The 70,928-nt window shown below is 36.1% G+C and overlaps 6 protein-coding genes and 1 pseudogene across 6 annotated transcripts in view; 4 read left to right on the top strand and 3 right to left on the bottom strand.

Annotated features, from left to right (window-relative positions):
* Positions 1-2,768: 2,768 nt before the first annotated feature.
* LOC141315370 (adhesion G-protein coupled receptor F1-like) lies at positions 2,769-6,488 on the top strand (the record flags this gene model as incomplete). Its single annotated transcript, XM_073832701.1, has 9 exons — positions 2,769-2,972; positions 3,113-3,253; positions 3,360-3,535; positions 3,642-3,812; positions 3,943-5,307; positions 5,568-5,609; positions 5,738-5,794; positions 5,916-5,979; positions 6,122-6,488. Coding segments are annotated over 9 exons (2,258 nt in total), but the record flags the coding sequence as incomplete, so codon positions are not given.
* A 6,443-nt stretch (positions 6,489-12,931) lies between these two features.
* Positions 12,932-23,438, top strand: LOC141315369 (adhesion G-protein coupled receptor F1-like; annotated as a pseudogene).
* Positions 23,439-26,539: 3,101 nt separating this feature from the next.
* LOC141315368 (adhesion G-protein coupled receptor F2-like) lies at positions 26,540-34,353 on the top strand. Its single transcript, XM_073832700.1, has 18 exons — positions 26,540-26,553; positions 26,961-27,021; positions 27,330-27,342; positions 27,456-27,596; positions 27,747-27,902; positions 28,005-28,054; positions 29,386-29,444; positions 29,601-29,737; positions 29,824-30,042; positions 30,130-30,360; positions 30,476-30,622; positions 30,751-30,950; positions 31,045-31,224; positions 32,088-33,404; positions 33,494-33,535; positions 33,617-33,649; positions 33,750-33,799; positions 34,216-34,353. The coding sequence occupies exons 1-17, from the start codon at positions 26,540-26,542 to the stop codon at positions 33,786-33,788; spliced, it is 3,039 nt and encodes a 1,012-aa protein (XP_073688801.1). The 3' UTR covers positions 33,789-33,799; positions 34,216-34,353.
* A 464-nt stretch (positions 34,354-34,817) lies between these two features.
* LOC141315373 (meprin A subunit alpha-like) lies at positions 34,818-43,503 on the bottom strand. The gene is made up of 14 exons (XM_073832704.1): positions 43,375-43,503; positions 43,226-43,250; positions 43,084-43,137; positions 42,161-42,201; positions 41,959-42,034; positions 41,758-41,875; positions 41,496-41,671; positions 41,126-41,347; positions 40,854-41,000; positions 40,246-40,461; positions 36,941-37,387; positions 36,682-36,849; positions 35,182-35,368; positions 34,818-35,045 (listed from the first exon to the last, which is right to left on the bottom strand). Exons 1-14 carry the CDS (start codon positions 43,423-43,425, stop codon positions 34,895-34,897), a joined length of 2,079 nt encoding a protein of 692 aa, XP_073688805.1. The 5' UTR covers positions 43,426-43,503; the 3' UTR covers positions 34,818-34,894.
* Positions 43,504-44,480: 977 nt separating this feature from the next.
* On the bottom strand, positions 44,481-50,441 carry LOC141315378 (meprin A subunit alpha-like). The gene is made up of 14 exons (XM_073832706.1): positions 50,355-50,441; positions 50,205-50,229; positions 50,074-50,115; positions 49,931-49,971; positions 49,185-49,260; positions 48,963-49,080; positions 48,640-48,815; positions 48,329-48,550; positions 48,096-48,233; positions 47,795-48,010; positions 45,658-46,122; positions 45,399-45,572; positions 45,252-45,314; positions 44,481-44,639 (listed from the first exon to the last, which is right to left on the bottom strand). Exons 1-13 carry the CDS (start codon positions 50,439-50,441, stop codon positions 45,265-45,267), a joined length of 1,830 nt encoding a protein of 609 aa, XP_073688807.1. The 3' UTR covers positions 44,481-44,639; positions 45,252-45,264.
* A 2,320-nt stretch (positions 50,442-52,761) lies between these two features.
* LOC141315377 (platelet-activating factor acetylhydrolase-like) lies at positions 52,762-60,055 on the top strand. The gene is made up of 11 exons (XM_073832705.1): positions 52,762-52,963; positions 53,381-53,526; positions 53,604-53,754; positions 53,907-54,000; positions 54,096-54,164; positions 54,849-55,020; positions 55,268-55,381; positions 55,459-55,550; positions 55,955-56,125; positions 56,211-56,359; positions 59,049-60,055. The coding sequence occupies exons 1-11, from the start codon at positions 52,891-52,893 to the stop codon at positions 59,147-59,149; spliced, it is 1,332 nt and encodes a 443-aa protein (XP_073688806.1). The 5' UTR covers positions 52,762-52,890; the 3' UTR covers positions 59,150-60,055.
* A 532-nt stretch (positions 60,056-60,587) lies between these two features.
* Positions 60,588-70,928, bottom strand: part of LOC141315366 (tudor domain-containing 6-like) — an 11,075-nt gene continuing 734 nt past the window's right edge. The window contains exons 1-15 of the mRNA XM_073832699.1: positions 66,310-70,928; positions 66,080-66,204; positions 65,877-65,957; positions 65,771-65,801; positions 64,086-64,135; positions 63,940-63,994; positions 63,715-63,767; positions 63,565-63,619; positions 62,314-62,345; positions 62,150-62,213; positions 61,986-62,053; positions 61,834-61,873; positions 61,676-61,743; positions 60,902-60,956; positions 60,588-60,769 (exon numbers count right to left, since the gene is read on the bottom strand). The exon at positions 66,310-70,928 is cut by the window's right edge and continues 734 nt beyond it. Of these exons, the coding sequence (XP_073688800.1) occupies positions 60,588-60,769; positions 60,902-60,956; positions 61,676-61,743; positions 61,834-61,873; positions 61,986-62,053; positions 62,150-62,213; positions 62,314-62,345; positions 63,565-63,619; positions 63,715-63,767; positions 63,940-63,994; positions 64,086-64,135; positions 65,771-65,801; positions 65,877-65,957; positions 66,080-66,204; positions 66,310-70,928 (5,578 nt within the window). The remainder of the gene's footprint in view (positions 60,770-60,901; positions 60,957-61,675; positions 61,744-61,833; positions 61,874-61,985; positions 62,054-62,149; positions 62,214-62,313; positions 62,346-63,564; positions 63,620-63,714; positions 63,768-63,939; positions 63,995-64,085; positions 64,136-65,770; positions 65,802-65,876; positions 65,958-66,079; positions 66,205-66,309) is intronic.

Raw genomic sequence — 70,928 nt, 5'->3', positions numbered from 1 at the left:
TTGGGAACCTCTGCTCTACAGTGAACATCAGCAGATTCCTAAAGGATAATTATCTTAAAGGGGTCCTATTATGCTCTTTTACAAAGTCTTTATTTTGTTTTGGGAGTGCAGTAGAACATGCTCTCTTGCTTGGTGGTTCGAAAAATGCATTATTTTTCACATAATTTACATTATTCAGGCCCGTAGTCAGCCTACCAGAAGGGGGGGGGGTCTTTTTTTTTTTTATAAAAGTGGACAATTTAAAAAAAATGAAGCCTACTTCATTTTGGTGACTCCTCATGCATGTTTGTGCTGGACTAGACTATGTCTGTTGGTATCTTAATAAGCATGATTTTTTCTGCTCATGTGAATTTGCGCTCCGCTGCTGTTTGAACTGTGATCCGAGCGGATAAACGGTCCGTGTGGCACGCTTTATGACTAGCACATTTAATCCATAATGCGATTCTTGTCTTTCTTTGCCCAAATTTATGACATCTTTAATAATTAAGGCTTTTATACTTATTAGGGTATTTAATACTTTTTATGGCTTTAAATGTTGTTGTTATTTAAAAAAAAACCTTGTTTATTAAAAAAAAAACGTATTTAAATTATGGACCTTTGACAGTATGGGGTGGTTCGTTCGAACCCCGAGAACCCCCCCTGGCTACGGGCCTGTTATTACAATAGCTTTCTCCCCAGGCTGGCACAAATGGCTTGATTAGTTCTGGGTTTGATGAAGGTCCACCTTCCAAAAAACTAAATTTCTTGTGATTAGTTAGCAGTCCTACTGCATTGCAATTGGTGAACAGCTCAGACAGCGTTTCAGTCCTGCCACGCCCCTTCCCAAAGTAGCAAGTTCTGTGTACAACTGCGCAAGCTAGATTCAAGTGATTCTTACTTTTTAAACATGGATATTTTTCTTACAAAACAACTTGGGTCGCTAAAGGAGGCTTTTACTTTTTCAATGGCGCGGCTCCAACACGGCTACCGGAGCAGTTCGCGGACACTGTAGTCAATGCTCGTGTTTACGATTCGAATTTCCGCGTTTACGATTCGAATTTCCGTAGGCGGGATTTATTTGAATAATATTCTAATGGACTGCAATGTGACATTGCATCTGGAAAACAACTAACAACAACTTTTTAAACTAAATATCTCCCTTTGGAATGGACTTTGAGATTTGTAACTTTGTAGATAAACATACACAGCACACACTGTCTAAAATTCAAAAAGTGAAAAAGCATAATAGGACCCCTTTAACAAATCCGTGTCACAACCAGTGTTGGGCACGTACCTTTAAAAAAGTAATTAGTTATAGTTAGTAGTTACTTCTCACAAATAGTAACTGAGTTACATAATTATAAAAGTAACAAATTACCAGGCAAAGTAACTATTGCGTTACTTAAAAAAAAAATCTAATTTAATATAACTATAAAATAAATATAAAACATTGTACACTAATTTACACAATTTTAATGTTGTCAGAGACAACTATCAAATTCAACATATTATAAATATTATCATTCATTACTATAGTGGAACAATAAAGCACAATAGATGGTTTAGAACTTTAAATATGCCTATTTATTGCACAGACCGACGCAAAGAAAATCTTTTTTCCTGGGCATAAGTTGCACGTTACATAAACATTTTTGCCTTTCACCTCAGCGAGGGAAAAGTGCTTATACTTCCAGTTTGTGAAAGCTACCTTGCTAACTTGTTGGACTTGCCATCGTTGTGACTCCTGGATGTTGGTGTGTGCGACTGACCGTGCATGTGCTTGTGTGTGAACATCTCTACTCTCTTCTGATTGGCAAACAATGGAAATTTACTCAATCTAAGCCAATCGTCGCGTTTTCAGTTACATCACGTTTACAGACACACCAATCATCATCGCTGGTTATGTGTCCCGCCCCGAACACACACACCCCAGAGAAAGAGAGGTCCTATGGCTGAGAGAGACGCTGCTCGCATGAAAACCGCTTCAGTGTTTTCAGTTATAGTAACGTGCATTTTATTGTCAGTAACGGTAACGGCGTTGTAATGGGGGAAACAGTAATTCCGTTGATTACTCGTTACTGAAAAAACAATCGCCATTAGTAACGCCATTTATTTATAGCGCCGTTATTCCCATCACTGGTTACAACCAAGTAAATATAGTGGAATATTAATTGACTTTTTGAAAAGATATAGGCCTACGATATTTGATCATCTTCTACACACACAAACAAACACAGCTCTTAATAGCTCCTAATGGTAAGATAAAATGACGAATACAGCCTCTGATCATTTTGTTCCACTGAATAAAGCTCTGTGAGATGTGCAGACTGACATTTAAGATATTTACTAAAATGAATGGGCTGAATGAGATCAGTGGAGGGGAAGATTATTAGATTATATAGCATATAGGTTTTATGAACTACGTTTATGAAACTTTCACAGTGCTTTTTTGTCATTGTGGAAACCAATTTACTTTCATTATATGGAAAAATATGTAAAGTACATTATTTATTGTTATGCAGTTTGGAGGAGTCAATGCTAGTTGCCAGAAATCAGATCCAGTCTGTGGATTTTGGACAGTCAGAGTTTACCAATTTCACAGAAAGTCACATAGTCACAGACTCGATTTCAATTCCATCCAGTCACAGGATATCAAACATGTTTGATATTTTGAGCTGATTTTAGAACACATTGTTTGTGCAACTCCTAGCAATGGGGCACATGTTTCTGTGTTAATTTGTTGTGTTCTTAATGTGTTTTTTTTTTTTTTTTTTTTTTTTTACTTGCAGGTCGATACGCATGTATCATAGACAGGGAAATACCTTTCATTCAGTGGCAAGATATAGGTATTGAACCACTTCCCAATATCATAGTGGGTGACAAAATGAGACAGTTTCAGTGTACGGAAAGGACTGTGGAACTGACATGCTGTGAATCACAGTATGAGGTTGAGTGGACCCCAATAGCTCCTGCTGATTATGTGACACCTCCAGGTTATTAAATATTGTTTTTAAAAGTTACTGTAGAAAATTTTCAGTAATTGAAATTGATTGAAGTTACGTTGAATTTACCATGTTTTAGTATTTTATTATAATTTTTATTCTGTTTTTTTTTTTCCTTTTTATGGAATCAGACAATGGATGCATCACATTAAAGCATAAAATTCTGAGTACAGATTGTACAAAAAGAGAATTTACTTGCCAACTCAAGATCTTGGAACTACAAAAGTTCTCTTATGGCCAGAGCACAGTCACAGTTGAGAAAAAAAAAGATGGTAAACTTTCAGTTTTTACACTTCGATGCAGCATAATGTTCTTTTACCTGTTTCAGTCCTCTGAAAGAAATAAATTATTTTTTCTGATTTTTTTTTTTTACTCCAGAATTACCCTGTAAAAGTACAATGCTTGGAGATGGAAATAATGGTAAAATTGTGACAGGACCCTGTGAAAAAGGCAAGGATGGCACCATAACTTATGAATGTAGATCAAGTGAATGGACAGAAATATACAGGGACTGTATACTTCAAGTTATCAAAAACATTGAAAATAAAGTTGAGGTAATCTTCATCATCTATTTATTTGGGGGGGTGGGGGTATTTACATTTCTTTTGTATTAACATTACATTTCTGATATTTACATTTCTTCTTTACTTTGTAATTTAGAACTTGGTCCCACTGGAAATACCAGATGTTGTGGCTGACCTTAGTACTGCTACACAGAACAATACACAAGAGATAACACAGTCTGCTGTGACTGTCCAAACCATTGTTGAAATACTTGTAAAAGTCGCTGATGTTTCACAAAAAATTATCATTAGTCAACCTGTGATGGAGGTATGTACATTACAGTGTATATGCAGAAAAGATGTCAGTCAAATTTTGGCTAATCAAAACTTTATCACGATAAACCTTTGTTTTCCCATCTTATTAAAAATTGCTAAACATTTTTTTCTGTCATTTCCAGAATTTCCTTAAAACAGTTGATATCCTTGTTTCATCTTTTGCCATTGATACCTGGAAAAATTTAAACAATGACAGCAGGACAGATAATACCAGCACAGCACTTCTGAGCGCTATTGAGAATATAAGTAGCCGTCTCACAGATGCCAATTTTAGGATTAATGAAACCTCAATTGAGTTGAATAGAACTGTAACAAACAGCACCTTTTATAGTGGAATATCAAGCCTCCCAAACTCAACTACTGAGATTCAGATACCAGAGATTCCTATATACACTCCTATAACCATTATAGTCTTGACAACTCTTGACAGTATCCTACCTACTCGAAATATTAGTAATAATGGCACTAACCCATCAGATGTGCGCATTAATGGAGATGTGGTTGTAGTTAAGGTTGACAACAAAACGATTAACAACATATCTTTTGCATTTGACATTACTAATCAGTCTTTGGGAAATCCTCAGTGTGTCTTTTGGAACTTCAAACTCGATGCATGGGATTCAACTGGATGTGAAGCAAAGCCCTATATAAGTAACGGGAACGAAACTGGCAAGATTACATGTGAATGCAACCACACAACCTCTTTTTCAATCCTAATGTCACCGTTTGTCATTGATCACGAAGCCATTGCCTATATAACTTACATTGGTGTATCTATTTCAATGGCCAGTTTGATTATATGCCTGATTATTGAGACTATCATTTGGAAGTCAATGACCAGAAATGACACATCCTACATGCGACATGTCTCCATAGTTAACATTGCCGTGTCCCTGCTGATTGCAAATGTCTGTTTTATCATTGGAGCTGCGGTCGCAGAAAGTGAGCAGCCAACCTCAGTGGGTCGCTGCAGTCCAGTGGTTTTCTTCATGCACTTTTTTTACCTGGCTCTCTTCTTCTGGATGTTAATTTCAGCGCTGTTGCTCTTTTACCGTACAGTCATTGTCTTTTCTCAAATGTCAAGGGCCAAAATGATGGTCATTGCCTTCATAGTCGGTTATGGTGCACCTTTGCTCATAGCGTCCATCACTGTTGCATCAACAGCTGGACCTGAATATTATGTTACCAAAAGAAATGCATGCTGGCTGAACTGGTTGGAATCAAAGGCCCTGTTGGCATTTGTGATTCCAGCTCTCACCATTGTAGCCATAAACCTTGTGGTTTTGATTGTGGTTCTGTACAAGACGTTAAGGAGAGGAGTTGGTACCACAACTCAATCAGATGAGAAACATGCCCTGGTGGTTACTGCCAGATGTGTGGCCATTTTGACTCCTATCTTTGGTTTAACATGGGGATTTGGAATTGGAACCATGGTGTCACAAGACTTCGGTATTCATGTGGTGTTTGCACTCCTCAATTCACTGCAGGTACTACTTTCTTTACTCTTTTTATTTTGACTTTATGTTAAGGTTATATTTTGTGTGCTTTATTTAAATGCAATAACTGTAATCCAAATAATGCTATAATTATTGTTATGTTATTCTAACGATCCGTTATAAAACCTTACAACAAAATATTTTCATGCAAAATAAGTTATTTCCTATCTTGTTATTAATATATAATATTTAAACAGCAACTAGTATTTTACATATAACATTTTCCTCATGTATTTGTATCATTTGTGCAGGGATTCTTTATTTTGGTGTTTGGAACGCTTTTAGACAGCAAGGTATGAATTGATTTTTGTTGCTTGATAGTTTGACAAACCATTTTGTCAGAATCATTTTATTAAAATTATTTTATAGTCATTTAGCACTTCTTCAGTGCTTTAACTCATTTTGTCATATATGGTTGCAGATCCGTGCGGCTCTGGCAGGAACATTTTCGAACGTTACCAGCTCTAACCGTACCAGGGTAAATGCCAGCAAAAAAATGCATATGATCCATGAGATTTTACAGTTGGCTTTTTTTTTTTTCAGTTATGACAAATGTGCTCAGTTTATATCAGCTGATACCTTAAATCTTTCAATTACAGAGTACTAGTGCAGGACCGTCATCTTCAAGTGGACAGGGTTTACTTCAAAGGTTCCAGAGAAGAAGTAAGTCAAACTATTACAATGAATACAATTGTTTACATATTTTAGTATACAGGCTTTCATTTAATCAAAATAGTTTTAGTAGGTCAACATTATTGACAGTATGTAATAATATTTTAAATAATGTGCAAATATCTATTTGCAGATGTGTACAACATATCTGAAAACAGCGCTGTCTCATAAGCTACATCTTCAAACAGCTCCAGTGGCTCTGATACTGTGAATGCATAATCAGCTACTTCATTAACTATAATCTACTTTATTAAATGTTAAACAGCCTTTCCAAACAAGATTTCTAAACTGCGACTATGTAAACTGCACTATTAGTTACTGATTTCTGGGAAGAAGTGTTTTTTATGTTTCTATTATAATGGCTTACAATCTTCTACAGATCTAATATTTAATTAAGTCTACATTTTAATATAATGCTGCAGTTGACATGATGGCATGCACTTTCATTTATAACAGAACAATTACATCAATAATATAGATCTGGAGAAATAGCTTTATGTTTTCTGGAAAGTGTTTTTCTTTGCCATTTATCATACTGTTCTATGGTGATTATTTAAAATAAATAAACATAATAATAATAATAATGTTACAGCTTCACCAAAAATGAAATGCCTCTTTATTTTACATTTATTTCATAGTATTACTCCTATCTTATTCCAGCTGGTGTTAACAGGGGGGACTTTCATCCCCTCTACTTATTGTCATCTATATAAATAGCTTGGATTTACAAGCTATAATTCCTGTGTAATATGCTTAAGAGCTAACAATCGCTGAGCTTTTGATGGGATCCTCACTTGGCATTACTCAGAAGGCCTTGGACTGGGATGCACAGGAATTTTCACTGACAATGAGTGGAACTATGACCATCAATATGATATTTAGTGCCAGGAGGGATGATAACATCTCCTCTCCTCCTTCTCCAGTAATTTCAAGACATGAGTCTCCACTTCTAAACTGCTTGGAAATTTAAATAGCATCTGATTTATCATGGGATGCACATATCAAGTATGATTTCAAAGTCACAGCCAAGAATCTATTATCTATTATCTTAGCGCTGTAAAGAGAGCGGGTCTCCCAGGCAATGTTTTAATGCAAATATTGATTGCAGTTTCAAAGGGCTTGCTCTCAGGGGTGTCAAACATGCGGCCCGCGGGCCGAATACGGCCCACTAAGGCGTCTAATACGGCCCGCGGGATGCTTTGAACAATCATTTTTAATATTATTATTTTTTATTATCATTATTATTAGTAGTAGTATTAAACAAAGTCTATATACGAGTATTCGCGGCAATATTGCATGCGCATTCCAAAGCGGCGCCTAAATCAAATTTCGAACACGTCAGCTGTGTCTCATTTAGAAGGCTGCGCCCTCCGGAGGTCGAATCCTCTGTAGAGTGTGTATACGAAGTGTCCTTAACTTAGAACAAAAACGAGACGGCCTTCGTAGGACGGGAGGAAAGAAAAATAAGGACAGGTGGAAAATGAAACAGGATTTATCACGTTACTATGCAAACAAATTTCGCATCGTTGCACTCTCACACTATTAAATGAAGGAAAATGATTTTTCAATTTATAAAGTAATTTGAAGAAAGAAAAAAAAAAGCTTTTACTTGTTTTATTTTATTCAATGTTTCAAGAGCTGCAGCATATCTGTTAGAGAAAAAAATAGGAGGATATGAAGAACAACCTTATCCATTTCTACCGATTTAAAGGTGCAATGTGTAATATTTAAGAGGATCTCTAGACAGAAATGCAATATAGTATACATAACTATGTTTTCAGGGATGTATAAAGACCTTACTTAATGAACCATTATGTTTTTATTACCTTAGAATTATCAGTTTATATCTACATACACCGCGGGTCCCCTCACATGGAAGTCACCGTATTGTTTCTACAGTAGCCCTAAACGGACAAACTGCTCTACAGATCGCGTTTTATCACTGTTGTTCTAGCGGAAAAACACTGACACAATGATGAACAAGTAACTGTAATATTCACAATAACATCGTTTTATTTAATTATTAAGTAAATATAATTACTTAATTTACGTTTTAAAAGAAACCTCATTACTCTTTGCTGTCTAAAACGACGACATCTTAATCCCGTGTGGGCCACCGTAGCTTCTGTAAAGGGAGGGGTGAGCGGTGGACGGGAGCCGTTGGTTGCAATTCACAATCTCACCGCTAGATGCCGCAAAAATCTAAACACTGCACCTTTAAATGATAAACACCACATCTTAGCTTGTGTGTACATCTGCCGGTGCCGGCATTTTTCAAATTAACAACAGTTGTTTACAGCGACGCAAAGAATTGTGGGTTATCTGTAGTAGCAAAGGATACACCTCATGCATCCTTCGAATTCACGTGAAAGAAGGTCGCATTCGAAGGTCGCATTTGAAGTGTCCTACTTGCTTTTCTGAAATGAGACAGCCTCGATGACGTATGCAGCCTTCGAATGCGACCTCCGGAGGGCGCATCCTTCTAAATGAGACACAGCTGTCGGCTAATGTGTGGCAATCACTCGCGTGTATGGTAAAGGCAGCGGAGCTTGTGTGTCCTGAGAAAAAACAGGCTTTTGCCAGTATTAGCTTGAAGGGCTGTGTCTAAATTCAGGGTCTACATCCTTCGGAGGACTCATTTAAAGGATGTTACGTCACAGCGCCGCGACGAAGGCTGTCCAAATTCGTAGGATCCTTCAAATGCGGCCCACAAATACGTCCTCCTTTTCCCCGAATTGGAAGGATGGGTCTGGTGGATCCTTTCCCGTCCTACCTATCCCATAATTCCTTTCGGCAGAGCGCTTCCAGAATTTTCAAATAATGGCGGACGAAGCGAGCGGCAGTAATGCCTAGTTTAAAAAAAACTGCCGTTTCAAAAAATATTTTTTACAGCGGTTGTCTAGTTAGGCCTTTGGTTTTAGCGTTAAGCTTTTTTTTTTTTTTACATTTGTATGTTTATATGTTTAAAAACATCCCTTTCGTAAACTAGCTTCTTTCTTACTGTCTGTGTGAATATCCCCTTACACACAGCTAATTTCTTGATTGAAGCTGTTTTTAACGCTTTTAGGGACGAAAGAGCAGTTCTTTTGTTTTGTGCAGTACAGGAAACCTTACTTCTTGCTTAGCGCTGTCACGGTTGCTAGGCGACAGGATATGAGCAACGGGTAGGGGAGGGAACTGAAAGAAGGGTAGGCTGTCCAAATTCACAGACACCTACTTCCAGGTTTTGCGGTCTTCGGAGGACCCCTCCTCCTTCAACCTGGTAGGAAGGATCCTAAGGAGGATGCAGACCCTGAATTTGGACACAGCCAAGAAATACTGTGGCTAAAAGAATTAAGGACCTTGCAAGAGACTTGAACCGTCAGCTGAAAGACAAAGTTAAAATATTCATTGCTTTCTCTGTAGCACTCCATGAGAGTACTGACGTTAACGACGTAGCTGGTTGCTGATGTTGATGCACTGTTTTCCTTTTAAATATATTTGATGATTGCGCCTGATGCGCCCGCTCTGTCTGGGAGGCGAGTGGTAAAATAATAATTATTATTGATTACTTATATTAATCAGTACATTATAACTAAAACAATACCTTAAAAATGAAAAGAAACAGAATTTTACGATCTGAAATTTCTTAAACTGGTGAAGTAGTTATGTGTTTAAATAGTAAATTCAGAACGGCTCTAATATAGAGAAAACCTGACCGATTTCATCAGAGATTGCGGAGAGTCACATCCAGATGTCAGTTAACCTTATTCTTTTCAGCGTGGATTTGGTTTAAAAGCAGTGATTGAGCGAATATAAGTGTGTGCAGTAGGGGTGTGACGAGATCTCGTGTCCCGCGAGATCTGACTGGTCTCGCTAGAATGTGAAGATATCATGGCAAAACATTTTGAAGTGTTTACATTATGATCATGATCTCTATTCAAACACCCATGCGATCTTATTCATGAATGACAATAATTTAGCGTTCTCCATTACAACTGTTTCACGCTCCACTGATGCTTACGATGTGAAAGTTATTGAAGACATTCAAATCTGCATTCTTACTGCTGCTGTTTCAGAAAGCAAGACAGTCTTTTTAACCATATAGTTCTTTGTTACAGACATTTAAATAACAGAAGTACTGGGATAAAAGCTTATAGTTTAGTATAAACACTTATTGTCTACAGTAGCGATCAAAACGAAAGTATCTTCTAATCTAACACGTCTGTAGAGCAACGTTTCTCTTCCGCCAGGAGGTGGCGACAACTGCACGTTTAAAAAAAGTATTTGTCATTGAATTATTATACATTTATTATATTATACATTCAAGAGATTCCAATAATGAAACAAGCCTTTATTACAGTTTTTTACACAGGCTAGGACACATTTTTCAATACTTAGGTCACTTTTGCAAAACTCTTCACACAATTCTCCTAACCGACTTTCAGCTTGGCAAAGCAGTTCATTTCACATTCAAAATGCACTACAACTACCAAAACACTTTATTCAGATCTCAAATAAACTCATTCTTCCAGAACACTAGCAAAGGTTGACAGTCGACAAACACACTTTGTCACCCACAAAACAATGACCTAAAAAACACTAACAACATGTAGCATTACACAGTGTTTTCTTGTGTAAAACAAGGACACATCTCTGTTTATAATTGCAATATATATTGTTTATAACTACAATATATGGTACTGGAATGAATCAGACATGATGCAGAATTCGTCAATATTTTATGTCGTTTATTTTATTTTTTTTGCACTAAGTAATTCCAAAATACAAGAATTTGTATACACACCATCCACTGATACATATACAATGGTAATGCTAATCTACTCACATTTTTAGATTTGAAATATGTTTCAATAAAATATTGCTGTTGAACTTTGCTGTCTTATTCAGTTTTGCATTATGTTATTGTTTTGAACATAAGTTTAACAGTTTTGAAAACAGTATGTAAGCACGTGCAAAATGTCCTGTACGTACACAGATTTTTGGCAATTGTTGTGTCTGAGTGAGAAAAGAATGCATGAAATTTGAGAGATGTAGTTATTGAATGCATTTTGTGCCAAAACAATGATAATTGATCTTCAGTTTAGCCTACATAGACTTCTGTTGTGCTCACTGTGTGAAGAGTTTTGCAAAAGTGACCTAAGTATTGAGAAATGTGTCCTAGCGTCTGTAAAAAACTGTAATTGAGACACTGGCTCTTTATTATTATTATTTTTTATTTTATTTTTTTCAAAAAGTCTGTCTGTATCACTAGTAAATTAAGAAATTTTGTTTAGATTTCTAATCCTTTTTTTCTTTAGAATCGTGATCTCCAATTTATAAAAGAAAATAGTTTTTCAGTTTATCCAGAATCATGCAGCATTAGTTTACATGTTTATTACTGCATATAATTCATTAAAATAGAAGTTTCATTTCATAAAGTACAAGTTCATATCAAAATGCACCTACATTTTTTGCATTTTGTGTTTTTTTTTTTTTTTTTTGTCGTCGAATAAAATACTATTTTACCCTATATATTTCATCATTGAGGATTTCTTAAAAAAAAAGTTTAAAAATCTCGTCTCGTCTTGTTCTCGTGAACCCAATCTCGTGTCTCGTCTCGTCTCGTGAGATAAGTGTCTCGTCACACCCCAGATCAGCTGTTAAAACGAACCATCCATTCATCATATCATCATGCAAAACTTAGAATTACAATAATTGTAATAGGAAGATCAAGTGCTTCCCGAAGATTTTTATTTGTTAAAGTTCTCATTTCTAGTGTATAGTTCATATCCAAAGTAAATTATTTGTTTTTCATTAGAATTAACCATTATTTTTTTACATATAAGCTATTGAGTTGTTAAATATGTTAAAAGCAGTTTTTTTTAATTGTGAAGTGTTTTTCTAGTTTGTAAATTATATTGTAGCATTTAGCTTCATATTTAATGTAACTCTGTACACATAATCTTTAGCATTTGTTATTTCTTATTTTCTCATTACTAAAAGGTATCTGACAAATAATATTAGTGTTCAAAGAAAAGGGTTTTGTTGCCATTACTTTGGACAACTTTGTTTTCCCAAAGAATAAGAGTGTTAATGAACAGTTTCTGAGGACTTATTAAATGCAGTTTTACAGAATATTGTGTCTTTCTAGTTTTTTTTTAGTATTATTATTTTTTGCAAATTCATTTGTAATTTGGTGCACTATGATTTGAAAGGAGATTCTATGAAAAAGGGAGATTCGGCCCGCACATCTGGTCACATTTCTTCTCATCTGGCCCTCACCCTAAAATGAGTTTGACACCCCTGCTCTACATGATCCCAGCTGAGGAATAATGGTCTATCTAGCAAGACGATTGATCATTTTCTAAAAGAAATTTACAATTTATATACTTCTTAATCACAAATGCAAGTCTTGCACTACCTCACACCTTATGTAATTACGGAAGTACCGACCCAGTGTTTACAAAGCAAACGTGCAAAGAAAGTAAAACGCCCTTTACAAAAAAAGGTAAAACAATGATGTCTGACAATTTTGAGGCTGAAGGAAAAAAAAATTGTTTTTCTCCCTACCACCCTACCTTTTTGAATCGAAGTACACAGATGAAGATCATTTGTTGTCATTTTTTAATGTGCCCCTCTGGTTAAACACTGGCCCCTTCTTGGCCCCCCTAGTAAAATTTGTCTAGAACCGCCACTGGTAGGTTTATTTTAACAGTGAATAACAACAAAAAATCCAGAAAAACACATTTTTAAAAAAGTTGTAAATTGATTTGGATTTTAATGAGTGAAATTAAAATCGAGCTCTTTGGCATCAACACAACTCGCCGTGATTGGACGAGGAAGAATGTTGCCTAGGACCCCAAGAACACCGTCCCCACTGTCAAACATGGAGGTGGAAACATTATGCTTTGGGGGTGTTTTCTGCTAAGGGGACAGGACAACTGCACCGCATCAAAGGACTATGGACAGTGCCATGCCATCAAATCTTGGGTGAGGACCTCCTTCCCTTAGCCAGGGCATTGAAAATGGGTCGTGGATGGGACACTGACCCAAAACACACAGCCAAGGCAACAAAGGAGTGGCTTGAGAAGAAGCACATTAAGGTCCTAGTGTGGCCTAGCTTGTCTCCAGACCTTAATTTTATAGAAAATCTGTGGAGGGAGCTGAAGGTTTGAGTTGCCAAGCATCAGCCTCGAAACCTTAATGACTTGGAGAGGATCTGCAAAGAGGAGTGGGACAAAATCCCTCCTGAGATGTGTGCAAACCTCTGTGATTGCCAACAAGGGTTTTGCCACCAAGTAAGTTTTGCGAAGGCGCTAAATACTTATTTACTCATTAAAATGCAAATCAATTTTTTTAAATGTGTTTTTCTGGATTTTTTTGTTGTTGATATTCTGTCTCTTACTATTTAAAATAAAATGAATTTGACTGATCATTTCTTTGACAGTGAAAATCTCATTGTATGCTTTTTAAATAATTAATTACCATTTTATTGCATGAAATAAGTATTTGATCACCTACCAACCAGCAAGAATTCTGGCTCTCACAGACCTGTTAGTTTGTCTTTAAGAAGCCCTCCTAACCTCCACTCATTATCTGTATTAATTGCACCTGTTTGAACTTGTTACCTGTATAAAAGACACCTGTCCACACACTCAATCAATCAGACTCCAACCTCTCCACTATGGGTAAGACTAAGGGCCTGTCCACACGGAGACGCGTTTCGCTGTATACGTATACATTTTTTATCGTATTGGCATTTCATCCACACGGATCCGGCGTTTTAGGAGACTGAATCCGCTATTTTTTGAAACCGGGTCCCAAAGTGGATAAATCTGAAAACGACACCCTCGCGGTTTCGTGTGTACAGCCAATACGTATATTTTGTGAAACGATGATGTCATCACATCACGTGTCGGCTGCGTCACACGTAACAGCAACAACAATAATGGCGGACTACATGATTGTGTTCGTGTTGCTACTAAGCCTACTAGCTTTATTACAGCAAAATCTATTGCTTCTATGCAACTGTTATGAGCAACAAGCGATAATGTTCGCATCTTCGTCTTCTTCTTCTTAGTTCGTATAGAGCGCGCAAGGTTATGCGCATGATCAAAGTCTTCTTCTCCGTGTATAGCGTATCTCTATGGCAGAATTACAGCACCCCACACTGGTCTGGCATATATACTACACCGTTTTCAGTGGTTTCGTGTTTACGGAATTTTTTTTTAGAACGAGGAAAAAAATGATCGGATAGGGAACGCACCGGCTTTGTGTGGACGGAGTCTAAAGAGCTGTCTAAGGACACTTGGGGCAAAATTGTAGACCTGCACAAGGCTGGGATGGGCTACAGGACAATAGGCAAACAGCTTGGTGAGAAGGCAACAACTGTTGGTGCAATTATTAGAAAATGGAAGAAATTCAAGATGACTGTCAATCTCCCTCGGACTGGGGCTCCATGCAAGATCTTGCCTTGTGGAGTATGATCCTGAGAAAGGTGAGGGATCAGCCTAGAACTACACAGGAGGACCCGGTCAATGACCTGAAGAGAGCTGGGACCACAGTCTCAACGGTTTCCCAATAGTAACACACTACACCATCATGGAAAGTTCTATTTTGGTCTCATCTGACCACATAACCTTCTCTTATGCCTCCTCTTGAGCAGTGTGCAAGTTCCCCTGCTCGTGCCAGCACATGTCCAGGCCCGTCTGAAGTTTGCCAAAGACCATCTGGATGATCCAGAGGAGGCATGGGAGAAGGTCATGTGGTGAGATGAGACCAAAATAGAACTTTTTGGTGTAAACTCTACCTGCCGTGTTTGGAGGAAGAAGAAGGATTAGTACAATCCCAAGAACACCATCCCAACCGTGAAGCATGGGGGTGGAAACATTATGCTTTATGTTAAAATCTTTCTTTCTTCAGTCATAAAGAAATTATGTTTTTTGAGGAAAACATTTCAGGATAATTCTCTATGTAGTGGACTTCTATGGTGCCTGTGAGTTTGAACTTCCAAAATGCAGCTTAAATGCAGCTTCAAAGGGCTCTAAACAATCCCAGCCAAGGAATAATGGTCTTATCTAGCAAAACAATTAGTAATTTTCTTTAAAAAAAAATACAAATGTATATACTTTTTAACCTCAAATGCTGGTTTTAGGGTATGCCGAAAAACTCCCATCTCATTTTCTCCTCCACCTTCAAAATCATCCTACATCGCTGCAGAAGTACCGACCAAGTGTTTACAAGTCAAATGTAACAAAGATCAAATGCCCTTAACAAAAAAGGTAAAAGAGTAATGTAGAATGATTTTGAAGTTCTATGAAATTCCTGAAATGTTTTCCTCAAAAACAATTTTTTATGCCTGAAAAAAGAAAGACATGAACATCTTGGATGACAAGGGGGTGAGTAAATTATCAGAATTTTTTTTTTCTGGAAGTGAACTAATCTTCTTACGGGGTTGCAACGACATGAGGGGACATGAGTTAAGACATAAAACAACAAATTTGGCCTTATTTTGCATTGCACAAACGGCAGACAAGCTGAATGAAAATGTAACTCCACTCTCTGACAGTAGGTGGTTCTTATGAACAGCAGAAATGGAGCAGTTTCTCAGTAACCGCTGTAAACAAAGCAGCGCTGAGCTTAGCTGATACCTGCCTGCTCCTCATTGTTCAGTTTTATCATGTATCTCTGATTATATAGCCTGTATGTGACAGAATTTCCAATTTTACAGATGTAAAGTGTCTGGATGAGCCATATAATTGTTGAAGTAATTTTTACTGACATACATCAGTGAGCAACATGGCTGGTCAAGGTACAATAAACTACACATTATTTTTGATTCACTATATCTCCTTTTGTCACAAAAATGCTGTAATGCAAGACATTGTACTTTTTATCTCAAACCACCTGAGTCAGTTTAGATGTTTACATTGAATGAGACGGAAGTCATGCAGTATTTTTTTATGAGACCTTTATTTTCGAGACTGAATTATAATAAATGTTTAGTTTTCTTGATATCTCTTTGTATATTTGTTTATATGTTCAATTTCTCTATTAAAGGAAGAATATTAAAGCACTACATAGGAATCGTCTTAGCTGTCCTGCTGACCCATGAATGTGTTTTGGAAATGCTCGATTTCCCAGAAACAAGTATAGATTTAGAGGTAGGGGAAAGTTTATTTACTGCAGGAACATAAAACAAACCATATGAAAAAAAATCTTAGTTTAACCTCCAATAAGATATTCATTTTTCATTAAGAATTCAATAGTTACACATTATAAGCACATTTAAAATCTTTAAAGTCTATAGCAATAAAACAGAAATGTATAGAATGGGGCCATGATTACATGATCAACCATAAATGAATGCAAAGTTCTGGCATGAAACTCTAGATGGCGCAGTCCGATAGGTCTAACTCAATCTGACATAATGACATCATTATCACATGGCACAGCTGATTGGTTCTCTCCTGTATCAGTAGCCAATGAGCTCGCTACTCAACATTAAAATATATGACTAGTGCTTGCTGTAGCAGTTGCAGCATGCTTCAAAAATGCTCCACCTTATGTATGCAAATGTACTCAACTGTAGGTTATACGTACACATACAATAAAAAAAAAACTACATTAAAGGGGTAAAATGGATGAATCTGCATATAATTTGTGCAATGAAAAGTGTGCAATGCTTACTTACAGTTTTTTTCAATCGCTAACAAGCGCTTACCCATACTTCAGATACTTTTTCTAAACTCTTAACACAGACTCGCACCTACAAAACACAATTGGCCAAATGGATAATTTTCTTCTCAAAAATACATTTTGTTAAATATATACTAACTCTTCATTTCAAAACAGAACACATCTTTCTCTGCACACACTAACTTTACCAAAACACTGGAAATCTGACTCAAAATGAAATTATTCTGTCAAAGAATAACACTTGTTTTCACTTCACAAGGTACATGCAGTCAGTCAAAGTACACCAGGTTTCAAAATACTGGCTATTGTTGACATTACAAAAACTGCATAGACTTTTTATGTTTCAGTTTTACAGGTATTTGCATGCAAAACATGCAATCCACCATTTTGACACTAAATTTCTTGGTTTGGAACTGTCTGTCCACATGTACAGTAATGTTCACATTCAAAAGCATTCCAGTAAAAAGCAAATAAGTTTGTTTTTCTGTTTATTACAGGAGCTACAGTAGAAACATGGTATGATAGAACAGAAAAAGTTTAACTGTATTGCATACAGTGAACAAAATATCCATGAAACACACAAGAGCATTCTGAACAAAAAAAAACAAAAAAAAAAAAAAAAATACAACAGCAAAAAGCCCAGATAAAAAAAAGGGGGGGGGGGGGGTCTAAAAAAAAGCACAAAATTACTGTATCTAATCTCTGCGATCTTGAAATGAATTGAATTGAGAATGAATGGTAAATTCCAATTCACTTCCTGGAATGGAATTGGATTTGGAATTGGAATGCCAGGAAACAGAATTGAAATCAAATTCCAAAAAATTCCACTTGAGTTGCTAGTTTATAATACATTAAATATTGTAAATCACATAAACAACAAACATATAAAAGAAATACAAAGTACTGTATATTTAGTTGGTTAAGCATGATCATTTCACATGCCAAATGAATTTATGATAATTCGATGCAATAAAAAGTGAATGAAATACATGAATGAACATGACTCAGACATATATTATGTGGTAATCATATATTGAATGTATAGTGCATAGAGAAACTTATCACCACTGTCATTCATTTTATTTACTTGCATTTGATCAACTCTATTTCATACATTACTTGGTATTTGTAAAGCATCATAAATAAAGTTAAAATGTATGTCTCTAAATGCAATCACACATAGATGCTCAGAAACAGCAATAAATGGAATTCATTGGAATTTCTCTGAATTTAATTCCACTTCCTATAATTCCTATTCAATTCCAACTCTGTTTCCCTGTAATTGTTGTTGAATTCCAATTCCAATTCCTTTTCCTTCTTTGAATTGGAATTGTTGAGTTCATTCCTGAATTGACCCCAACCCTGTTTCCAAAACATCACTCCTCAAAGTCCTCATTTTACTGTATAAGTGTAAATGTAATAGAAAAAAATAACCACTGCCTCTGAGTCTAAGCCAGACATAAACATAAATCAGCTGTGTGTCAATTATTTAATTGTTTGTTTATTATCAGCTGAGATATATTTTTGATATTGATATTGTTTTTGAACTGATATCATTGCAGAAGCAGAGGTTTTTATACTGTATCTAAGGTTTGGAATATTGTTTTTGCTATTGTGGGATGTTGTGTGTTAACATTCGGAAATACTACAAAAACAATCCATAATTTTGTTGGGAGGTATAGCTTGTCTGTTAAGAAAATGTAAGCATTGTGGAAATGTGTTCACTGATTGCATATTGGGTGAAAACGACATGAAATGTGGAAATGGTATGGCCACAAAAGACCGATGCTGTGCTAATTGTGTTTAGAGTTTTGAAAATGTGACAACTGTTTGGACAAACGCTTGTTAGCGACTGAAAAAAACTGTAATACGTAGACTGCTTATTTCTTGGATGTAATTACACACTCATAATGTAAACATATATTGTATGTAAACATAAAAGCGTGTAAGCACTAATATGCTTGTTGACATACAGAACTGCCCGTCACAGATTCTTGTCTGAAATTGAGCTGGAATCATCAAGCATCTCTCTGATCGATGAGATGAAACGATATCTGATGAATATCACCTTTCCACTTCAGCTAGATGAGGTGGTTGAAGTATTAGATATGGACATCACGACAGGTGAAGAATCTCAAATGACCTTTATGACCTTCTGAACACAAATAAAGTAGTGCTAATCTGTTAGAAATGAGCTTACATTAATGTTGTATCCTTTCTTAGTGTGCAATTTTAATAACAGTGGATACAAATGCGAAATGTGAGGACCAGTATTTCTGGCCATGTGAGAAGTGCAAAGAATATGGGAGCTGTGAAAACATCACTAACAACACATGCAGCTACATCAATGATATTCCAAGAGACAGACAGTTCTGTCAAAGAGTCACCGAGATAACAAGTATACAGATTTTAGATATTTCCTTTAGTAATCGCACATAAAATCTGGAAGAGTTACTCTAACATGAACTGTATAAAATAATTTCTAATCCATTCTCATCCTTTTCCCGGAAGATATAAAAGATTATATTCGTCTAAAAACATTTTCACACCAACAAAATTCTCCCATATTTGCTGTTCATTAGACCTGAGTGTATCATGAAAGTAAATCTAAGTTCAATTATTAGTATGACATTTTTTACTGATATCCAACATTTATGAATAAGGTTTAATGAATAGGTCCCAACAGCATTATTCAGAGTCAAACTCATTTAATTATTTGTTTGGATACATTAATTGCTCCACTTTTTAAGCAACAGCCATTCATTCTCAAGTAAGAAATGTGTAGCAAACAATTAGTCAGGGCAATATAATGTCATAAATAACAACAATAATATTTATTATTGATAAAATATTTATAATGGATATCTTTGTGTGTGTGTGTGTGTGTGTGTGCGTGTACCTGGTATTCATCACGTTGTGGGGACCAAATGTCCCCACAAGGATAGGAATACCAGTAGATTTTGACCTTGTGGGGACATTTCTCAGGTTTTTGCTTGTTTGTTGTTTACAGTTCTTCAAATGTCAATGAGAATAGATGCGGTTTTTGATGCCAGTCTTAGCAATCCAAATAATGAGAAGTTCAAACTATATGCCTCTAAAATTGAGTCAGCAGTGAGTAGTTTCATATTTTGTAAATAAAATGTATTGTTTATACTTAACTAAAAAAAAAGATACTGTGCAAATGATAAATACACGGTTTGAAATACAGAGTGTACCTTTTCAGTACTTTTTTGGCAAATATGTTTTTTTATTTCACCTAAACGTTCTTCTGTTTTGGTAATAAAACTGTACAGAGTGTAGGCCAGAACAGAGCCTTTTCCTGAGGATATTTGACTTATTATCACATTTGATAAATAACTGACTGTCTAATATTCTGTCTAGTGATATTCCAGTTTAATCATAAGTAAGGTTCACTTCCTAATGTACATTTGTTACTCTGTACAGATTGAAGAAATGTACAAAAATGTGGCTGCCTACATAAAAGGTTCAGTAAAAGTCACTAGTTTCAGGTAAAGTCTACAATCTAAACATTCACTCCAAAGCTCTTGTTTTAAAACAGTGTTTTGTCATTGTTGTGGTTTGTGTGTTGCTCCATAGGCCTGGTGGCATTATAGCAGACTATGAAATTAAATCGACAACCAACAGCCCCAACAGCACTGAATTTGCAGCAGCAAACACACAGGTCAGCAGCGCTCTCAGAGAAGAAGGATTCTTTGTACCTCTGGATGCGTTTGCTCAAAGTGGTAAGGGTCGTCATTATCTAATCGTAAAAACTATTTTTCCTAATTTTATCTTTCGTATTATTATTGATTACAATATGTGGCTTACAAAATGCTGGTTTGTTATAAGCATGGATACTGCTTGTAAAAATACTGAAAGAACCAGCAAACCCTAAATATAAAATAAGTTTTGTGGACTTTACTTTCAGAACAAAAGAACCTGTCTACTGCAGAAAAATGGTATCTTGAGCAAAAGATGGTGCTGAAATGCATACACCCAGAGTCTGTGAAAGACCAAGATCCTACACTAAATAAAGTTAAATACATAATTTCATCTGACAGTAGCATTCTCACTGTGAATGACGTCAATGAGCGTGACAGAGGTGAGTGACACATATCTTTATCCTATCAACAATATCTTACATGTTGACTGTCCATGTAAGGTCAAGATTAAAGCTATTTGGTAAATTTGCTTTTGTGCTAGCTGGCCCAAAGCTATGGAACAGTCTACTTTTGTTTATCTAGCTGGCTGCTATATAAGATTAATGTCATATTCATTATATAGAATTAGCATTATTTCATTTTATTTATTTATTTTTGATCAAATGGAATTACCAGTGTGAACAGATTTATCAGATTCGTTGTTATTAACAATATTAAGTGCATTAAACGTTATATTACATCAAGGTTTCCCAAGCTAGTGTTTGTGAAGAAACTGCAGGGGCTTTATGAGTTTAATAAAAAGCTAATAATTAATGAAATCATAAAAATTTAAAATGTTTTTTTAATCAATCAAAATAAAAAAGAACTTACTAAAAAAATGAAATATTTTATTTGTTTACCTGCATGTTATAACCATAACCATGACCATAACCAACATTAGAGAACATTCAATTCAATCAACATTCAAATGTGATACTTAATTATTAAAATATTTATTTTAAAATTCCAGAGGTACATCAAGTATAAGTATAAGTGAAAATTGTATTTACAATAAATTAAACTCAAACTTCAAATTACAGAAAATAAAATGTCCTTAGGAAAAAGTGATTAGGATTCAGTCATATTTACTTTATTTATTAAAACTGTTATGTAGCTGTCACTTTATGTTAATTGTATCAAGCCCAACAGACATCTTTTTGTAATAAGTGGCTAGTTAATTTCATTATTTTGTGATCTTTCAAAAAATAAAAGGATTTACTATTTTGCTGTAATATTAAATGCATTGCTTTAACTTAGCATATTTAAAGGAAAATTATTAAATAAACATTATTTAGTAAACCAGTCATTTATTTTTCTTTAGAAAATAATAAATGCATGAATAAAATTGTGTAACCTTTTTTTTTTTTTTCATTTGCAGGTCGATACGCATGTATCATCGACAGGACAATACCTTACATTCAATGGCAAGATATAGATATCCTTGTTTCAACACTTGCCATTGATACCTGGAAAAATTTAAACAATGACAGCAGGACAGATAACACCAGCACAGCACTTCTGAGCGCTATTGAGGATATAAGTAGCCGTCTCATGGATGGTAATTTTAGGATTAATGAAACCTCTATTGAGTTGAATAGAACTGTAACAAACAGCACCTTTTATAGTGGAATATCAAGCCTGCCAAACTCAACTACTGAGATTCAGATACCAAAGATTCCTATAAACACTCCTGTAACCATCATAGTCTTCACAACTCTTGACAGTATCCTACCAACCCGAGATAGTAATATTGGCAGTAGCCCATTAGATGTGCGCATCAATGGAGATGTGGTTGTAGTAAAGGTTGACAATGAAATGATTGATAACATTTTCTTTGAATTTGACATTACTAATCAGTCTTTGGGAAATCCTCAGTGTGTCTTTTGGAACTTTGATCTCGATGCATGGGATTCAACTGGATGTGAACCAAAGCCCTATATAAGTGACGGGAATGAAACTGGCAAGATTACATGTGAATGCAACCACACAACCACTTTTTCAATCCTAATGTCACCGTTTTCTATTCTTCACATAGCCTTAGCCTATGTAACTTACATTGGCATATATATTTCAATAGCCAGCTTGATTTTGTGCCTTATTATTGAAATTAATGTGTGGAAGTCAATGACAAGAAATGACACATCCTACATGCAACATGTCTCCATAGTAAACATTGCCGTGTCCCTGTTGATCGCAAACATATGTTTTATCATTGGAGCTGCAATCGCAGAACAACAGCCAACCTCAGTGGTTCGCTGCAGTCCAGTAGTTTTCTTCATGCACTTTTTTTAAATCTTGCTCTATTCTTCTGGATGTTAATTTTAACTCTATTGCACTTTTGCCGTACAGTCATTGTCTTGTCTCAAGTGTCAAGTGCCAAAATGATGGCCATTGCCTTTATAGTTGGTTATGGTGCACCTTTGCTCATAGTGGTCATCACTGTTGCATCAACAGCTGGACCTGAAAATTATGTTACCAAAAGAAATGCATGCTGGCTGACCTGGTTTGAATCAAAGGCCCTGCTGGCATTTGTGATTCCAGCTCTCACCATTGTAGCCATAAACCATGGGGTTTTGATTGTGGTTCTGTACAAGATGTTGAGGAGAGGAGTTGGTGCCGCAACTCAACCAGATGAAAAACATGCTCTTTTGGTTACTGCCAGATGTGTGGCCATTTTGACTCCTATCTTTGGTTTAACATGGGGATTTGGAATTGGAACCATGGTGTCACAAGACTTCGGTATTCATGTGGTGTTTGCACTCCTCAATTCACTGCAGGTACTACTTTCTGTCTTTGTATTTGACTTTATATTAAAGTTATATTTTATGTGCTTGATTAAAATGCAAACTGTAATACAATAACCATTATATTCTGTAATTCTAGCTATCCATTATAAAGTCTCAAAACAACACATTATAATGCTAAATAAGTTCCAGTGTTGTTACTGATATAAAATGAAACAGCATTACAAGTAGTATTTACTCAAAACATTTTCCTCATATATTTGTAATAATTCTGCAGGGAGTCTTTATTTTGGTGTTTGGAACGCTTTTAGACAGCAAGGTATGAACTGACTTTTGTTGCTTGGCAATTTGACAAACCATTTTGTCAGAATCATTTTATTAAAATTAATTTAAAGTCATTCAGTACTTCTTCAGTGCTTTAACTCATTTTGTCATATATGGTCTGTCAGTAAGGAATCTTACTAGCTCTAACCATACCAGGGTAAATGGCAGCAAAACAATGCATATGATCCATGAGATCTTCCTTATGATAGATGTAGTCAGTTTACAGCTGATATAAATCTTTAAATTACAGAGTACTCATGCAGGATCGTCATCTTTAAGAGGACAGGACTTCTTTCTAAGGAGAAGAAGTAAGTGGATACATTATATACCTGTATAATTATTTTACATAACATTATTTTATAATTATATAACATACAAATAACTATTTGCAGATGACAACTTATCTAGAGCCAGCATTTTCTCAACTGCATCTTCCAACAGCACCTATAGCTCAGATACATTTATGAATTCATGATGAGCTGCTTCATTAAATGTTAAACTGTTTTTCCAAAAGCACTTCCTAAACTGCAACTATGTAAACTTTACTGAAAAAAAATGCACAGATTTGATAAATAATTAAGAATACATTTTTTAATTGTGTGATTTGTTGGGTCTAGACTCTAAAGATTTGCTGTCCAGTTAAGTATTGTTATATTTATTACCCTGTTCTGTTTTGTCGGATTTATTAAAAAATTAAAAAATAAAATCATTTCACTGTTTCTCCGATAAAATGCCTCTGTTTTTTTTTTTATGAATAATTAAAAGACTTGCTCTCTCTTTTGTTCATTTTCATAGCTGCAGAATTATAGACCACAATGGTAAAATAAATGTTTTAAAATTATTTATTTTATTTAACAACTTCTCAGTATGAGTCATAATGTCATGTGACATTGGGCCTGCAACACCTAGTTCCCACTGCTAAATGTCCACCTCATAGCATAATTCAAAATGACACATTCATGGAAGTATAGATAAAATGCTATATTAGGACTACAACTGTGTATAATTAAAGTAACAAACTACTGTAGACCAGTTTCACACAGTATTTAGTGATAATAGATCCCCACTGCATCAATACAAATGTATAACATTTTTTAAATGGATCATAGTCTAAAAGTAAGAAAAAAGTCATGTAAGAAAAACTGAAAAGGTACTAGTAATTTTACTACATTACGTTTTTTTAAATTTCCTTTAACCATAAAACACACAATGAAATGCATAATGCAAAATATGGGTCAAACTTAATTCCCTAATGTTAACACATTACAGTGTCCTATTTTTACATTCAATTAAAAAAATATATATTTAGAATACAGAATTGTGAAATTTTTGTATAATTATTTCAACTGAAAATTTTAAATGAATTACTATTTGTATTTACACTGTTACGTACTATTGGCACTATTAATTACTTCCTTTACAGGAACTCCACTCCACCACAGATTTTAATTTGAATTTGAATGACCACACAGTCTGCATTTTGCATATGTCTGCTGTGTGCCTTTCTCATTTTGGTGAGTACACATCGAAAAAGATTATCTTTGAATTAGTCGCTGGTTTGACGTCAGTGTCTGAATACACAGGTAAGGATGTAAATTGTTGTGCTGCTGGGTTTGTGTTTACAGTTGCTCTGATGCACTTAATGATAAAGTTCCCAAAATGGTAAAAGTTCCCTTTCTAACCAATCTCCCTCATTATCTGAGCACTGAAGCTGATTTACAAGCGTACCATTCTTATTCTTTGTCAGGCAAGCTATTGCTATGGTAAACAGAAAATAAAAACAAACAAAAAAATACTCATAATCAGTACACAGGAAAACTTTTGAATATTTGAAATAGAATAGGATAAAACAATAGGAAATAAACAAATGATCGAACAAAATTCCCGCCTACGTTTTACATGGTTTCTTAAATGGAATTATTAACCTTCATGAGCATGTCTTGTCATTTTGAATGAGCATGCAAAGCAGATACATTTCCATGGATGCTTATTTAACAAACAAATACGTTTGAAGAAAACAAGACACTAATTTGCAAGTATGTTCCCTGACAATTAATCTTTTGTAAAATCTTTACTTTCACTAGATGTTCTACTAAATTTATGGCTGTTTACAGTAGTGTATGTTCACAGTAGAAAAAAAAAAGATCTTTTGAATCTGTATAGTTGACAGAATGTATGATGTAAATAATACAGCAGTTTGATATGAAGAGTTTGTATTGTATGGGATGGAAACCATTCACGTTAACTGTGGTACATGTTGATAACAATGCTTTTAATTCACTAACAATCATAATACGCTTTTACTCTATCTTACCCAACACATTCATGTTCTCCACAACAGCCAAATAATGAGGCTCAGTGATTTCACCTCATGCTGAATAAACACGGTCAGTGGAGATCCTGTGTGTTACCACATATTACCATAGTCATATGTGGGTTAGATGAGCTGAAAGTAGTGGTCACCATAACGGGCAAACAACCTCATCGTTGGAGGCTTAAAATAACAAATGATAAAAGATATAGTGAGGTTAATATATAAGAATGTCATTTCCCCTTCATCTAGGAGCAAATAGAATCTTCCAGATTGAAAGTAGGATTTTAGTTAAATGGACACTTTGAATTTAATTTGAATTGTGTCCATTTTTATTTATCAAACAATTTAGAAGCTTGAATTGGAATCATTTTGTACACTGGCCACATGGTGTTCAACATTCAGAAACAGCAGATCTTTCGTAAGTCTTATTTCGAATAGAAGGTTTAAACATGAAAATGATTTATCTAAATCAGCCACAAATGACAATCTAACCAAACATAGTTGGAAACAGCATGCAGCTCGGAGCTACATTTGTTAGCCAAATCTCAATGGAAAGTCTGAAGCCACGACTATTGTGTGCTAGCTTATCCAGGTGGCCTATGGACTTGGGGAATGTAAAATGCAAATCTTGGAGAGCTTTGTAAATTAGCTTTTGCCTGCCCCACTGCATTCGTCAACTTTCCTTAATTCTCATTCAGCAGCAACTTTCATTCTGGAAACTGGTTCACAGGGAACATGTTGTTATGACAAATAACATTGCCTAAAACTTGCTGATCCTCTCTTTTAAAATGCCGATTGCAAGGTCAGTATTTTGGTCCATTTGTTCTTCAGCTTATATTTTTATAGCAAAGCGGTTAAGGTTCTTATTTTAGAAGTCTTATTGAAAAAGTGTCATCTTTTGGTCTTCACAGAATATGTTCTCCAAGCTATTTTAATCCTCATTCCAATTCAACGAATTGATTGTTTTGAAAGAAAAGAAAATGTTTCCATGTGAATTTATTTAGCTGGTGTTTCGAAAGGCTGCGTTTAACTTTTGCAAAGTTGTGTTATTTGCATTGAGGTTTGATAAGTGAGAGATGGCATAGAGTATTATAATATAAAAATAGCTCCATTTTCTATCAATAGACATTTGGGCAAACAAGTTCAGAGAAAAGTTCCACTTAGAGGTTTGAGAATGTCTTTTAAAAGAATTCAATGTGATCTCTTTAGGACCAAGACACTGTCTGGTGCAGGAATGCTGCTTTTTGCTGCACTATTCATTTTTAGCCAAGTAAGTTGATAAAGGCAATATGCATGAAAGCAGATTTTATCCTGAATAATACAAATCATGAGTACTTGCCTGACTGCCACATGTTGTACCACATACTGCTCTGACTGATGATCATGTCACTGAATTAATTTTTAAACACCACGGTCATCAGCTATATACTTCAAATTTATTTAAATTTTAATATATACAGTATTTTTTGTATGTTCTCTCATAAATACTGTAAGAATTCCTCTATTGTTCATATGATCAGTTGTTTATGACTAAAAAATAAAAGTACTGACTGTTTTTTTCATTCTGTTACCTAACAGACTTCATATGTGGGTAAGTTTTCATTTTACCAGATACAGTCCTTTTCGAAATCTAGTTTTGAAAAGTTATATAATACACAAATAACATGCAGCAAATTTATAATTTTACAATGTATATGATTTCAGGGTCCACAGAAGTGACCCACTGGGCAGAGGTCATGATTGAGGGGAATAAAACCTTAAATGTTGCAGTCCATCTGCCTGGACTTATAGGGACTGTTCTGGATACAACAGGGGTAACAATCACAAACGCTGAAATAGCAGCAGGTAAGTTAAATCTACCATGATGCAAGTTATTTTTTCTGATTTTATTCTGTTTTAATTTACAATTCTATATGTAGATAAAACATTCAGTTTTGAAATCAATAAACATTTAAAATGGCAGATTTAATTTTTGTGTTTAATGTGTTGTTATAGAGTGTGAGATAATTGGTCAAAATTCAACATGCTGGTGTGGACCAGATTATGTGTGGAGCAATTTTGTGTGTGACAATGTAAATAAATGCTGCAATGTGCTGCAATGTGTGGCAAACATATCACACTTCACACCTTTGTGTCTGCCAAAAGTGAATGGTAAGTTGTCGATATACATTAAATTTAAGTAAAAGTCAGTTAGACGTCACATGTGCAATTCTGGACAACATTTATGATTGTTTCCCTCTGTGTACCCACTAGTTTCACTCATTGGCGTGCTCACCGGGAGCTCCGCAGTGGTCAATACCATGGTACTTTTGCATCTTATTGTTTGGTAAATGATTACTAGTTCTGAAATGCAGTATCCGTGGGCAGCTGCATAAATCTATAAAAATATTAAATATGGAAGGGAAAATACAATAAGTTGGTGAATAGAGCAAATATACCCCCATTTGGCAATCAGGACACCGAAGCTTAGGGATTTATTTTGCGATAAAGAACTACACACTGTATGACTGTACGTTGTCCCGCTTAAATAAATAAAGACACAAGCGCTAAATACTAATCTAAGATTAAATTAGTGAAATTAATTTAATTGTTAAATTAATTGTAGCTATCTGCTTCATAAAGCCGCAAAATATTTACAAATCTTTTATTTTGAATCAGTGGTTCGGAATTGTAGCGTCACGTAATTTCAGCAAACGAAGCTTCGTAATGTCATACTTTTTTTATGAACGTTTAAAAAATTGTTATGACCAGCAGGTGGCACCAGCCTGTAATGTTTGATTTTGATTCATCCAAGCAACTGTGTAAATTCCAAAGTTTCAAAAAGCTTAATTTCTCATATTACTTAAATATTATAATAACTGACGTTTTCTGTTGTCATTTTTAATAACTGAGGCGCAAGGTGGCGCCAGCAGCGTTTGAATAAAAAGAGTAAATTCGCGGAGTGATACGAAACACGCGAAAGTAGTGCTGGTTTCAAGTGATGAGTATACCGCTGGGTGGCGCTATTGGCTAAAAAGAAGCACTCAAGAGAGCAATGTACAGTCAATCCAAAATTTATTTGGGTAACTTCAACATTTTTACATTATGACAGTTTGTTTGCTATAGTTTAGAAAATAGCAATAAACTATGACAAGAAGGCAGAGTTAATCGGTGTCAGAACAAATTCATCTTGATAATGTCAGATAACTTTGATAGAAAGGTATGTAACAGATTACAATCAACCATAAAATCATTCAGCGGTTAGTATGACAATATTTACACAACTATCAGTACTTTATTGACTAATTACGAATCAATGCTTAATTTTGTTTAGTCTGTGGTGTAGGTTGCATTAGCAATTATAGAATAAACACTTTTTGGTCCCAAATTTTTATCAGTTTTACTGGTAGTCCACTGTATGAAAAATTGTTGGGTATAGTATGTCACACTTTGCTTTATTTTTCTATCCTCACTTACATGCACTATAGTGTCCTGCACCCACAAGTAAAAAAAAATATCCAAAAATTATATCTGGTGTCTGAATAGGTTTTGTTTTGACTGTATTTCTGAACAAAAAAAATGATGTAGGCTGACTGTAAATATATTTAGTTTTGACAAAGCTCATATTCATCATGTTAACATATCTGCTTTTCAGCTGCTGTCTGCTTTTAATGTGCTAAATGCCTTCAACGGATTGATTATGGAAGGCTCCCTGTAAGATACTCTTCTTATTCTTTTTTTTTAATCTTATATTTTATTTGCTTATCTAAATGTAAATAAAGTAGTAATAAAGACTTTAACTACTTTTTGTTTGATAACATCTACAGTGATTTGTAACCAATATCTTTGTTTTTCTGTTTTGTCACACAGTTACACAGGGTTAAATACATACGCTCACAATTTCACAGTGTCTCTGAGTTCTGTGTTTTCCACCCCCAAAGTTCAAAGCATAATTTCTACGCTGCTAATGGATCCAACCATTTACAGCCTCAGTGTTAAGTCACTAGGTAAAACACCAACATTTTTAGCCACTTGTCCGATCTAGTAGGAACCCAATCTTTTTACCATCACAGTATTTTGTTTTCTTTTGCAGGCATGGTATACATGGAGGCACCTGCAGGGAAAGTGTGTTATAATTCAAGACAGCAGCTGAACTGTACCAGTATAGAGGCTATGAGCAAGTGTGTGTGGCAGATGACCAGAGACGATGTAGCAACATTGACTCTGGGACCAGGGAGTGAAGTACAGCTGTCAGATACTTGCACAGAACTCTCAACAGTCTCACTTCTAAAGACAAATGGATACTGGTCGGGTATGTCAGGTTAAATGCAGTTATGAGTCAAGCAGGATGCTATTTATGTTACTTTTGTTCTGAGTTCTCATTTTCTTGATATTCCAGGAACATACATCTGCCTTTTTGTCAGTGGGAACATAGCTCACATGGCCATGGCACCTATTTCAATCGCACTTCTGCCAGAGGTCATTAATGTGACAAGCACTCCACAAACTGCAGACTGTTCTGCATCATCAACCGCCAAAGTTACCATTTTATGCTCCATCGAAAACAGCACTGAAACCTACAAACCCATACTAAAACTCGGAAGTGCTGAACTTACACCAGCTAAAGAAGGTAAGGCTTTAATTATACTATAAATCTCTTATTGAACTGAATGTAAAGCGGAATGTATTGCACTTATGCATAACTGAAAGCGAACACAAATAAAAATGTGATCCTTTTTTTGCAGAGCTGAACGGAATCATTAAATATACAGCAGAATTCACTGTTGATTGTGCGGCAGACAGCAAACCAAGTTCACTTGAGGCCAATTGCATTTTAGAGAACTCTTTGAGTCAGCTGCGAAATCGCACAATAAGAGTACCAATTCTTTATCGTAAGTACTTAAAGTCATTTTTTACTAATGCAAAAATGTACGCCATTGTACAAAACTCCTTGGTGACTGGTAAAGTAAAAAAATTAAAAATAAATGTTTGTTTGTTTGTTTGTTTGTTTGTTTTGTAGCCTCTGACCTGTTTTGTGCAGAGGAATTAATTGAAGACAGAAAATGGCCAAAAACCAAGAATAATGAAACAGCCATTATAGACTGTGTTGCGACAGGAAGGCAGGGCTCAATGAAACGCAAATGCAATGGGAAAATATGGGGGGAAGAAGTCTCTCTGTGCGTTAAAGCTGTCCTGAATAATGTAGCTTTGCAAGCAAAGGTATGCAAATCTAGAAGAGGTGACTAATGCTGAGTCACTTGAAAACTTTACTGTGTGTTTACCGTGGAAATGTCTCATTTTTATCTCACTCTAGGATTTTGAAAAAGGCCTCGGAGCAACACCAGAGGGCGCTCAGTATATCTTTCAGAGCTTGAAAAACAACACATCTGAAGAGAGTGAGAACAGTTTTGGCGATGTCAAGACTGCAGTTACTGTTTTCGAAACTATGAACAAGGCCTCAGCAAACATGCCATTAGGCGAGAACCTTCTTGCAGTAAGCATTTCAACCATTTCACTCACTTCTGACAGCTCACAATTATTATATGTTTCATCTGAAATGCAACTCAGATTCTAACCTTATCAAAATGGTCATATACAGTCAAAAGTTTTTGAACAGTAAGATTTTTAAAGTTTTTGAAGAAGTCTCTTCTGCTCACAAAGCCTGCATTTATTTGATCCAGCAAAAACAGTAACATTTTGAAATATTCGTACTATTTAAAATAACTTTTCTATTTAAAAATGTTTTAAAATGTAATTTATTCTTGTGATTTCAAAGCCAACTTTTTTTCATCATTACTCCCGTCACATGATCCTTCAGAAATCGTTTTAATATTCTGATTACCCTGGTGAAAAAACAGTTATGTTGAAAATAGCTGAGTAGATTTTTTTCAGGTTATATATATACTGACTCCAAGCTTTTGAATGGTATAGTGTATAATGTTACAAAAGCTTTTTTATTTCAGATAAATATATATTTGAGGTAATTTCTTTGGGTCTTTCAATTCATCAAAGAATCCTGAAAAAATGTACTCAACTGTTTTACATATTGATACAGCAGTTCTGCATATTAGAATGATTTCTGAAGGATCATGTGACACTAAAGACTGGAGTAATGATGCTGAAAATTTAGTTTTGATCACAGGAATAGGTTACATTTAAAATATATATTCATAACAGAAAACAGTTATTTTAAATAGTAAAAAAATATTACAACATTTTACTGTTTTTGCTGTACTTTGAAGTAAATAAATGTAGGCTTGGTGAGCAATTTTTAAGAAACATTAAAAATCAAAAACGTTTTACTGGTAGTGTACCTGACATATTTGCAGTTACAGTAAAAAATCTGTTCTCTTCAAGGATTTCATCGACTCAGCCAGCAGCATGTTGAACGTAAGCTGGGAAGTGGGAGATGAGGAAGAGAGCGGTGCACTGGCCTCACAATATCTGTCATCCGTAGAAGGCCTCGTGAAGAGCATCCGAATAAACGCCAGCGAGGGCTACAACTCCACAAACATTCAGCTTCAGATCTGCCGAAGCGGCAGCTCTTGCAACAGAACCGTTTTCAACGTGGACGTTGAGCTGAATGCAACAGCAGATATGGTAAAGACCGTAGGATTACAGTACTTGGCCAACCGCATGCCAAATCTGGGCTACGAGGATGCTATCTTTCCGAGCATAGTCGTATCCAGCACAGTTGAGAACAACACTCAGTCGTCAGTGAACATCAGACTGGCTTTTCCAAATGAAGACGCCGGAAGTGCTTCATTGACCTGCGTGTTCTGGAACGTCACAGAGCAAAGATGGTCAGACGAGGGCTGCGATTTCGTTAAAGGCCCCGGGAACCTCCTCTACTGCGAATGCAATCATCTCACCTCCTTCTCCATGCTCATGTCTAAGCATTCAGTAAGCATGCCTTTTCTAGATCAGCTAACGTACGTCGGACTGGGGGTCTCCATATGCTCTCTTATCATCTACATCATCATTGAGTGTTTGGTCTGGAGCGCCGTTGTCAAATCCAGCCTCTCCCACTTCCGGCACACTTCTCTCCTCAACATCTCTCTGTGTCTGCTTTTGGCCGATGTCAGCTTCTTGGCTTCCTCCTTCCCATCAATCCTAAATGAAACCCTGTGTCTTGTTTTGGTGGTGGCCAAGCATTACTTCTTCCTTGCGATGTTCTTTTGGATGCTGTGTCTGAGCGTCATGTTGGTCCACCAGCTCATTTTCGTCTTCAGCCACCTTGGGAAAAAGGTGTACATGATCATCGGATTCACCATTGGCTACGTTTGTCCGACAATAACTGTGGCTGTCACTTATGTGTACTACGACCAAGCAAGCGACATCCCGTACTACAGCTCTAAAACGTGCTGGCTTACCTACCAGTCAGCCATGCAGGGATCCATCCACGCATTTCTCTTCCCAGTCGGGACCATCGTGCTGGTGAACCTGTTCTCCATGGTGGTGGTCATTGCAACCGTTCTAAAGCCATCTGGAGCTGAGACCAACAAAAAGAGTGACAAAGATGCGGCGAAAAGCATCATCAAAGTCATTATCTTTCTCACGCCTGTTTTTGGTGGGACATGGATTCTGGGGCTTTTTGTGTTTCTGATGGACGACTTTACACAGTTTATTACATACGTAGTGCATTATGCATTCACCATTGTCAACTCCCTGCAGGTATTCACTAGTTTCTCCATGCAAATTATAATACTTAAAATAGCACATGTATTTAATCATTTATATCTGATATCATCTATACCTTCCAGGGCTTCTTCATCTTGTTGACAGGATGTTTTGCAGAAAAAAGGGTATGTACTGATACTGACATTACAGCTTTTTTGTATAGCTGGTATCACTGCACACTGACATGTTTCTTTTTTTCCCTTCAGGTCCGAGATGAAATATTGAGAATAGTTCTAGGGGTAAGTTCTGCGGAGCACATCAAATCTTGATTTGTAAAGAATAGTGCAATAATTTGCTGAAAACATGTTTAAAAATATATAATTGATTTCCTTCTATCAGAAATCAGGAAAAGAAGGAGCAACAACATCCACCAAATAAATGATCACAAGGTAAGTCTTTGGATATGCCTCAATTTCCTTGTTTGATTTAGAACCAGGAGGGATTATGTAAGGGAAATTCAAATCAAGCCACATTTATTTTTATAGTGCTTGATACACAGTAATAAATACACACAGCAGTTTTACATAAGGCAACAATGTCATTATTCACACCAGTTTGGTTTAAATGTTGATTCAGTTTAGTTCAGTAACAATGTCAATGATGAAAAGTTCATCAATTATGAAACAAATTCAATTTAGCTGTCAAGCAGCTCTACGGAAGACAATAGTGTCATTACTTAACTCAGGTCAGTCACTGTTTATTCAATTCTGTCAGTGTTCATCCATTCAACAGCAGCTCTACAGAAGCCAACAAAAATCCTTTTAGAAATGTCTTTAATAAATTTTGTTTCCAATTTGTATTGCAGAAGGAACATGTAAACAAATTACGGGACATTGATCCACCTCTTAACCCATGGCAGCAACAAAAATAGGAGAAGGGGCGCAACTATTTGGTGAAGACCTAAAAGTACTTCTTGTACTTTAAAAGACTTAACATCTTTGGAACAAAGTATAGGCTGTGGTCAATTTTATTTACTGCATAAAATTAGGAACAAACAATAAGAAACAGATACAAAAAAATATAATAGATGGTCATGTTTGTGTTTTTAAAAGAACAATATAAGTGCTGCTGTATATATGTAGCAATAATCTGTAGTTTTCTACTTTGATTGTTGTCTTTTATTTAACGCTGTCACTCTACATGCAATGTAAAAAGTGGTCACCTAACTTAGTTGTAAGCTGACTAGTTTTAGCTCTGCTTTTATTTTGCAAAACATAAGGAACTATGACATCAACTTCTATGTACTATTTAGTAATTCTGACAAAATATCTGAAGAACCAAAGTTAATTTAACACATAATAAGCGTGCTTCTTGAGCTTGACACATAATTTGTTGTTTTTGTTTTTTCTCTTGTTAGACCTATTTCCTTGTTTCTTGTAAAGGGATATGGAAAATAGAGAGATGAGATTGTTAATAAAGATGTTTATTGTAAAATGATTCATCAATAAAATACTTTGCTTATCAAAGAGTGATGTCAAATATGTTTAGTTCTGCCTGTAGACCACAGCAATAATGCCGACAGTAAGAGCTATAGTTCCTGCAGCACCACCGATCAGAACTCCCAGAATTCCTCCATCAATGCGCTGTTTCTCACAGGTGTCTCCTGTGTACACAATAGCCTGTCCAGAGGCGCACCTGCAGAAACAAAAGCAATTTATATATAAACAACTAATTTTGTAGAATGACCCCTGATGCAACTCATGCAACCCAAGTGGGACACTTCAGAAAAGAGATAACAGCTAAGATAACAGTCAGATTTAGGTGCACTAACCTGCAAGTTGCTTTCCCCTGATGCACAACACATGCTCCTCCATTATGGCAGGGGTTTGGCTGACATGGTTCACTGATTGCTCGTGGCTGCCGGACTTTTGGTCTTTCATAGCTTTCTTCTACAGGTTGGGGGTTGCGTGAGAGGTTGGGTTTTATTGGAACTTCTGATTTTATAAGATGTGCCAAATCTGGTTGTAAAAGAACATACTTTTCATAATTAGCAAATATGTTCATTACAAGAGTTGTAAATATACAGCACTAATAATTATGGGGATGGTTGGAACAGTTTTGCACTATACTCAGTAGGCCTGGTTTTGACACAAATTTCATGATTCCTTTGTGGTCGCAAGATTTAATTTGATTCAATATTGATTATTTTGGAAATATATCAGATACAGGTACAGCACATGTCTTCACATGTTTTCTCAAGGAAATAAAAAACATTCAACTACACTCTTAAAAATAAAGGTGCTTTGAAAGGTTCTTCAAGCGATGCCATAGAAGAACCATTTTGGTTCCACAAAGAACCATTCAGTCAAAGGTTCTTTGAAGAACCATCTTTTTCTTACCTTTTTATAATCTGAAGAACCTTCTTTCGCCACTTTGGTGAAACAGAAAGGTTCTTCAGATATTTAAGGTTCTTTATGGAACCATTTAGACGAAAAGGGTTCTTCTATGGCATTGTGAAACACCTTTATTTTTAAGAGTGTAATGCATGCAAAATATACATGAGAGATAGTTGGTCCTACATAAGGTTAAAATGAAATGATTTCTATACAAACACTTAAATTACATTCTATGAAGTTTTGACAATAATAAAGTTATAATTACATAATTATATTTCTACTTTTTTGAAATATAAACATTCAAATGGTGTCAGTCATAAAAACTTGACAGATTTTTTTTTTTTTTACATAAATTAAACATTGAAGAACAGTAAAAATTATGAATATGTTATATGGTGCATATATTTAGCAAAACTGACTAACTAGCTGACGAGTTTATAGTCACCAAATAGGTTTTTCTGACATAAAAGTGACATTACGTGACATTGTTTACAAGCTATTATACTGACTTCTTTCTGTGGTTGCAAAATGATTAAGTGATTACATTAAACAGGATACGTATTTCAGTAAGTTGTACTCTTCCATTTAACATACATTCTGATGTTCATTCATATTTATTTCATGCTCTAACTGGTATTAAAGCGGATGAGATAATCAGTTCACCTGCACTTTGTGCTGCAGATTCTCACTACAACAATCTGACATTCCACACTGAACAGGGCCAAAACTGTATTGTTTAAATACTGTAACAAAATGGACAGAATTTAAAATCTGAGACTTTGTTTCACATCTAAAGTAACAAAGCACAAAGCTTATTGTAATTTATACAATTTTCCCTTCATTAACTGAAAACAGTCTAGACTAATTGATTCTTGGGATTTAAGAATTTAAGAATCAATATAAATTAAAATCATAATATATTAAGATTTTCTCACCATTAAAATTAACGGTAATAATCAGGTCGTCGTTCTTGAGGAAGTCCCTCCTGCGAAGCTGATCGTGCGAGATAAATGTGCCCCAGCCAAACTCTGGACCTCTGAAGCATGGGCAACTTTCGTCCCATTCTTCAAATGTAGATGGTTTACTCCACCGCGAGTCAGCATCTAAGTGAGTGATTCAACAGGTTCTATTAAATCATTCAGAAATCAAAGTGAAATATGACAGATAGATAGACAGACAGACAGACAGACGCACCAGTGGTGAAGCTTCTGCTGTTAGACATTTGAAGTGTTGTATCTGGATTTTGATCCATAACCGTTATAGTAACTTGACGATTCTCTGCAGGCCATTCTAATACTGCATCATTCTCACCACTAAAGAGGTGAAATGTGATCCCAACATACTCTTCGGATGAGTTTTTCCTGCCGTTTGGATAAACATTAATTCCATAAGCATAACCCTCAGAGCTGTAAAAACGGTGAGTCTGAACTTTTTCACCATGTGGGATAGTATTGAGGAGGTTGGTGAAGTTCTGAATCCTCCAGACTGCATTTGGGCATGATGTTTCAGTCAGAGTAATGTCATCTATAAAGATCGCTCCTGATGTCTTGTTGGAGCCAACAACACCCTGGAAGAAGTATCTGAACTTTTCCTCAACATTTAGAGTGACGTGTGCAATTTTCCATGACTCGTCCCCATCCCCTGAAGAAATAAAAAAACACACAGTATTCAATATATAATAAGTAGTGTCTATATTGTGTTGGTGATATCAGAAAAGACATTTCAGTCATTTGTCAGCAGTCAATAGATAAGTCAAATTTGTTTGTATAGTGTCTTTGACAGTAGATATTTTTCAAAAGCAGCTTTACAGAAAATCCCTATTATCGTCATGCCTTACAGTCACTTTCAGCAAATTAGAGCTGGGGATTGATAATAGTTTGTTTTGCACGATAACATATAGCTGGTTTATGCTGGTTCTTTGCTGGTTTATGTTGGTACTGGTCCTTAGCTGGTCATGTGCTGGTCCTAAGCTGGTCTCTCCTGCTCAAGACCAGCGCATGACCAGCATAAACCAGCTAAGGACCAGCATAAACTGACTTAGGACTCGCTAAAACCAGCATCCTAGCATCAAAACCTACCTAACCAGCATATTCTGTTTTTTTCAACAGGGTATGGACGTCATATGCATTCTAATGGGTTCCACTACAAATACTATTACCATCATTACATTACAACTTTTAACCATTTAAGACAGTTTTCTGTAGTGTGTTTTGGGACATATTCCATTAGGATTTAGTGGTTTTAAAAGGTGCTAATAGAGAGCAACCAGTTACCAGTACAAACCCACATGGTCTATTACAGTCCCATTATAACCAGTAAAACCATTACAAATTTGTAAGGGTGTCTGTTTGTTTGTTTTTTTCCTTGTTTTTTTTTTTTTTTAAGAAAGGTACTGTAGTATTTATGCAGACATACATTTCCAACTTTATACGAAGAGCTGGGCGATAATTAAAGTTATATTTTGCCACAAATTTTAAGAGAAACAAGCGTAGCCATCTTTACAATTGTCTTTGAACCTCTGTTTTTGCTGTAGTAGCCTATATTTCTTTGACATTCCAGTCCAAAACTAATTAGCATTAACCAGCTAACGAAAATTTTATTTTTTATTATTTTATTAAATATGTTCAAAGCGGATGTAATAACAAATGTAAGACTGGGAAGATATCAAAACGAGCGGTTCATTTATAAATCTGTATTCATAGGGTGACCATATTCTGAGAATCCAAAAAGAGGACAACGTAGGAAATTTGTTGCTAATAAATTATGTAATAAAAAAACATTCATTAATAAAAATCATCACCCTCATGTCGTTCCAAAACTGTATGGCTTACTTTCTTCTGTGGAACACAAAAGATATTTTGTATAATGAAACCAAACATATTTGGTCACCCTTGATTTCTACTCTATAGACAAAAAAGTTTTGAATTTCTCAAAGTATCTTCCTTTGTTACACAGAAGAAAAAGGTTCATACAGGATTGAAATTATTGAAATTACATGATGTTGAGTAAATGATGACAATTTTTATTTTTGGGTAAACTGTCCCTTTAAGAACTTTATTATGTATAGTAAACACCTAATTTATATAAGACCCATATTTAATTCTTTAATCAGGCTCTTATTGAATTAACATTTTACTCCAATTAAAACGAATTACAACTAAAAATTAAAAGAAATTATTGATTAGAATAGTAGTAAGACGGTGGTCACAAGAAAACATTAGTTATATGGTTTTTAAAATTAAATAGTAATTATAAACTATGAAATTTGTAATAATTTTGTTTTGACAGTAATTATTTATTGGCATTTTCCACTTTACTTCATCATGCAGTATCCAGTGTCGTGGCTGTTTTCAGCCAGCCCAGCAGAACTTACAGAACCTTTAAAGTGCATATTGCAGGTTAAAAAAAAATTCGAGATAAACATATATTCGTGAATGAAAATACTATACGAACCGTTAATGCACTATTTGAAAATATTTTACAAGACCTAAGGGCACAAATTTAGAAGACAAAGTGACGGTTTCCTTGACCGCTCTCAAAAACAACTTTTTTTTCCACACCGCGTCATATGACGTCACGAGAGGGAGTCGTTCGCCTAGCTCTGTTGCTATTCAGTAGGAGCAGTCGTGAGTTAGTGTGTTTTCAGTAGTTATTTTTTATTTCAATTGATCATCGTCATGTTAAATTATTGTGTTTATGGAGGCTGCACAAACTCCAGCCTGTCAGGACATCGTGTCCACGGGTTTACTTACAATAAAAAGAACGGTGCTATCTTCCGTATCTGGGTGCGTTTGTGCGGATGAAGTGACTGGCCTATACTAATGCATCTGCTTCGAAGAACGCGTTCACTTTACACTGGAGGATTATCATCCCGGCGATATGATGCAGTTCAACATGAGATGCTGAAGCAAGAACCAAGTGAGGCTCAGAGCCGGTGCAGTTCCTTCGGTGTATACAGCAGCTTCATCTGTTCTCATATCACATGACTGTATAACACAATTCTGTGTGTTATCTGAATGGATCAAGCAACTTACACTGTTTATCACTGTACATCGTGGCAGAAGCGCAGCGCGCGTTCGTCAGCACTGTGCGGGTGATTGATCCCACCGCTTCACACTTTTCGGCTATTTGCGGTTTTGAATGCGCTATAATTTAAAATAGCGCCTAATATGGGGGAGGTCTCCCTCGCTTCGGTGATCGGCCCACTGGGAATGTCCCGGTGCTCCCGATGGCCAGTTCATACCTGCAGGTACCTCAGAATAATGCCGGTGGGTAGTGGCTGCATTTAAAGTGTTTAATTAACGACGGTCAGTGAAATGAGGTAAAAAAAAAAAAAAAAACGGACATTTTATGATATTTTACAAAATCCCCCCGGACATAATTTTATAGCCAAAAAGGAGGACATGTCCGGGTAAAAGAGGACGTATGGTCACCCTAGTATTCATGCTGTGGTAATACAAACCGGAAGACAATGAGCGCAGTATATCGCGTTAACTGACCTGTGATTGTGTGAACTTTGCTGACTTTGCGAACATTTCCGGACCCATCATCCTTTCTGACCCAAATGATGAGCTGGTCTCCAGGGTCTCCATTCATCTTGTAGAAAAACTGAAGGCACTGCTGGTTCCTCTTGGGGTAAAGAATCCGTGACTCCAACAAAGCACTGTAACCCTCAGCTTTGTTAGCGGTGTCAAACTTCATATAATAGCCTGCATCTAATAACAATTAATCATATTGGTTATGCAAATGGATTTTAACTGCATTAAAACTGTTGGAGCTTTAATATATTGAATATTGTTGCCACATTGTGCATTTAAATATTTAAGAAAACAATATTTTGCTAATTCAGAAGAGAATTTAAATGGCAATAATAATAATAGTTTTGGATTGTAATTTGTAATATCTTGGAAATGTTGGTTAGACTGGACAATTATTTTTAAAAATCTGTTATATTTTACACCATGTAAGGTATTTTCCATCAAAAATGTGATATTTATTAAATAATACAATGTTTAAAAAAAGCCCTTAATGTTGAGCCCAGACATTGCCTTATTCTTTAAACTGAATTTAAACCATTTCAACTGAAATTCTCAAAATGTATTTGTACCTCTGCATTGTCCTCCAAGTGTGTGGTCTTTTCCATCTGTAGAGCTCAAAGCCTGGACCCAGTCAGCGTTATCCTCATCATACTGAATCATTCCGCAAATGTTGATCTGCTCAAAGGCACATTGATCCAAGAGAGTGATGGATGCAGCTGAAAGAAACCAAGTCGATATGGCAATTCTGCAGGTATGAAATATCTATGTTTTATTTGCTTTTCAGACATGCACAAAATATGTTCATGTTTGTAAGAGGTAGTTGTTGCATTTTCTAACTTACTGCATTCATACATGCGATTCAGTCTTTCCAGATCAAGAGCGCTGAAGTCTAAGCGCTGTCCTATTATGTTATTAAAGGCAGGAATGGTGGTGGTTATGGTGGGAATATCAGGGTCCTTGTTGAAAGACAGAGGCCTGTAGTGCATGATGGACTCGTAATCATAGGGTGTGTTTAAGTCGGTTATGAAATCATCCTCATACTTATTGAAATTGTGCTCTTTTCCTGCACAAATGTGGGTGAGAATAGAATAGTGGCATTACATTTTTTTTCCATCCTTCACAATAAATTTGCAATGCAATAAACAAATTTGCGTGAGCAATAATAAGCAACTAAATTATAAAAGGAGATGTTATTATAACATGCAGATAACCTGGAATGATCTGATCCCACCAAATGTGTACATAGTCATCCCTGTCTGAACGAGACTGCTCATGGTAGAAACCCAGTGCGTGCAGAATTTCATGTTCTACGATGGCCTTGGTGTCACATCTGTCCCCTATGGAGATGTTTTGCCCTGTCTTTAGATCTCCAACAAATGACCAACATCTGTAACAATAAGAAATAATATTAACATTTTATGTTATGGATATTCCTACTTTCTTCACATATTAGACAGGTTGAATTTTACTTACCCATCCAGCTTTATGAAAGAAATGTAGGTGCTCTCTCCTTCATAGGGCTTAAAGTCCACACAAGACTTAAGACGATACATTTCAAATGCTTGAAGGATCACTCCTTTTGCATTAAGATCTAAACAAGTGAAGCTTTATGAATTGTCCCATCTTAAAAATTAGTTTCTTGTGAGCATTTGCTCTAATAGAAAATAAGCTTACCCAAACTATCTGTGAGGATGTATGGAATGGGAAACTGCCATCTCGCTTTTTCATTTAATATGGCATTTCTTCTTGGCTGGGAGATAAGATTTTGTTTGAGGAATGATCAAAATAGTGATGATGAGATTGAATAGTAAATACAGTAAAATAAGGGAAGTAGAGATTTGAACAATAGATTTTTGTTTTAAAAGGAAAGACTTACATCTCCAGCAATATCTCCTTCAAACAAATCTCTTTGGGAATCTGAACAAATTAAACTTATTTTATTGAACTGACAAATACAATGTACAGTTGAAGTAAAAAGTGTACATACACTTTTCAGAATCTGCTAAATGTTAATTAATTTAACGAAATAAGAGGCATCATACAAAATGCATGTTATTTTTTTATTTAGTACTGACCTAAATAAGACATTTCACATAAAAGACGTTGACATATAGTACATAAGAGAAAATTATGCATGAAGAGCTGGGGGTGAAAACTTTTGAACAGAATGTGTACATTTTCTTATTTTGCCTAAATATCATATTTTTCATTTAGTACCGCCCTTCAGAAGCTGCAGAAGGTACTAACATGTTTCCCTCAGAAGACGATATAAGTTAAATTTACCCTAATCTTCGCTCTTAATGCATCCTATTTCCTTCTGGAGCATCAGTGAGTGTTTGAACCTTCTGTAATAGTTGCATATGAGTCCCTCAGTTGCCCTCAGTGTGAAAAGATGGTTTTCAAAATCATACAGTCATTACTGGAAAGAATTCAAATACACAAAAAATGCTGAAAAACCCAAGAATTTGTGGGAACTGAAGGACACAAGGCAGTTTAACTGTTCAGGAAAAACTGTGGATCATTCAGGTAACAACACAGTAATAAGAATCGTGTATGTAATCTTTTGAACAGGGTCATTTTTTCATAAATGCAACTATTATTTTCTCTTGTGGACTATATGTAAGTATTTTTAATGTGAAACATCTTATTCAGGTCAGTGCTAAATAAAAAATAACATGCATTTTGTATGATCCCTTACTTTGGTAAAATAACATTTTGAAGATTCTGCAATGTGTATGTAAACTTTTGACTTCAACTGTATAATATGAATTTTAATAAAGTTTCTGGCATTTTACTAACCCAAATTAATTTCAAGAATGTCCTCCCGTAATTCACCTGCATCTGCATCCTCACCTAACATTTAATAAAGCATAAATATCTGTAAGAGTCACTTTAAATACTATAGATAACACTTATCAATAAAACATCCAAAATATTGTACCATATTGAGTTGGAAGAGCATGCGCCTGCAAGGTAGATTGATTATAGATTAGATTAATATATTTACATAGGTTGTGTTTTCTTTACCATAATTCAAAATGTGTTTTTCATAAAAAAAAAAAAATCAATAATAATGATGTTTGAAAATACCTTAAACGTGAGAAGTACCATGAAGGGAATGATTCTCCACACAGAGTCCATGTTAACTCCCGGAGACGAGAACAGAGTTTAGAGCACTTATACAAACATATGAATAAAGTCAGAGTTGAAGTAGTACTTTGATCTTAAAACCACAGACAATTTACCAGGTGAGGTGACACACGTGGATGGTGTTAATTAGTGGCCTGTCATGTGTATAGTGAAGTGTCTGTATACTGCTTGTATCAGCTCTTCTTTACCCTTTATCTCTCTCTTCTTTATCTTATTTATCTGTACCTTTCTTTATGTCAGCAGTATAAGGAGTTGAATCGGTTGGAATGATTATAGTTATATTTGTACAAAAGAGAGTCGCTCATTGCATTTGATGAGCAACAAAACATAAAATGTAATTTAAACTTAATAAGCCCATATTTTAGCAGCAATGTATTTAATGGGCTACAATAAAAACTGATATATTAGGAAAACCATTTATTTTGCTTAAAATGTAAATGAAAAAATTCTACTCAGCTGTTTTCAATGTAATAATAATGATAAATGTTTTTGGAGCAGAAATTCAGAATATTAGAATGACTCCTAAAGGATCATGTGACTGGAGTAATGATGCTAAAAATGCAGCTTTGAAATCACAGGAATAAATTATATTTTAAAATATATTCAAATAGAAAACAGTTATTTTAAATAGTAAAAAAAAAAAATCTAAATTGTCTTGTTTTTGCTGTACTTTGGATCAAATAAATGCAGGCTTGGTGAGCAGAAGAGACTTTTTTTAATTTAAAATCTTCCTGTTCCAAAACTTTTGACTTGTAGTGTACAAAGCTTTATATGTAAATTGACTTTTTGATATTTGATGTGCAAACCTGAAGTGAAAATAGCGGAGGTTTACTGCAGGCCAAGATATGGAGATGAGTATATATAACCTCAGCCCTGAAACATATCAGGGTGATTTCAGATAAGATTAAGATATTATCACATTTAAACACCTTTCACAGAGAAACCTCAAGGTTCAACTGCATGTAGGTGTATCTCTTCAGATGCCAGTGCAATATGCAACAAAACATAACTATTCACTGCATTAAAATGACAATTTGGCAAAAGAGTGTAATTCAAGACTTTATTGAGAACGTTTACAAACAGATTAAGTATATCAAAGACAGTTTTATAGCACTATGACATACTTCCATTTTAAAAATGTTTTAAAAGACGTTCCCACACAGTGCACACAGCTTCCTCTCTTCAGACTTTTCAGAATCTGACACCTGTTTCAAGAGATAAATAGTAAATTCTCTCATAAATGTATCACACTGCATGACATTTATCAAACAAGTGATATTTCCTAATTAGTTATTGGTAGATCAAAAGGTGTGGTAGTTAAAGGGATAGTTCACACAAAAATTAAAATTCTATCTTGAATTACTCACCCTCATGCCGTTCCAAACCTGTAATACCTTCATCTTCAGAACACAAATTAAGATATTACGATATTTTTTCAGTTGCCATGATACTCTTGTGTACGTGTTATAGACTGACACAAAAGAAAATAAATTGTTGAATAAAGCTGGTATTTTTGTTTTCTTCGCACAAAAAGTATTCTTGTAGCTTTATTATATTACGGTTGATCCACTGATGTCACATGGACTGTTTTAACAATGTTCTTACTACCTTTCTTCTAGGCCTTGAATGTGTCAGTTTCACTGCTGTCTGTGCAGAATCAGAAAGCTCTCGGATTTCATCAAAATGATCTTAATTTGTGTTGCGAAGATAAACGAAGGTCTTAGCGGTTTGGAACCACATGAGGGTAAGTAATTAATTGTGAGTTATCACTTTTAACCAATAAAACTGCTATATTTACCATAACTGAGCACACTTACAGATTTATTGGCCTCAAACCTTTGGTGCAACCGGAACTTCACTGTTTATCAGGCTTGTCAAGTCTTCAAAGAGACACATAAAAACAAACCGTTAGACAATAACAGTATTAATGTCGAAGACAGAATGTGTCAGTCAGTGTAACGTACCCTCAAAGTCAATAAAGATAATAAGGTCATCGTTTTTCAGGTAATTTCGTCTGCGTAAATCATAGTGTTTTATGAAAGTTCTCCATCCCACTGAATCTCCTCGATAACACTCGCAACTTGGGTCAAAGGTCCCAACATTTCTTGGATTGTCCCATATTAGTTTGCCTCCATCGACTAGAAAACAGGAAGACAAAGAATGTGTTATTTTTTAACTCACATTTTAGTCACAATACAAGTCATTGTAACTTTAAGGACATACCTGTGCTCATGTCAGTGGTGAGGCTCCGAGCAGAGGACATCCTCAGCTTTATGTCTGGATCCTGGTCCATCACCACTATGGTGGCCTGGCGGTTCACAGCAGGCCACTGCATGACGATGTCATTGTCACCACTAGCCAGATGGAAGTATAAACCAGTGTATTCGCCCGTGTAATCAGAGTAACCAGACAGTGGTCGTACTTGAACGCCAAAACCGTAACCCTCAGGGCTGTAGAAGCGAGGGCTGTTCAGCACAGTGTTGTAGTCTGCTGTTTCCAGGATTCTCGAGAAATTCTGGATGCGCCAGACAGCGGCAGGGCAAAGTGTCTCTGTCAGACTGATGTCATCGATAAATATACCTCCTTCGGATTTAGCGGGGTCTCCTCTTACTGCCTGAAAGGCATAGCGGAATTTTGCCCCTATTTGCAAAGGCACATGAGCAATCTTCCATGTTTTGTCGTCATCAGCTGGGGGAAGAAAACCTTCCGTTATCACAAAATTCACTTTAAGATAAACGATTACATAAGAGATAATATAAGGGATAATAAAACAGTGGTTGAACCTAAGTAGCATGTCCCAATTCATTGTATTCATAAAACAGTTGGCAAAAATATTTAGATGGCTTACCATTTTATTCAAACTAATTGTAGTACCCACTATTCAGCAGGGAATTGTAGATGCAACTTCAGTGGAAAAACGTTTTAAAGTTTTTTGGATTTCAGTATGAATATATTAGCCATAAAGGAATAGTTCACTTCTAAAAATTTACAGATAATGTACTCACTACGTTGTCATCCAAGATGTTTATGTTTTTCTTTCTTCAGTTGTAAAGAAATTATGTTTTTTGAGGAAAACATTTCAGGAATTATTTCCATATAGTGCACTTCAATGGTGCCTGCAAGTTTGAACGTTCAAAATGCAGTCCCAGCTGAGAAATAAGGGTCTTATCCAGTGAAACGATCAGTCATTTTCTAAAAAAAAAAGAAAAAAATTCTATATTTTTATACCTTAAATGCTCGTCTTGTCTAGCTCTGCCATGTGCATGCATACTCTGTGTAATCTGGTTCATGACAGTTAGGGTATGTCGAAAAACTCCCATCTCATTTTGTCCTCCAACTTTAAAATCGTCCTACATTGCTGCAGAATTACCGACCCAGTGTTTACAAAGTGAACATGCAAAGAAGGTTAAACACCTTTTACCAAAAAATGTAAAACAGCGATGTAGGACAATTTTGAAGTTGAAGGAGAAAATGTGAGTTTTTCGACCTACCCTAATTGACCCGGATTACACAGAGTACGCATGTGTTTTAGTAAATGACCGAACGTTTCGCTAGATAAGACTCTTATTCCTTGATTGTGATCGTTTAGAGTCTTTTGAAGCTGCATTGAAACTGCAGTTTTGGATGTTCAAACTCACAGGCACCATTGAAGTCCACTATATAGGGATCATTCCTAAAAAGTTTTTCTCAAAAAAAAATTCTTTATGACTGAAGAAAGAAAGGCATGAACATCTTGGATGACAACAGTTGTATCTGTAAATTTTTGTTCTGGAAGTGAACTACTCTTTTAAGTTTATCTATGAGATAGTGTGCTCCAAAACAATGACAAAATTCGCATTTACACGATATAAGCATTTAACTTGGTCTCTAACTGCCACCGATATGGATCTACGATTTTGATGACATCACCCTGCACTTCAGCTTCTCATCAAACTTTCTGTCCAATCAAATACTGTCTAGAATCCGAAGTGTCTCACCCCTGCACTAGACGCTGAAGCTGCGGTTGAAATCAGTCACTTGTTCACAGAATTTGTTTTTTCTGTATGGTAAATGGCACATAGTGCACTATATAGGGGATGTCAGTGTAAATATGCTTTCCATAGGTGCAAATGAAGTCTGGATTCAAACTGCCGCACCGCGCACACAGCCTGCTCCGGTCCAGACACATGATAGCACAGAGTAGATCATATGCATATTCAAAGCACTTCAGTGGACCTTTAAAGAATCTTTGTTTTTTCACTATAAAGAACCAATGTGAAAGTTCCATGGATGTTAAAGGTTCTTCATGGACCACAGATGCCAATAAAGAACCCTTATTTTTTAAGAGTGTAGGCTACTAGTTCAAAAAGGAAACAATTACCCCAGATTGTTTGCAGTTTCTTTAATGTACGCACGGTTCCTGTTCCATCATCCGTCTTGGACCAAATTACTAGCCTATCCATTGTACTCCCTGTCATTTTGTAGAAAAACTGGAGGCATTGTGTCTTCCTCTTAGGATACAGGATGCGGGACTCGAGGAGAGCAGATTGCTCTGCATTTCCAGTGGAGGTGTCAAAGTGCATAGTATATCCTAAACCTAAAAATCACATAGCAAAAATGTTACATTTGTCAAACTGTAGTCACTTGGAAAAACTACATTTCAGGAGATTGAGTTCTGTAACCTCTGCATTGTCCACTGAGTGTGTGATCCTCTGAGCTTTTAAGATGGACCCAATCAGCATCGTCAGTCAAACTCTGTATCATCCCACAAATGTTTATGTTTTCAAAAGCACATTGGTCCAGCAAGGTAAGAGAAGAGGCTGAAGAAAAACAGAAAATAAATAAATAAGTGTGTATATTCATAAACTTATAGTTATATTCAGAAATGTACACCGTAATAATACTATTAACTTACAGCAGTTGTACATTCGATTCAGTCTAACAACATCCATCTCACTAAAGTCCAGATATTGCCCTATGATGTTGAAGAACTCTGGGATGTTGGTGGTGATGGTAGGAATATTAGGGTCTTTGTTGAAAGCAAATGGACGATAATGCATGACAGATTCGTAGTCATATGGAGTATTTAGATCTGTGACAAAACTATCATCGTATTTGTTGAAGTTGTGCTCCATGCCTAGAAAATAAAATTATGTAATATATGAAAGACACATCCAAGATTCAGTAATGAATATTAAACAATTTAGCAAATGACAACAAACAAACCTTCAGTGACCTGATCTAGCCATATCTTCACATAGTCATCTCGGTCCTGGCGAGACTGCGTATGGTAAAAGCCCAGAGCATGCAGCAGTTCATGCTCAATCACGGCCTTGTGGTCACAACCAGGCCCCAGAGAAAGCACCTGCCCATTCTGTAGATCGCCAACATAAGACCAGCACCTGCAGGCAATTCCAAAGTCCTATTAGTATGACTTTTATTGTTTTATTATAATAGATAGGTGCTGTCTAATAAACTGATTATGCTCATACTTAATATGCTGGTGCTATAACATAAATAGTTTTTGCAATGTCTGGCTTCACACATACCCGTCTCTCTTTTCAAATTTGATGTATGTCTTCTCGCCCTCATAGGGTTTAAAATCAACACAGGACTTCAGACGGTACATTTCAAATGCCTGATGAATAGCACCTTTTGCATTAAGGTCTGTGTAATAAGAAAATATCCATAAAGAAATTCATCATAATAAAAATACAAATGTGTCAGTTTTTTTGTTTTTCTACTTGATTTTGTAAGTAATTGAAAATCACCTAGGCTGTCAGACAGAATGTATGGAATAGGGAACTTCCATCTGTACATTTTGTCAATAAGACCAACGCGACCAGGCTGTAAAAAGACATACATTTTAATAGACATTTTTAAAATCAACAACAGATACTGGTACATAGGAAGATTTCAGCACATGCAAAAAAATGTTTACACACACCTTGCAGAATCTGCAAAATGTGAATTATTTTATCAAAATAAGAGGGATCATACAAAATGCATGTTATTTTTAAGTTAGTACTGACCTGACTAAGATATTTCATATAAAGTACGTTTACATTTAGTCCACAAAAAAAAAAAAAAAAAAAAAAATAGTTGAATGCAGAAAAACCAAATAATTTGTGGGACCTGAAGGATTTTTCAGAAGAACAGCGGGCAGTTTAACTGTTCAGGACAAACAAGGGACTCATGAACAAGTATCACAAAACAAAACAAAAAAGAACGTAGCTGTGGATCATTCAGGTAACAGCAGTATTTAGAATCAAGCATACGTAAACTTTTGAACGGGGTCAATTTTATAAATTTGACTATTATTTTCTCTTGTGTACTATATGTAAATGTATTTTATGTGAAATATCTTATTTAGGTCAGTATTTAAAAAAAAAAAAACTTACATGCATTTTGTATGGTCCCTCTTATTTTGGTAAAATAGTTAACATTTTGCAGTTTCTGTAAGGTGTATGTAAACTTTTGACTTCATCTGTATATATAACATTGATTGTGCACTTACAGGTATAGCAATGTCTCCCTCAATCAGCTGGGTTTTTGCTCCTGACAAACAAGTTAAAATATACATTATAGTGGTGTGAAAATGAATTTGTATTAAAATGAACTTTGTTTTGTATGTAAAACATAAAAGTTGATTTAGATTACCAAGATTGATGAAAGGGTTAAAATTGGGTTCATCTTCAACCTCTGTAGAAGAAAAAGTGTTATATAACTGTTTAGATCAATTGAATAACAATGTATTATTTACAGTGATTGATTAAAATAATAAATCTTACCATGAATACGAGTTGAAACTGGAATCTGAAAGTCATGTAGGGAGGAATAGAGTTAAACGCATTTAGAGATAGCATTTAATAGGGACCAAAGCCTATGTAAGAATCATATCATCAAGGTTAAATTATAAATACAGAAAATCATTCACTCACAGCATGAAGTGCTGCAGCCAGCACTGTAAAGATGAGCAGCTTCGGTAAAAGCATCCTGACAATATGTGGGGTATAAGAAATTGTCATTGCTTAAATGATATAAAGAGAACTTTAACCTTTGACCGTGTTTATTGGAGTGATGGTTTTGAAGTCTTACTACTGACAGTATTTTTATAGCCCAAGAAACACGTGTCTCCCATAATGCAGTGTTAGTAAATTATGTGCTGTTTACAGAGCTTATGCAACCCAGTGCAGTCCACCATTTTAAATAACAACTCAAGCAACCCTTATTGTAGTAAATATTTCTAATTAAGATGTACTAAATGAAAACAAAAAGAACTGGACTTTTTAAAAAAGTGCAAAAAGTAGATGCTAGCCAAATCGGAGGTAAAATTGCGATAGAACTTTGGCAAGACAACACTTTTAAAAGCAAAACTGGTGTATTTTAATGCATTCAATTAACACATACAGTAGCTTTTCTTCTTCTGTGGTTTTTATTGGCAGTCGTGGTCTACCAACCCTAAAACTCTTTACAACAGTGCAAATACAGTAGTTGTTGTTCAGAATGACAAGAATTACGCAATATTGATGTACACATGGCCAGTATCCGCAGCTGTATTCCATCTAGCCTTAACCGCAGTTTTGAAAACGAGCTGCATTGCCGCCATCTTCTGGACTGAGGTCCCCCCTTAAAAAAACAAAACAATAGGCACCATCAAAGAATTTGTAGGCTTAATGGTTGAACTGGTTATAATGAGACTTGCATTGATTTTAATGAAAACTGTAATGGACCCTGTGGGTTTCTACTGGTAATTGGTCACCTTCTATTGGGGATTTGTTAAAGCCACTAAATCCTAATGGAATATGTCCCAAAACACACTACAGAAAACCATTTTTAAATATTTTTTACAATTCTACAGAATTGGTGCAAACTGCTGTCCCAGAACAAAAAACACATTTAAAAAGCATTATTCTATTATCTCTTGAAACCCACAATAATATTTAAAATATTGGTAAGCTTAATAAGATTTAAAATCATAATTTATTGGGTACTTTCAATTGGGAGGTTGCTGTCCCAAACGCTAACACCTAAATTTCTTATTAAACATATGAAAATGATATTTGAATTTTTTTCCATTGTTGTTTTTAAAAGTATCTTTTTAATTAGTGTGCCCCCTCTCTCATAGCCACAAGGTGTGAGTAGACAGGCCCCATTATTTTGAGGTAAATTTGTTAAAAATTCTGAAAACCATTGAAACTTTAAGGAGCGCCACTACCAATCTTTTTTTCTGCAATTAACCACAGGTTTTTGGGAGTTATTCCATAACATTTAGTTTTTATATGTGTACCACTGTTCAGATCTGTGCTAGCTCACCATGTGCTGATCATCTTTGAGCTAGATCCAAAAGTATTAAAAATTCTGTTTTTTGGGGGGTGTTATCCCATAAAATTGTCTCTAATGAAACAGTTACGACTGAAACATGTCATCATTATTTCGGTAGTGACAAAAGCAAACATAATCCTCATATTTGGGGGAAATAAACAAAATTTTAGTACTTTTTTTTGTATGTTTTAGTAGTGTTTTGGTTTGTAAGTTAAAATTCTGTAATGTGATGTGGTCGCTACCAAAGCATTAGCGTCACTACTGAAAATGTGCTGTCACTCCCGAAACATGGGATGTTTTGTCAAAAATAAAGTATAGGCTACTGAATTATCAACTAAGATGTTATGATTGTTTTTGGTTTAATGTAGGTTTAAACTAATGAATCTTTAACTTTGAAATCAGTTTGATCAACTTTTTGTCTTTTACGAAGAAAAATTGGATCCAAAATACAACAAATCTCATAAATTAAATTTGAAATATTGTTAAAAATGTAGTTGCTATTGATTTACCTGATTTTTTTTATAAATACAATATGAGAATTAACTGTACAATTACTAGAAATGGACACGAATCTTTTGAATCATTCAGATTAGTTCACTTGCCCCGATGGACTGAATCATTACGAAACAAAGAGTCTTTCAAAACCGGGACCAAATTAAAGTCCTTTATTATAAAGTCCTTTATAAAAATGTTCAAATCGTTCTACGAATCTGCTAAAAGTCCACTTTCTTTTATCGTTCTGCACAAAAACGACTCGCGTGATGAGTCACTGAGCGAACAACATGCTTTTTGACCCTAAAGAAGATGAACTGATTTGTTCAGTGAAGGGGGCGTGTTCCTTCAGTAAGTCCAACAAATGAAATGCTGCTCCACGCAGCCCGCACTCGAATGCTATTGGCTCGTGTTGCAGTCCGTCAATAAAGGCAAGACAGCAGGCGTGTCATTTCAATGTGAATCGTTCTTTCGACGAGTCACTCACTTAAAAGATTTGTTCAAAAACACTTTTTGCGACATCAACACATTTTCCCCACTGATCCAAATTCATTAGGATCTGTGACAGTTGACATACATGTGTCGAGTCGCGGATAGGATGAGGCTCCGCCTGCTCAGCGGCGACTTCAGTTGAGACTCTATGTTGCCCTGCTAACGTTTATGTATTTTGTCGGCAGACTCGGTCAACTGACTCTGGTCAAGAGAATTTATGAATGGTCAAAGTCAACGTCGGGTAAGTCATGAAAAATTAATGTTAAAAGCTGTTTGACACCTTGCCATAGCAGTGGCTAGTATGCTAACAGTAAACAACCTGGCAGCGTTAACAGTTAACGTTAGTTGTTACTGGTTTCGCTATTGACTTCCTATCTCGTTACTGATTTTCATAGTTTTTGCATATTTTTCTTATTGTCAAGCCATTGTTAAATTCTATTTATACTGTTATATATTTATACTGGGATTCATTATTACACTGAAAAGCACAGTGAGCTCACATGATGAGCTACTTCTCTAATAGGCATTATCCATATGACTAATAAACCAAAATGTGGTTATTAACAAGCATGAAGTAAACTAGAAGTTGTCAGAGACTCGACAAACTTGTTTGAAAATGTCATAACGTCATAACCAGTGTGGTTATCTTGTTTTTCAGGTTTAAAGTTTGTTCCTAAGTGGAAGTGGTTGGTTGTATTCACAATGGGTAATTCAAGCGGGCACAACAACACTTTGAGTATCCCACCAGGAAAAGGACCCCACCAAGTGGGATGCACAGACTTGATGGTGGGCCACACAGTCCATGTAAGTGTGCATTTTAATTGTGTATGCTTAATTTGAAAAGCAGCAGGTTTACAAAATGTATTTGTATTTTTTTTAAGGGTACATTCTTGAGACTCTACTATCCGTGCCAAGCATCCGAGAATCCTCATCTGCCAGACTGGGTCCCGTGCAGGGAGTATTTCAACGGCCTCGCAGACTTTATGAAGATTAACAGAACACTGAGTGAAAAAATTTTCAACTACCTCTTTGGTAAGCATTTATGTTTATTGAGTGCTGTGCCCTTTGAAAATGTCAGTCAACCATGCCACTTCCTCAGCGTATCTGTCACTTCGAGATGTGGTTAAACATTGGTTTCCAGTGTTGTCATGCTATCGACATTTATGTGTGTTTGTTTGCATTAGGGTCTTGTAAAATCCCAGCTGCCTGGAATGCGTCGTTTAAACCGGATGGCAAATATCCTGTTATTATTTTCTCTCATGGGCTGGGAGCTTTCAGGTGTGGCTGCTTTGAAAATTCAGGCACAAACATGATCTCAATCTTTGATTCAGTGTTTTATAATGCCACTGCGTTTTTGTGTGTTGTACTTCCAGGACGTTGTATTCAGCCATATGTGTTGAACTGGCCTCACAGGGCTTCATTGTTGCAGCCGTGGAGCACAGGTGCCTGCTTTCAGTGGAATTTATTAGCTGTAAAGGCTTTTTGTCTTTGCAACTGGACCAGTATGTTGAGATAAGAGATAGCCACTAACCGCACACTGACATGATTACAACTGCTCTCCTTGACCTGCGCCGGTGAAAGGTTTTGTATGTTGTAATAGTCAAAGTGTGTGAGAAGAATGCAAACAATAGTATGAACTAGGTCATCACATTCTTAACAGTGTTTACTGTTAAACTGACACGTAACAGGACAGCAGAATTGGTTAAACACTGCCTTTCAGGTTTAAACATCAAAATGGGACAATGGAAATACTTCATAGTGTTGCAACTAATAAGTTTATAAGTAATAAGGTAACCAATTTTAAAAACTACAGTAATTACTATGGAACATTTTCACATTTCCGGGTACCGTTAAATCCTGTGTTAGCATGCAAATTTTGACAGCACTAATAAAAACTTTGGTACCAATTAAAAATGCGTCATCACAGTCTGTAAAAGGGATCCATATACTAGAAAACATTAAACATTAATTATCCTCACTCTTGTTCAAAATCCCAAGATCACCTTATGGTTACGAAATGAATGTTTCATTTAATGAAACCTATGACTGAGAATCACTAGTGGTAGGTGTGTGTTGTATTTTGCCTGGTGTATTTCTCATTCACTAAACTGTCTTTTTAATTTCAGGGATGAATCTGCCTCTGCAACTTTTTACTTCAAAGAAAATACTGAGCCAGGAACAAAAAAGCATCCATCATGTGACATAGCCAAGCCTGTGTCTGATAATCTGGAGGAAGTTTGGATGTACTACAGGCCATTGAAACCAGGCGAGAACGAGTTTCCTCTAAGAAACAAGCAAGTGAGAAAATCACCTTACTCATTACTCATCTGATACCAAAAACATAGTCTTTCTATTTGCAGGAGCTTTTATGATATTTGCAGCCAAACATTTTTGTGTTGTGTGTTGTTTTGCATTGAAAAGTGTTAGTGACAATACAATTACCTCTACATTTTTTGTGCATAATTTCTTGGCTAATGCACCTTTGAAGGAACTGTCTGTGTTTCATTTTCTGTGAAAAGGGATCCAAATTTTCTTTATGTTTCAGGTAAAGCAAAGAGCAGATGAATGCATCAGAGCCTTGGATCTTCTCTTTGACATCAATTCAGGAAAGTCTGTGGAGAACGTCTTACAGTGTGACTTTGATTTCTCAACAATGGAGGTGAATATTACAATTCATTTAAACTCAATTAGTTTGAGATTAAACTGACTAACTCAATTAGTCTTCCTGAATTTCAGAACTCCATGGACTTGTGTAGAATAGCGATTATGGGACATTCCTTTGGAGGTGCGACTGTGATCGAAAGTTTGTGCAAGGATGTCAAATTCAAGTATGTTTTGAGCTGACTAGCATGTCCTATACATATTACGACAAGCTATGTGTTACAAGATCTTGTGGGTAGATAAACTTTTATCATGCTGTCTGAGAAACAACATTTTCAGTTAGTGTGGTTGGCCTTTATTTTATCCTTCATGCTGGTGTCTGTGAAACCTCTGCAAATTTCCTGTTTTTTTTTTATCTTTTCATGCACTCTAAATGGCAAGAATAATTTAAGAAAAAAAACATTAGCATTGAATTGCAGAGGTGATTTTCTTTTAGGAACAAATTAATCTAGCCAAGAAAAACACATTTACTTCGTAAACTAATTACAGTAGCATGTCGGTAGTGCCATGTAGTTTTCAAGAAGAGATTCATACACAAAATAATCAACTTTGCATCAATGTTGCTTTCTAGGTGTGGTGTTGCACTGGATACCTGGATGTTTCCTCTGGATGAGGAGATCTTCCCAGGAGTGAAGCAGCCAATCTTTTTTATTAACTCTGAAAAATTCCAGTGGATTGGGAATATCATCCGTATGAAGAAGCTGGATTCTGCCATCTTTCCTCGAAAAATGATAACAATCAAGTCAGTAATTCCAATTTTTTTAGTGTAGTTGTATTCAATCTGAAAAATGTGCTTTATTCAATTGTGCTGTACTGTGTTTTGACAGAGGGACGGTTCATCAGAGCTTTCCAGATTTCACATTTCTTACTGGGAACTGGCTTGGAAGGCTCATGAAGCTGAAAGGAGAGATCGATCCACACATAGCCTTGGATCTTTCCAACAAAGCAACTTTGGCTTTTCTTCAACGCCACTTAAGTGAGTTATTTACCCTTTTCAGTATGAATGGGTTTGCATGCTCCAGCTCACTTTTCCTTTTAAAATTATTGTTTTATTTGAATATGTATTACTACCTAAAAATTAAAAGAATTTATGATAATGAAAATAAAGTTGTAATGTTTTGAGAATAAAGTCAAATTGTTTAAAGAATAAGGTCAAAATTACAATTAAATCGTAGCAATAAAAGTTAAAATATTTAAAAGTATAGCCTGCGCATGCAAATGGCCCAGATTATTAGTGGAAATCATACCATGTGTTGTACTCGTCGGGAAAGTATGCTTGGAAATAATATTTCACATCTTCAAATGCAATCATTAGGCTTATTTTAGTGCGCCAGCCACCCAGTAATAGCAATAAGCTTTGTGCTTTTGGTACTTTTAATATAAAACAAAGTCTTAGATTTCAAAATCTGTCAGTTTTACAAGAAATACAAACAATGTGTCTTGCAACAGTGTGTTTTTCACACTCTTTAATGCAGCAGAACAGATCGCTGTATTCATGTGAATCATTCGTCTTTTCAATTACGAGACATTAGTTTAATTAAACTATACTGTTTTCTAGGGGTGAGGGAAAAATTAATTTAAGCGATTCGCATCGATTCACAAATTTCAAAAAATTTTCTAGTTAATATAATAATAATAATAATAGTATTATGTTGTCAGAAAAAAACAGCAACAGCAATAGAGAAGGAAAAACAAATACATTCTGGCCCATTTTCAGCAAGGGCAAGTGTTTGGAAGAATATTATGTGCCCGACTAGTGAATCCGTAATCGGAAAGGCACTACGGAGCCACTAGACGGACATGGTTAGCCACGTGCTGTCAATTGCCTGTTACATTAGAGTACATAATATATACTTCACTTACCACGTAAACGGAGTAAGGAGAGATGGCGATGATAAGATGATGGCGAACGATTTGCAGATCCTGTGCACCACTGACAAATATCTAATCTTGTAAAATATGTGGTAAACAGGCCTACTGTCGCTCTGTGTGATTGCGAATCTTGAAAGTGAAAGTAAAATGCAGACGCACATTCAAATGTATTTTCAATGCCCTGCATATTAATAAAGGCTCCCCGATGACCGCAATTTATATACAGTATAATTATCCAACGATATAATTGCAAGAGAAAGCAGTGAAATATATTTTTACTCCCATCTCGTATTTAGCGGTTTCTTAGTACATGAGTCCTATTTGCAGAAAGGAATATGGTAAGATTCTGACACATCCCTAATAGGAAGTGTAAAATATTTTTGATTAATTAGGAAGTTAATAGTTAATAGGAAACATTGATTATTAGCCACACTGTAGACTGGTGTGTTTTTGTATTAAAATTACTGGGGCGTTTGATATCCAGTGTGCACAAAAGAATTGTGAATCGTGTTTGAAAATCGAAAAATCATGAATTGATTTTTCATCAAATCATGACCCCAAGAATCTACTTTAATCGAGTTGTGAGGTACCGAAAAGTTCCCACCCCTACTGTTTTCTTTGTGAAAATTTCACCTACTCTGCATGGCATCCAAACTTTCATTCCTCACATGTATTTACTTAAAAACAACAATAAAGCATTCTAAAGGTTGAAGTGGACTCAAGCTCGTTAACAAATTTTCTGAGGTATATAAGTGACTGTTCACAAGCTGTTTTATTCACGGTATAGTACAATAAATGATTAGAAATGATATTCAACGCCTTCTATTTACAAGTAATCACAATAATTTTGTGCTTTGTTGCTTTTAATATAACACAGCTCAGCTTTCATATTCTGTCAGGTTTATTACAAAATACAAATTGTGTTTTTCCTCTTTGTTTCAAGTTTATAGCATGATGTGTATATATATGTATATGTGTATACTTTTTACTTAGAAATGCATGATATAAACCCACAATTCTGACTTTTTCCATCAGAATTGAGTGATATAAACTCAATTATGAGTGTTGTTTTTTAGAATTGCGTGTTTGTATCTCACAATTCTGACTTATCTCACAATTGCGAGATATAAACGTGAAATTCGGAGCAAAAAATGGTCTGACTTGATTTTATTTTATAACTCAATTCTGAGGAAAAAAAGTTAGAATTGTGAGAGAAAAAGTCACAATTAGCTTTTTTAAAATGTTTTATTCAGTGGTGGAAACTGCTGCCATGTTACCTTTTAAAAGATTGCGGTCTGATTTTTTGTCTAGAAATTATTCAAGAAAGCAAGCATCTAATTCACTAACAGTTAAAGACATTTACAATGTTACTAAAAAAATCGGTTCAAATAAATAGTTCATTTAGACCTTTATCAAAGAATCATGAAAAAATCCACAAAAAATTCCAAAAAAAAAAAAAAAATATTAGGCAGCACAACACAAGCGTTTTCAACACTTATAGTAAGTGTTTCTTAAGCACCAAATCAGCATATTAAAATGATGTCTGAAGGCTCATGTGACACTAAAGACTTGAGTAATGGCTGGAAAATTCAGCATTGCATCACAGAAAAAATAACATTTTAAAATACATGGGAAAACAAGTTATTTAAAATTCTAATAAATTTCACAATATTCGTTTTTTTTGTTTTTGACAATTATTGCAATAAAATATCCCCCCTAAAATACATCAGTACTGTATGTAATACTGTATACTTGCTTGTTTGCAATATCTAACATATCTCTTTAATCCCCAGATATGGACAGAGACTTTAATCAGTGGGATCCTTTAATTGAGGGAAAAGATGACAACTTGATTCCTGGAACCAATATTGTTATACCACAGTCATCTATTTAATCGAGTAACCTGAATGTGACCTGAATCAGTACAATCTTGAAAATGCATATGTAACAAATAGAGCCAGAACGCTACATGTTTGAGGAAGGGCCAGTCTATCATGATGCAAAATCTATTTTTGAAATTTCATAAAGGAGACTAAATTTTGACTGCTGTGTATGAGTACGATTGAATTTGCACTATGGATTAGAGGTCTAAAAGTCAACTCCTGGAGGGCTGCAGCTCTGCAGAATTTAGCTCCGCCAGCTCCAACTCACACCTGCTTAGAGTTTCTAGTAATCCTAAAGATCTTGATTAGGAGTGTTTGATTAGGGTTGGAGTAAAAGTGTGCAGAGCTATGGCCCTCCAGGAATTGAGTTTGAGATCACAGACGGTGATCTGATGTAAATTACATTTAGTATTTTTGATAAACATGGCAAAACTACATTCTATGCAGAATGACTTATGAAAGGTACCAGCCACATTTTTGCAAAACAGACAGTGCAATAGACTTTAACTTTTAACACTTCACCGTCCTTTGTGCCTTAATGTTTTTACAGTTATATAAAGTGGGTTTTTATATCAATGCAATGATTTTAATGAATTCTGTGACTGATGTAAAGGGGACAGTTAGCAACCATTTTCAAATCAAATACCGTACTGTGAAGCATATTTATCATAGCTTCCTTGTTTCACCCAAGTGATTTTAACACATGGAAAGTAAAAAGTAATGTTTTCTCTAAATCTGTAACTAGAACCTGTGATTTTCTGATTTGTAAGGCAATCAGTTTTTACACTACTAATCATCAGTAAAAAAAAATTAACTATTCTGTGGGTTTCAATATATATTGTTTCCAGTAAAGCCACAACAATGCACAAGTTCTTTATATGTATATGAGACTTTGTTTAATAAACAATCTCACCTTTGGTATTTGTTTTTTTTTCCACATACAAAAAGTCTGAAAAGTATACTATTAAGAAATGTTCATCCAACATTGCTATACACAAAGGTTGCATATTTATTAAAGAAAATGTCACATAATACAACAAATTGCTTTTTCACCACAAATGTAAACATGTAAGAGCATCTGAACAAACAACAGACTCCCTGCATGAAGTATAATTTAGAAACATTGTTTCAAAATGCAATAAGGAATACAAAAAAAAGGCTGTGTAATAACTGAAAAACAAACATAACAGCCTTCATCTGCAATAAGAAATAACTGAACAGTAATGAAAGAAGAAAACTAAATTAAAGCTCTACTCTATGAACAAGCAGAAGTGCTTACTGTTGCTATTATACTGTTTATGGTATTAGGTAGACAAAACCACTTAATACATCAAGCTGTTGGCAACAAATGTGAACAAAACAAAACCAAACCAACAAAAAAAAGCACATTACATAAACTTGCCTCTTAGGACACATCAACCAGCTCCTGAGAGGTTTACAGTGTTTACATTAGTCAAGTTTGTGTTTTTCATTTTCACTCTCCGGCTCATATACTTCTGCCTCGGATTCTTGCAAAACACCAACAAAAATGACGTCATCGTCAGATGCGTCCTCAACCTTCAGGGTCAGATGAGTGACACGTGAATCCTCTGCGCTGGTGCAATCAGATGCATCTGACTTTTCTTGTATGCCTGTGAATCACACTGCCATCAGTTCTCACTTTAACCAGAAATTAATATTTCTAATAAAAACTGAAACTGTTAGTGATTCTTCCAAATATACTTTTAAAAATATACTATATACTATACACTTAAATGACTTACATGAAGATTCTTCAGCATCAGTATAAATTTCCTTAGCCACTGCATCTCCCTGAAGCTGAGTAGTCAAAATAAAGAATATAAATACATGACATGTTTGTGGTTAAAGGAGTAGTTCACTTTCAGAACAAAAATGTACAGATAATGTACTCACACCCTTGTCATCCAAGATGTTCATGTCTGTCTTTCTTCAGGTCATAAGGAAATGTTTTTTGAGGAAAACATTTCAGGATTTCCCTCCATATAATGGACTTCTATGGTGCCCCTGAGCTGGAACTTACAAACTGCAGCTTCAAACGGCTCTAAACCATTACAGCCGAGGAAAGAAGGGTCTTATTCTAGCAAAACAATCGGTTATTTTCTTAAATAAAAATAAAAAATTACAATTTATATACTTTTTAACCTCAAATGCTTGTCTTGTCTAGCTCTGTGTGTACTCTGTGTAGAGATTAAAAAGTATAAAAATTGTAAGTGTTTTTAGAAAATAACCGATCGTTTTGCTAGATAAGACCCTTCTTCTTTGTCTGGGATCATGTAGAGTCCTTTGAAGCTGCATTTAAACTGCATTTTGGAAGTTCAAACTTGGAGGCACCATAGAAGTCCATTATATGCAGAGAAATACGGAAATGTTTTCCTCAAAAAACATTTCTTTACGACTGAAGAAAGAGAGACATGAACATCTTGGATGACAAGGGGGTGAGTACATTATCTGTAATTTTTTGTTCCGAAAGTGAACTACTTTAATGAATCAAATAAATAACAATAAGCTTATAATACCGTGCCATCAGATGCAGTGTCAGACTCCGTTCCATCACTAGTAAGAACAATAAGATCTTCAGTAACGTCTGTGAAAGAAAAATACAAACAGATGCTGAACATCGATTCTGTATTTGTTAAAATTGAAAGATTGAATAGGGAATGCAAACTAAACACACTATTGAACTCCTCAAGCAAGTCATCTGTTCGAAGTTCAGTCTCACACGCATCCTGCATTTGCAAAAACATGATATGAGAGGAATGTATATCTTTAGCCACTGGGTAGTGTTGGTCTTCACTCAAGATAAGAGAGAGAGAAAAGACAAAACACCTTATCATGGAGAGGCACATCAAGGAAATCCATCAGTAAATCCACACCGGTAGTGATCTGGGCAGCATCTTCTAAACGGTCACATTTTACAGATTACAAGAAAAACCAGTGTCAACTACTCTTTAATAAAGTTTATTAGAGTTCATTAAAGTATGAAGTGTAACCTCTTAGCTCTCCAGCTGAGGTGTTTAAATCCTCTTGGGGCTCATTGATTTCTACCGGTTCAGGCTGAGGTACAAAAAAAAAATTGAAGATGAGTGGGTTAATATGATTTAAGGATAAGTTCACTTCCAGAAAATAAAAAAATAAATCCTGTTAACTCACTCACCCGCATTTGATCCAGGATGTTCATGTCTTTGTCTTCAGTCGCAAAGAAATGACGGTTTTGATAAAAAACATTCCAGGATTTTTCTCCATATAGTGGACTTCAATGGTGGCCAATGGGTTGAAGGTCCAAACTGCAGTTTCAATGCAGATTCAAATGGCTCTACATGATCCCAGCCGAGGAATAAGGATCATTTGATTAAAACGATAAAAAAAAAAAAAAAAAAAAAAAAAAAAAAAAAAACATACTTTAACCACAAATGCTTGTCTTGGACCAGCCTGACCTTACTATTATGTAGTCACTTCAGCGAAAGAACCAGCCCAGTGTTTACAGAGCGAACGTGCAAATAGACAAATGCGCTTTACAAAGAAGGTAAAACAATGTGATTTGATTTTGAAGTTGGAGGACAAAATGAGATGGAGGTTTTGGTTTTACCGCACCTTTTTGAATTGAAGTACACAGACGAAGAACACTTTCTAACATGATTACATAACGCATGAAGCCACGCATCGCAAAGCTAGTGCAAGACGAGCACTTGTGGTTAAAAAGTTTATAAACTGTTCATTTTCTGAAGAGAGAGAGAAAAAAAATCATTTCGCTAAATAAGACCCTTATTCCTCAGCTGGGATTGTGTAGAGCCCTTTGAAGCTGCAATTTAGACCTTGGCTCCTATTGATGTCCATTATATGGAGAAAAATCCTGGAATGTTTTCCTTAAAAACCTTAAAGACTTGAACATCTTGGATGACATTGGGGTAAGTAAATTATCAGTCATCAGTCAAATAAAAGTCATCTCAACAGTCTTACATCTCAATGTGTGTACTTACACTCAGTACTTGAACAAGATCATCCACTTGTGCACTTTCCCCTGATGCATCTTCCATTACAAAAAAAAAAAAAAAAACAGCCTTGTCATTTGCATTGAGGTCAAATCAGGACATTTGCTTGTTTGTATAACTCTGATGGAATTACACACTTCAGTTTTGTTTGAAAGATGATGTGCATGTAAACGTGGTAAATGAATTAGACAACCGCATATTACGCATGCAAAGACTTTATGTAAACTTGATATTTCATTCTATCTAAATTAAATATTCATTCAAATGCAGATTTAATAGATTTAAAATTGTTATTTCACACAAACAGACATTATACATTACAAATAGTACATTCGAAGAGCAGGTGTACTACGCACTATTTGAAATTGAGCTTTGTTGATTTACTTACTTATTAAAAGTATTGGGACCTCACTTACCCTCAGAATCTTCAACCAAAATTATGGAGCAAGACACACATCCCGTGGCTTGAAGCTGCAAGTGAACACATGTTGAGGCGCCACAGGCTATCCAAGTATTATCAATCAACTGTATTTGCTTTTGATTGGTACAACAGCATCACACTGTACCTGGTCTGCAGGTTCATCACCTGGATCCATTTGATCAATGGCTGTTTCTTCACCTTGACATATTAAAAATGCAATTTTGAACATTTTTCAATTATTTACATACTACTTCGCCATTATTTAATAACACCATAGTATATTTTAATGTGTATAAAGCATGTATAAAACATTTTTTCTACCCTAAGAGTATGTGATGCAGTAACTTTCTAAATGTATACAAACACTTACCATTTGGTTCCTCAGACTCTGAAGTGACAACAGTGGAATATTCTGAATCTTCCGCCTGATGTAATCAGAGATAGAATTGAATAGAACATTATTCTATGCCCAACTGCTGTAAACATTCTACTTACCACAGTTAAACATCCATTTACCTTTGAATGGCCATTCTTCACTGCAGTATGTTTCTCCTTGGTTACTTCATCTACAAAACGTTTGATATATTTAAGGATCTTAAATGGTTTATTTCAGATAAAAAAAGTTATCAGAAACAAAAGAAAAAAAAAAACTAACATTCTAAGGCTAATTACTATTATTTTTTTGCATTAAGGCATTTGTAGAGAAAAATTACAATGAGTAGTATTGTATCGGATGCCCATTTTCCACAAGTTGTGTGGAAGTGGTGTGATTCTTTAGGGTCTTCATACTGTCAACATACTTTGGATAACATTAGTCCAACGGTAATAAAACAGCACCCTTTTTACCTTGTCAAAAACAGCTCTGCTCACAATGACCTGTTTTGGTGCAGGTCTCTTTAACCCTTTGAGCAGTACGGTCCCACATATGGGATTCTAATTTCTGTGCCCCTGGGAGTACGGTCCCACATATGGGATTTAGAACGTTCGGTGACGTCACGCAACTAACAAATTCAAACTGCGCTTTGGCGCGATGGCTGGCGCTGAGCCAGAGAAGGACGAGCTCTACACTTAGTCATACAATCACAACTATGCAGTGTTTTTAACCACATAACGCTTATTTTAGGTTTCAGACATTTAAATACACATAAGTACTAGTAAAACGAGACATTAAGAGTTTGTAAAATACACACATAGGTCTATGGAAGCAGCAAATAACCATCTATTCAAATAGAAATAAAACACATTGGCAAATTATATCACATACACATAGGCAAAGTAACTAAAAGGTTCACTCTATTCCTCTTCTAGTTCACCAGCCACTTACTTGCATGTATTTCGGGAGAAACGGATGAATGTACATGTAAACGCGGCTGACAGGACTCTCTGAACTGCAGCGCGAACAAACATGGCCGCGCCCATCTCACGTTTCAAATCACGATCCAGATCATTTACATAGGGTTTTAAACGACGAATCATACTAATTCACACATATTTGTGAATCGGAATATTAGATAGTTCATGGCATGGTAAGCAAGTGTGTTAGTATTCTGGATAAAAAAGGAAAAACGAAATTAAAGCGATCTATCTGTCATACAGTGTTATTGTGGCTGTGTTGTGTCACGTGACAAGCATGACGCGTCGCCATGGAAACAATAAGGACGAACGTTCTAAAATAACGGTCGCTTAAAAAAAACTCACTCTTGGGGGTCCACTAGAATATTTTAAACTCACCACTGAAAGGGTTAAATGATAATGAGCTACTGCTCACCCCACCCCTCTCTTCTGTTTTTTTGTGTATTTGGAGGTGCAAAAAAAAAAAAAAACCTGCATCTTCAGCAGCTCTGACGTCGTGAGAAAGATGTTAATTTTTACATCCAATCACAAGCAGAGAAAATAGCAGACAACGTACAAATGTCTGGGGTGAAAAAATGCTAATACAAGAAGTCCATCAACGGTCATGGGCAGGGCCTGAGAAATATGCATACTGCTCAGAAAATCAAACATCATACTGCTCAGAAAATCAAAACAGCTTAATTTAGACCGTTTAGATTTTGGGGGGGGGGGGGGGGGGGGGGGGTTAAAAACAAGGAGTGAATAGATTTCTATCATTGTAGGGTGGTTGTGTCCACACACTGTTAAGACATTTATATGCTAACACCATGTAAAAGTGAACTTTGTATCTAAAAAAATATAATACTTACCACTTGGAACTGCAGCTTCAATGCAGGAAGCCTACAATTAAAACACCGGATGAGTAAAAAATGGTTTCTGATTATAAACAAAAAAAATACATTCAGCATTACACACCTGCAATGGCTTGTCTGGCAGAATTTCAAAGATGTTGAGAGGATCTACTACCACCTCAGAATCATATTCCACAAGCAACACCTAAAAAAAAAAAAAAAAAAACAAGTGTTAAGTTAGACAAAACAAAAGCAGGTTTCTTTACCAGATAAACAACAAAGGCAGCTCTTTAAAAAGTGTGAATGAGAAGAGAAATAAATACACACCAATGCAGCATCTTCTGAGCTTTTTAAAACTCTTGCTCTGCACCAGTTTCTTCTTACACGAGACCATATCACACATTCTGACCCAGCAGGCTTCTTCTCTGTTGCTCGCCTTAAAAAGCCCAAGTCTTTAAAAAATGTGAAAAAATTAGAGAAAAGAAGGTAGATCTCTGTCAGTCAACACTCCAGCTCTAAATGTTCTACTACAAAATGTAAGTCACATTCAGGCTTACCTGATTGAATGATCTCAGACGATGGTGACTCTGGTCTCTCAACAATGCGTAATTGAGAATCTGTGTTATTCATCAAGAAGCTATCTATATTCTCTGAGGTAACACTAGGTGTAGCTCCCTCAGAGTGCTGCGGCAAAACTACAGCAACAGGTGTTGGGTCTGCCTCTTCAGCAAAAGCATGCTGGTTTGTGTCTGATGGACTTGCTGAGACTGAATCATCTTCAATGACACATATGGTTTCAAGGTCCTCTTGTGCATCAGAGGGCACTATACTCGCTGTATCAGGTGAGGCATCATCTTCAGTAATCATCTCGAGTGCGTCATCCTGTGCTTCATTTCCAACTTTCGTACTTGTAAGTAAATCAAGCTGCTCTTGTTCAGAATTTTCCACCTCGAGAACTGATGCGCAGGTTTCATTGTCAACATGGTCAGTGTATGAATCATGTATAACTACTGAGTCAGTAGCCACAGAGGCATCGTCAGACATCAGATTTGCTCCACTTAGGAGTTCAACAGATGGAGTTTCAGAACTTTGACTTTTCCAAAAGCTTCTCATAGCATCATTGATAACAGCACCGTTGCAATCCAGCTTGACGAGGTTTGGCATTTCAGAGTTTCCCATTTTCTTAATGGTGATATTTAACAGCTTGTCATTAGCTAGCTCAAAGAAAGCATCATCTGCTTTTTCAGCCCAGAAACCCTCGGAAAGATCAAAACCGTCAAGCTGGCAGTCAAATGCCTGAGGGGGCACATCCGATAGCTCGGGTGGAAGTGCTTTAACGTCACCGATACTGACTTTTGCTTCATTTCCATAGTCAACAAAGGTAATGGAGAGTGTGTCAAGGTCCCTAGATGTAACTTTAGCTCGATACCACAAATTATCCTCAGTGAAAAGAGCAATGCAAGCACTTCCAACTGGCAGAGATTCCTCACTCAAAGTTTTTTTTGATGCATTGCCAGCACTCTGTAACGCATCCGAAATCTCTTGAAGTTTGTCCGATGCTGCATACTGGCACCAGAAGAGCTGGGGACTTTTGATGAATGAAGTGTATCCAGTGATCAGCTGACCAGCTGATATGTCAGGGTTCTTGTAATAGGTGCAGACCTTGATTTCAGATGTCTGCTTGACACCTGTGGTCGTAAGCTCAGCTGCTGATGTAGCATCATCGCTGAGGGTGGATCCCAGCACTACACCATTAACATCAAGTTTCACTTCCCAAACGTTCCCTGACATTTTCACAAATGTGCACATGACCTTTTCAATGTTTTGTTCAATTACTCGTTTGAAGTTGGGTGCAAGTTCTTGGTCCCCATCCTCAACATTCAGTTTATGTACAGAGCAGTGGATGCTGTACCTAGGAAGCGAAGCAAATGATTGATTGAGGCAACATATTTTTGAGGCAGGAATTGTAGCCGTGTTTCCGAAGTCAACAAATTCGACGTCGATTGTATCGCCAATGTTTTTCCTCACTGCTGCACGGTACCAAGACTTATCTTCAGGGAACATTGCACAAACCAAGTCTCCTTCACGAATATCACTGTGGTCGATGTTTGCGCACCTTGATTGGTCAACATTCAACTTCTCCACAAGTGAATAAATGTCATCCTCATCAGTTGCAAACTGAACAAAGAAGCTACAAGGGCTATTGCAATGAGAGATGAACACCTCAGCTTCTAGACCTGGTTTTATGACTTTCACTGGGAGCGCTGATTCGTTAAGAGCAGCCTGGGACTTGGGCTTAACAGCATCAGTTTTGTCAGATAGACAAGGGCGACGCACATCAGCTCTATCATTGGACTTCCTTTGTGGTTCTTGCTGTTTCTGGAAATTGCGCAATGTCCCAAAATCTCTTTCTGGTTCAAGCCCACCATTTGTTTGGAATCCCCACTTTCCCCGTAGCTGTTTTGATTCAGCATTACCTTGTTGTGCCACACAACTTTCACGGGATAGTGGAACTGGATCCATGAAATCTCGTTTTAGACCACTGGAGCTTTCCTTCATATGGGTTGCCCCACTTTGTGCACTTCTGTTCTTTGAACTATATCCTTTGAATGTGCTTGGCTCATTTCTACAGATTTCATTGTGAAACTTCTGTCTGATCAGTGCATTCACTTGAGTTTTTCCCTCATAAAGTTCCACCAAAAGCCTTCCACTTGGGTCTTTTGCCACGATCAAAGCAGTGAAACAATGACTGTCAGCATAATTCCGAAACCAGTTTCCTACTTCACATGGCACATCTTCAGGCATATCTGACAGCCCGCATTCAATTGCCTGCACTGGGACGGACATGATCTCTCCTGCTTCAATTGGAACTGGCAGCAAGTCTGATTTATTAACTTCCAAGGTGTCACCGTAATCCACAAAATTGACCACAACTGACGGTTTTGTAGACTTTATTTGGCCTCTGTACCAAAGTCCATCTGTGTATTTTGCAAAGCAAACTGTTCCAAAGGTCTGAGGACACTTGGTTGCCTCTAGCTGATGGCATAGGGAGTTGACCTTGCTCGAAAGTTTCTCAATCTCCTCTGAATTCCTGGCAAGATGGCAATAGAACTGAGTGACACTTTTCACACAGGTGACACTCACTTTCTCTTCACAACCAGTCTTGACTCCATGTGTGGAGTAATAGTATGTGTCCAGGCGAAAGGGTGGAAGAGGAGCTTTCTTAGAGGGTGCACGGTCAGCTAGACGTCTTTGGACAAGGAGATTGCAAATGCTTTGGAAAGGGGTCTCCAAGTCTACCACATTGAACACAACCTTCTGGGAGTCATACATGACAGCAAATATGGTGCATTTTAAGGGCACATTCATGGACGCTGCAGTGTTAACAAACTCTTGAAACTGCAATGTGGCTTCAGGGCTCCAGTCTAAAGCTGAGTGGGAAACTGGTTGGATCAGGTTGTACAAACTACATCGAAAGGCTTGTCCTTTCATCCTCAAGAAGGCCGAAGTGATCTTTCGAAGATCTTCAACAGCAACCTTCTTTGTCTGCCCGTAGTCGACGAACAAGACATCAACATGAGGCGTTTGGTGCTTTTGAATGACCAGGGCTCTGTACCATATCCCAGTTTCAGGATGACGGGCAACACAAGCAGCTTCCAAAGGTGGCTGGAATTCGCTATGAGAATAGAAACGCTGAATGTCTTGCATTAGCACTTCTAAGCATGCTGCATTTCTGGCTTTTTGACACCAGAAGTCATTTGGACTCTCAATGTAGGAGACAGTTACCTCCAGAGAACTTCCAATGGGAAACAAGTATTCCTTGAAAGCAGATGTACTGTCCGTTACGGCAGAAGAACCGGAAGGAGTTTGAGGCCGTGCTTCTGTCAAGAAAACTCCAGATCTTGTCGCTGAATTTTCCACAAAGCTCTTTTCGCTGTCTGCAAAATCTGCATTGCACAATAACTTGCTCACATCGTTTTCTCCATCTAAACTCGGATCCACTAACTGGACTATGTGAGTGTCTTGGTGCTTGTCTTGTACATGCAAATCAATTACTCTGTCTTCGACGAGTCTCGAAAAGAACAACGTAGCCCTCTCTTCCCAATGGTTCAGTTTGGATTTAATGCCATAGAGGGAGCACTTTACTGCCACAGCTGGAAGCTGCTGAAATCTCAGAGGCAACTGTCGGAGGTTGAAACAATCAACAAGTTCTGTGTTGCCATAGTCGAGGAAGTAAACTTCTGCTTTCTTCTCAATTACCTTATAAATAGCCGCTCTATAGAACACACCATCTTGGGCTTTAGCTGCACAGAGGAGACCAACAACAGGCTTTCTTACCAATCCTTCAGTGCTGGCTGGATCACTGTATAGATTTCCAAGGCCATTCATTAGCTGATTGAATTCATCAGCGTATTGCTGAGTTTGAACCCAAAACTTTCCAGGGCTCTCAACGTGCTGTACAACAGCCAAATGTGAAGTATTAGGTGTGAGACTTTCAGTGAAAAAGACTGGCTTGTTCCCTTTAAGGTCCGAGTAGGTTTCATCAATGTGTGTGGTCTTGGTTGTTTCCAGAATCTTGCTCTTCTGAGATGATGGGCTCTTCTGAACAGCAAAGTCTGTAAGGGTCATATCAGAAACCATTGAACATTTCTGTTTCAGTTCAAACAACTTGTTGATGTTTGTGTTCTCCTCTCCATAAAGCGTGACATAGTGGACACCTTCAGAAAGGCTTTGATACTGAAACTTGGCGATCACTGTGCGGTTGAGCAGGAGAGATTTCAGGTAATCGATCTGAGAGACTGTCCAACCAATACCTCTGTCGGCTATTCCATGAAGGGAGCACACGTACGTTACGACAGGCATCCTGAAGAACTCAGGGGCGAGTGGTCGGACATTCTCAACTTGTACAAATTGTTTCTTCCCATAATCCACCTGCAAAATCTCAACCACATTGTTGGCAGACATGACCTGCTGCAGCACAGAACGATACCACTTGCCATCATTTCCTCTTGATGCACACGGGCTGCCTAAATTCTCAGGTCTTGCAAAATTGCATCCAACTCTTCCCTCGTAATGCTGAGTTATCTGTTCTGTTAACTTCTTCAGCTCCTGAGAGAAAACCTTAAGCTGACAGAATATGCGAAATGGACTTGTTACTTCCGTGATCACAACAGTC

This window comes from Garra rufa, unplaced genomic scaffold (assembly GCF_049309525.1).
Source record: "Garra rufa unplaced genomic scaffold, GarRuf1.0 hap1_unplaced_025, whole genome shotgun sequence".
Taxonomy (NCBI): Eukaryota; Metazoa; Chordata; class Actinopteri; order Cypriniformes; family Cyprinidae; genus Garra; species Garra rufa.
Note: the sequence above shows the minus strand (reverse complement) of the source record. Positions and strands in the feature narration are given on the sequence as shown.

Bases quoted from the DNA above. Each gene is read 5' to 3' on its own strand.
- LOC141315368 (XM_073832700.1), top strand. The intron at 27,903-28,004 runs GTAAGTTGTCGA...TGTACCCACTAG, and splicing joins GTGTCTGCCAAAAGTGAATG to TTTCACTCATTGGCGTGCTC. The intron at 30,361-30,475 runs GTAAGGCTTTAA...CTTTTTTTGCAG, and splicing joins ACTTACACCAGCTAAAGAAG to AGCTGAACGGAATCATTAAA.
- LOC141315373 (XM_073832704.1), bottom strand. From the start codon at position 43,425: ATGGACTCTGTGTGGAGAATCATTCCCTTCATGGTACTTCTCACGTTT. The intron at 40,462-40,853 runs GTACAAATACAT...AATTGTTATTAG, and splicing joins ACTTGGAGGACAATGCAGAG to ATGCAGGCTATTATATGAAG. The intron at 35,369-36,681 runs GTGAGAAAATCT...TTTTACAACCAG, and splicing joins TATTACCGTTAATTTTAATG to ATTTGGCACATCTTATAAAA.
- LOC141315378 (XM_073832706.1), bottom strand. From the start codon at position 50,441: ATGACAATTTCTTATACCCCACATATTGTCAGGATGCTTTTACCGAAG. The intron at 49,261-49,930 runs GTAAGTGCACAA...GTCTTTTTACAG, and splicing joins AGGGAGACATTGCTATACCT to CCTGGTCGCGTTGGTCTTAT. The intron at 48,234-48,328 runs GTAAGTTAATAG...GTTTTTCTTCAG, and splicing joins GAATCGAATGTACAACTGCT to CCTCTTCTCTTACCTTGCTG.
- LOC141315377 (XM_073832705.1), top strand. From the start codon at position 52,891: ATGTATTTTGTCGGCAGACTCGGTCAACTGACTCTGGTCAAGAGAATT. The intron at 54,165-54,848 runs GTGCCTGCTTTC...TTTTAATTTCAG, and splicing joins GTTGCAGCCGTGGAGCACAG to GGATGAATCTGCCTCTGCAA. The intron at 55,551-55,954 runs GTATGTTTTGAG...GTTGCTTTCTAG, and splicing joins TGCAAGGATGTCAAATTCAA to GTGTGGTGTTGCACTGGATA.